This window comes from Conger conger, chromosome 17 (genome assembly GCF_963514075.1).
Source record: "Conger conger chromosome 17, fConCon1.1, whole genome shotgun sequence".
NCBI lineage: Eukaryota > Metazoa > Chordata > Actinopteri > Anguilliformes > Congridae > Conger > Conger conger.
This window is the reverse complement of record NC_083776.1, coordinates 12707191-12779279: the sequence shown is the minus strand read 5'-3', so window position 1 is coordinate 12779279 and position 72089 is coordinate 12707191. Positions and strand designations below refer to the sequence as shown.

The 72089-nt window shown below is 42.6% G+C and overlaps 2 protein-coding genes and 1 pseudogene across 5 annotated transcripts in view; 2 read left to right on the top strand and 1 right to left on the bottom strand.

Moving 5' to 3' along the window:
- The window catches only part of LOC133116904 (polyadenylate-binding protein 1A-like), a 7388-nt pseudogene extending 1405 nt beyond the window's left edge, over nucleotides 1-5983 (top strand).
- An 18934-nt stretch (nucleotides 5984-24917) lies between these two features.
- On the bottom strand, nucleotides 24918-63407 carry LOC133116377 (rho guanine nucleotide exchange factor 7-like). Of its 4 annotated transcripts, none has more exons than XM_061225851.1 (22): nucleotides 62896-63407; nucleotides 57688-57771; nucleotides 47946-48030; nucleotides 46930-47063; nucleotides 45315-45516; nucleotides 42601-42689; nucleotides 40839-40933; nucleotides 39981-40076; nucleotides 39215-39337; nucleotides 38196-38334; nucleotides 37883-37942; nucleotides 34531-34677; nucleotides 34108-34194; nucleotides 33810-33888; nucleotides 33200-33339; nucleotides 32666-32887; nucleotides 32230-32323; nucleotides 31783-31872; nucleotides 30612-30791; nucleotides 27332-27431; nucleotides 26907-26961; nucleotides 24918-26731 (listed from the first exon to the last, which is right to left on the bottom strand). In XM_061225851.1, the coding sequence occupies exons 1-22, from the start codon at nucleotides 63058-63060 to the stop codon at nucleotides 26609-26611; spliced, it is 2589 nt and encodes an 862-aa protein (XP_061081835.1). In that variant the 5' UTR covers nucleotides 63061-63407; the 3' UTR covers nucleotides 24918-26608. The 4 variants fall into 4 exon arrangements, with proteins under 4 accessions (XP_061081835.1, XP_061081836.1, XP_061081837.1 ...); XM_061225852.1 differs by having other exon boundaries at nucleotides 62937-63085; XM_061225853.1 differs by lacking the exon at nucleotides 30612-30791 and having other exon boundaries at nucleotides 62896-63405.
- Nucleotides 63408-69379: 5972 nt separating this feature from the next.
- Nucleotides 69380-72089, top strand: part of LOC133116394 (uncharacterized) — a 4587-nt gene continuing 1877 nt past the window's right edge. Inside the window, exons 1-4 of the mRNA XM_061225884.1 lie at nucleotides 69380-69961; nucleotides 70061-70211; nucleotides 70593-70717; nucleotides 71307-71405. Coding sequence (XP_061081868.1) covers nucleotides 69740-69961; nucleotides 70061-70211; nucleotides 70593-70717; nucleotides 71307-71405 — 597 coding nt within the window. The 5' untranslated portion in view covers nucleotides 69380-69739. The remainder of the gene's footprint in view (nucleotides 69962-70060; nucleotides 70212-70592; nucleotides 70718-71306; nucleotides 71406-72089) is intronic.

Sequence of the window (72089 nt, the reverse complement as noted above, 5' to 3'; positions counted from 1 at the left end):
TTGTTAGCAACTTACTTACTAACTTGCATGTAAAAGTGATGCCTGCATGATCACCAAAATGGGTGCAGTTATGATTTACTGTTTTGAAATCAGTGTAAGTCTTTTAGATCATGAATTCATTTTTAAGGCATTGATAGGTAGCTATACCTATAAGGGGTACCTTGCTTCCTTTGCTTCGTACATTCTTTCCTTGTCTTGCTTTCACTTGCTTCATACATTCAAACATTTATTTCGTAGGAAGGCGCATTGCCCCGTGACAAAGAGTCAGATGATAGCTTGTAGGCAGTGAGCTTACTACAAATACTCTTCTGCACTATGTGCATTTCCCTGATTGTCAGGCTTGTGAGATTTTAACTTTTGAGATCCTAAATCCCCCACCCACCCCCTTCAGCGGAGTGCGCTCTGAAGACCATGAACTTTGAACTCATCATGGGCAGGCCCATCTGCATCAAGTGGTCCCAGCGTGATGCATCTCTCAGGAAGAGTGGCATTGGAAACATCTTCGTCAAGAACCTGGAGAAGTCCATAGACCACCAGGCACTCTACAAGATGTTCTCACGCTTTGACAACATCCTGTCCTGCAAAGTATTCACCAAGAAAATTGAGATTTTAAGCAAGGAGTGAATGTGTGAATGCTGTGTCATACAAAATGTTCCTTTTGAAACGCATGTCTCACAAATCTCCTCTCTATGAAGGTGGCCTGCAGTCATCAAGGCTCACAGGGACACGGCTTTGTGCACTTTGAGACCCTGGAGGCCGCCGAAAATGCTATTAATGAAATGAACGGCGCACTGTTCAACAACAAAATAGTGTGAGTGCGATGATCTGTTTATGTGCTGGGGATGTGCTAATCCAAGCCCAGAGAGAGCATTAACAAATCAACCTTGTAATGCTGACACCGCTCGAGTGCCTTGGATGTCGGATGTGCTTTGGCAGTATTTGAGGGAAAACTGCTCTGCTGTTCTCCAGGTTTGTTGAGCACTTCAAACCGCGCCAAGAGCGAGTAAATGAGACGGGAGACAAAGCGAAGGAATTCACTAACATCTACATCAAGAACTTTGGGAAGGACATGAATGACAAGAGACTGAAGGAGACGTTTGGGACATATGGTATGCACCATAGAGAAATAGTTATTTTAATTTGTTGTAAATGACTACTATACTATTGTTTTGAGCCCCTATTAAAACCCTACTAAATTTTCTCAACCAAAGCCAACACCCCTTGGAATTTGAGTGTAGCCACTTCATATTGGGCTTGGGACTGATATGGTTAAATGTGACTCATTGTGATCTATGAAAATGAGAAACTATAGCACCCTTTGTGCAGGCCCTACAGTTAGTGTCTGAGTCCTGACTGATAACCATGGAAATTCCAGAGTCTTTGGGTTTGTCAGCTATCAGAGGCATGAGGATGCAAAGAGGGTGAGCAGACCTGAGATATATATAAAATATAAATATATATATATTAACCAAGATAGTGTTCAAAAATCATTTTGTGTACAGTGTTGTATATCAGAAATGTGCTGTTTGATTGGCTCAGGCATTGGACAACATGAACGGGACAGAGATCAATGGGAGGCGGATCCATGTGGCCCATGCTCAAAAATGGGCAGAGCGGCAGCTTGAACAGAAGAAACAGGTTTGTGTACAAGTCCATTCTCTTCTCATTTCTATTTTGAAAAACAAAGGAGGAGGAGCAAAAGCAATCAGTGGAATCAGTAAATGACCATTTGCAAGTCCAGTTGCGGTAGGGAATTTCACTGCACAAGTTTATGTTGAATGGGTGTGATGTTGAAGAATTAGTTATTTGAAGCTGAAGGGGACTCAAAAGAAGCTGTATCTCCCCCTACAAGGTGACCGCAGAAGGTGGCCACAGACAGACCAGCAAGTCCCTGCACAAAAAGAACAAGCAGGCCCTATCAAACCCTGTTATGAAGCTCTACCAGCCAGAGCCAAGCCTGTCCATCACTATCAACGAGCCTGCACGGCATGCAGTCATGAATCCTGACCAGCTTCAGCCAAGTTGTTTGGATCATAACTACCAGTGCATGCCATGCACACCTATGCTACCTCCTGTCGTTGGCCCGTGCCAGCCTGCGCCAATCCCAGCCATCAACAGTCATCAACCTGTGCCAAATCTGGCCATAAACTACCAGCCTGTGCCAATCTCAGCCTCCACCAATCACCAGTCTGTGCCAAATCTGGCCATAAATGACCAGTGGGAGTCAAAGCCAATTGCCACTATTGATCAGCCTTTACTAAACTCAACCAATACTCATGGCCAGCTGGTGCCAAACTCAGCCACCACCACTGACCACCCTGTGCTAAATCCATCTATCGCCTACAATCCTCTGCAACTCAAGAGCCTTTTATCCTCCCATGCCAAGCATGCCATTCAGCCCCTGTCATCATGTGCCAGACCTAGCATTCGGCTACAACCATCCTGTGCCAAGCCCAAGTACGTATCCCAATAAGACTGTCTTACCCATGGAGGACTTCAGGACTTCAACACTCAGCCATTGAGAACTGAATAATGACAGATCCATCTGTAGACACACAAGATGTCAACCCGATTCTCTTGCTCCATTCCTCAGGCCCGGAATATTAATCCCTATAACCCGATCAACCAGATCAACCAGATGCCCCGACTGGTCCCGGGCCCTCGCTGGGCTAATGAAAGATTGTGCCCCCTGGGTATTTACATTAATGGCATTTGGCAGACGCTCTTATCCAGAGCGGTATGCTGTTCCGCTGCCACTAACTAAATTCCTACGATACAAAAAGATGTGACATTGTGATGGATACTTCCAGTACAATTTGGTAGTATAAGGTAACATTTTAAACTCATTGCTACATGCAATAGAACCATATTATGACAGGAATTTGGTCGGCAGTTACAAAATCCCCTATGCTGTAGGAATAGTAGGAAAATACAAAGGGTAGGGAAAAAGTTGCCACTAGGTTATTATGGTTTCTCTACCCAAATAGTGTAATTCCAGTACTTTCCACTACAGATTTCCTGGTCACCCATACTCCCAAGCCCACGACTTCAGGGCCATGATGCCACCCCTTGCCCAGGTGCCTGACCCAATGACCTACCAGAAATTTGGTAAGCTACAAACCAGCAGTTGGACAATTGGAAGGGCGAATATGCTGTTTCCCTCAGTTCTGTTGTGCTAACAAGTGTGTGCTTTTCTCACTACAGATGCATATAATTCCGTGCATTGCCCTAGAGCAGGGGTCGGCAAGAGCCACCTGGTCCTGGAGAGCCACAGGGTGTGCTAGCTTTCGTTGTTACTTGGCATTAATTGATCAATGAAAGCCGTTGATTACACAGTTAACTCACCTCACCTGGTTTCTTGGGTCTGAATCGGTTGCTTATTTTAAGGTGGAGACGAAAGCCAGCACAGCCTGCGTTCTCTCCAGGACCAGGGTTGCCGACCCCTGCCCTAGAGGTCTGCCAGTATTTGCAACCCCAATGAGTGATGAAACCCAGTTTGGTCATGCTGCTGGTGTAGATGACTCTTTGGAGTGCCTGAGCACACAGCCTCAGATCACTTCAGTGCAGGTAGACTGGTACATCATGCTATATCTCTATAACTCTCAAACCTAAATCCATAACTTGTTATCCTTTGACAAAGTTTTAGTTTTTTAGTTTTCCATTCATGTAAGTGCCATTTTAATCTGGTTTAAGCTCCAAGGTACTTAACCTCTTACTTGGTTCTGTGCAGCCCACTATACCGGAACCCTTGTCTGTTTCTTTTCTGGCCAGCCTCTCTCCTGAAGACCAGAAGCAGATCCTGGGTGGGTTTGCTCTCCATTGCTTGCCAGCTGACTGCAGTCTCTTAGCTGTCCAATGATCTCCTGGTTTCTCGTTTTAATTATTCAAAGAGATGGGTCTGTTTCCTTGCAGGTCTATCCCCCCATCCTTGCCGACCTGGCATCTAAAATCATGGCCATGCTGGTGGAGTTGGAGAAGTCTGAGATCTTGCAGCCATTGGAGTGTTCAGAATCACTGCACGGCAAAGTGAGTACGATGGTTTGGGATCTGCTCCAATCTCGAATTCACCCGAGTGTGATTCCTACGTAGGTGCCTTTGGTTGAGATCTTGGGCAGCAGACTGCTGTCTTGGTCTTGAAACGCAGTCAATGATTGTCTGGCCTGGCCTGTATCGCCTTGCATTTCCAGGTGGATGAAGCACTGGCCATGCTGCAGGCCTTCAGGGCCTTGGAGGCTGCAGTGACAGGCCCGGAAAACCTGGGCAACCATGCCACAGGGGACCACAACCCTCAGCAGCTGAACATTAACCCTCCACCCCTGGGCAACCATGCCACAGGGGACCACAACCCTCAGCAGCTGAACATTAACCCTCCACCCCTGGGCAACCATGCCGCAGGGGACCACAACCCTCAGCAGCTGAACATTAACCCTCCACCCCTGGGCAACCATGCCGCAGGGGACCACAACCCTCAGCAGCTGAACATTAACCCTCCACCCCTGGGCAACCATGCCGCAGGGGACCACAACCCTGAGCAGCTGAACATTAACCCTCCACCCCTGGGCAACCATGCCGCAGGGGACCACAACCCTCAGCAGCTGAACATTAACCCTCCACCCCTGGGCAACCATGCCGCAGGGGACCACAACCCTCAGCAGCTGAACATTAACCCTCCACCCCTGGGCAACCATGCCGCAGGGGACCACAACCCTGAGCAGCTGAACATTAACCCTCCACCCCTGGGCAACCATGCCGCAGGGGACCACAACCCTCAGCAGCTGAACATTAACCCTCCACCCCTGGGCAACCATGCCACAGGGGACCACAACCCTCAGCAGCTGAACATTAACCCTCCACCCCTGGGCACCATGCCGCACGGGACCACAACCCTCAGCAGCTGAACATTAACCCTCCACCCCTGGGCAACCATGCCGCAGGGGACCACAACCCTCAGCAGCTGAACATTAACCCTCCACCCCTGGGCAACCATGCCGCAGGGGACCACAACCCTGAGCAGCTGAACATTAACCCTCCACCCCAGGGCACCATGCCTGCATACCACACCTGGACCCCATACTCCTGCACACTGCACCATGGGCTGCTGTCACAGACACAGGTTAAGCCAAAAAAAATGTCAATGTCCTTACAAAACTCATTTTAGTCCAGGACTAAGCTTAATCAGTGTCTGTGAAACCGGCCCTTTATGTAAGAATGCTCAAGTGTTCAAGTGTAACAGTGACTTAACTGACCGCCATTGGGTGACTTGTGATTCAGTACTGGTGTTACGCTGCAGTAGGAGGTACTGTCTTATACCAAAGTGTGCTAGTTTTTGGTTAAGCCCCTAGGTGATTAACCCCTTCCCTGGCTCCCTACAGCCTGCTGTCCTTGTGCAGGAAAGCGATACCCTGAACATCTCCGACGTGGCTGGCCTCGTCCGGCATCAAATCTTGGGTAACTCTTCTCCCTTGATTGCAGGCAGACCATAGTCCTCTATCTCCACACCATCACAAAGACCTGCTTGTCTTTCTAAAAAAAAAAAAAAGTTTTATTCTAACGGGTGGGTCCCCCTCTCCCAGGCCAGCACCTCTACTCTCTCATCCTGGGCCAGCAGCCCGACCTGGCACCCAAGATCATTGGCATGCTTCTGGAGTTGGAGAACACAATGATGCTGAAGCTCCTGGAGTCTCCAGAGTCAATGCATGCCAAGGTTGATAACCCAGTCCACACTGTCTGTTTAGGATCCAACATCAAAACATTCCTGATGTAAAAGTACAAGTTTCATATTGGATCGTGAGGAAACTTCTTGAGTGTGAGTTTGGAAGTCACTGTGGGGGGCACATAGCCTAACTGTAGATTCTGGTGTTTCGAGGTGAACGAAGTCGTTTTTGTGCTGCAGGACTTCTGGGCCCAGGAGGCTGCAAAAAAATCTTCTGTGACTAAAGCGAATGCAGAACAAACTGTGATGAACAAAGCAAATGCAGAATAAACTGAAATGACTGAAGCACATGCAGAACAAGCTGAAATGACCGAAGCAAATGCAGAACAAACTGAAATGACCAAAGCAAATGCAGAAAAAGCTGTGATGAACAAAGCAAATGCAGAACAAACTGAAATGACCGAAGCAAATGCAGAACAAACTGAAATGACCAAAGCAAATGCAGAACAAACTGAAATGACCAAAGCAAATGCAGAACAAATTGTGAATCTAAATGAGTGACTGTACCAATGTTTCATGGTACTTATCAGGATTCAATATCAGAAGTATTCAGTCAACTGACTTTTCTTTTGGGAATGTTGATCCTTAACACTTGCGTCACTTCTAAGTGGTGCAATATAGAGGGAATACTGCTTTTATGTATAAGTACATGGATTTGTACATTTTTAGCAAAAAGAAAAAAGAAAACAAAGAAAACTGAAAAAGATAATATTGAATGAATTCTGAAAAACAACGGCACACATAAAAAAGGGTGTTTATTACTCATTTATGCATATTTAAATTATTTTAAAAAGAATTAAAAGAATCCCGGCACTGCCATGTAAAAATAATGATACTATTATTTGTTTATTATTGATTTCATTGTGAATGCATGCATGTAATTATTTGTTGTTGTTAAAATAAAATGTGGAAATAAAGGTTGAGATTCTTTTTTTATACCCAAAGTAGCTAAGTTGCTAGTTAATTAGTTATTGCACTGATATTTTAAGAAAGTCAGCAAATTACTTGGAGTTGTGCCTATGAACTTTGATTATAAATAGTGTGAGAAGCAGAAATAAGAAAGAATGAATGCAGTTCCTTCTACCAGGCTGAGGTTTCTGAGTCTCTCCTGCTGCAGTGTACAGTCAGTGTGACTGTTCGATTGGTTCATTATGAGAGCTTTATGCCAATCACAAACTAGCCCTGGTAACAAGACTGTAAGACGATGGAGTGCAAACCAACCTTAAGGCAGGGGCATCTGATACTCTATTTATTACAGGCCTATATGTGTTATTTAGAATGCTTCACCTGAATGTGTGTGCCAGCGTTTCCCTCAGTTGACAGTAAAAGCAAAAGCAAAAGCAATAGTAGTAGAATGGCATAGTTCAAATTATACATTTTTATGAACCCTATACCCAAGTAAGAAATAAATGTAATCAATTAACCTGCATGTTCTCAAACAGCAAAATATTACTACTGTAGTAAATATAATCTCTCAAAAAATAATTTCATAACATAATACATAACATAATGGCGAGAACAAGCCATTCAGCCTACCACTTAGTGTACCTACTGCTTAGTTTGCCTAAAAGCTAAATAGTATCGTATCAAGCCTGGTCTTGAAAACCCCCAGTAATTGTGTAAAGATAAGATTATAGATCAGTGGAATGAGAGCAACGTAAATTCAAATTGTCACAATATTAATTTCTCCAAAACAAGACAGATTACGTCAAAGATTGAATAGCCATTTTCTTTTGACTTCCTGATCTGAGGTCAACTTCCTGTGGTCAAAGTCACACTAATCTCAGGTGAGGAAATTTTTCTTATTTTTCACCTTCAAAAGTCAAGTAAAAAAAAGGCACTTCAGATTTTATGTAATGAAAAGGTATGGTAACACCCTACTTGAAACCCTCGCCATAAGGCTGACATAACATTGTCATACACACAACATAACAGCTATCACAAGATGGCATAACACATGATGTCAGTGGATGAAAATAGTATAAAACTGTCATACTTTTATCAGTAAATGTTATGGCAGAACATGGATGTTGTTTATACTTAACCATTTCTGTGTGGATTTTGATGTATGCTAGAGTCATTGTCCTGCAGCAATCTACCTACAACCAAGACTCAACTTCCTTGCCAAGGCAACCAGATTTTCTTTCAAGATTTCCTGTCGAATTCATTGTGCCATAAATAGTGCTCTGGATAAGAGCGTCTGCCAAATGCCAATAATGTAATGTAATGTAGTGCCCCTGGACCACTGGCAGACAAATCTCCAAAATAGGTTTTATTTCTTATAGTTTCATTTAATTTAACTCCCTATTTAATTTAAAGTTCATATCGAAATGAATAGCACTTGAAATGAAATACATGTTCAAATAAATATTTACACAACACCAGCGCATTTGACATCCCATGACTAATTCATACCTCTATCATTACACTTCAATCAGCACCCACCTTCCCATTATTCAATGTAAATAGTTACTTACGTGAGCCATAATTTTACGTATTAATTTAACAGAATTGTACACTGATAGCCCTAGGTCTCTATAGCAACTGAGTAAGGGTGTGGTCGTAAAGTTCTCAAAATGTTTCATCTTGAAAAGCTAATAAAAGCTTTTTTTTAAAAGCTAATAAAGTAATGTTACTATTATAGGCTTAGGTAGGCTAATTCATTTTAGTCTCGTGCAATACCGTGGTCTTCGTTCACGCCATATAAACATTGTCCATTTAATTAAATGCAATCAATGTGATCGTTACATATGCACTTTCTGACGTGTCTGTAAGCCGCATCGCACTTTAGCCGAAAACTCAAGCTCCGGACTTATTTTAGTTTCCCTATCCTAAATTCGGACGTACCAATAGTGGTATGTTCAGTGCAACTCTGCATGAACCACCCATTTCGGTTATAAGCGATTGTGTTGCTCAAGAGTGTGCGTATCTCCGATCTGGTGTAGTTGGGGTGCCTAAAAAGCACTTTCTCAAGTTCCTCAAGTCAGGATCTGGTCCTCAGTGAATAAAAGTAGCAACTATGTTTGTCCCTCACAACACCTGTGGGGCAATTTTGGTTGGTGTCATCTTTAGATCAAACCATCATTGCATGTGCACTGCAATGTATATAATAAACGCAGTTTTCCAGTGTTTCAGTAGGCCCAATGATTTTTTGTTTTTGTTTGTTTAGTTTGATGCTCATCGTGAATTCATCTGGCTTCCTAAATCATCGCCTACTTGCTCTGCTTGCAGGGAATATACAGGAATGTGGTATAATAGAGGCTGCTCCGATGCGTTAATGGCACGCAGGAGTAGTGTGTGTCAACACGGGTCCCGTTTGCGTCGCCCCTAGCACTTTCCTTGTGGGTTTTCCAGTAGGTGAAATTTTCATTTTCAGGGCCCGTTCTAGACATAGACGACACAGGGGACCCGTCTGGGCGGGCGACGCCCCCGGTTTGGTAATAACTTTTGTTTCATATTGCTAATAATTTTCAGATTTTTTTCCAATTTACAAAATTATCAACTTACAAGATGCTTAATGGAAAATGGTAGATCAATCACGTTTCTAATGTCCTCGTGGAACAGCTTTGTGAATTGTAATTTTGCTACGGAAAATAATTCCAGAGCCGTCTTCTACGGTAGCGGTCATGAGAAATGAAAATCCTCTAGGCTATATGTTTATCAGGTGTTAATAATGTGTATTTGTGTGTTCAAATAGGCCCACACTGAACGTTTCCCAGTATAACACACAAGCGTAAAATGACATCAGAGGTTCGGGAACTTTTGATACAGTTAACAGCCTACTTGTGGCTATGGTAGGTCGCGAACAAATCGTTGAAATACATGTCATCTGTTGAAAATCCCTGGGTGTTTCGATTGCATATTTTCAAAATCACCCACTCCCTACACAAAATCGGATTGAGAAACCCCTGCCTTTATTTCTTCTAAGGATTACGATGTAGCTATTTATCTCCTGCCAGGATAATTAGAAAATGAAAAGACTCGTCCTTCAGCCTATACATCACGCAATACGCATCCTGCATTTTACAGCAAATTCGTCGCAACAAACCGAAGATATTGAACAGACGCATCCTGCAGAGCTGTGCAGCAGAAGGTCCGCACCGGTCTGCGCTGCGTTTGCTGCATGGTCTTGACCACCTCGTGTACAACTATTCCTTTAGGGAAAATTCACTGACGTCTGACCCACAAAATAAATGAAAGACCACGGAGTAGCACTGAGCTCACACGCATGGTACATGTTTCGAGTTTGATCAAATATGTCAACTTTTAAGAGGCTCGTAAGCAGAATGCATTTCATACGGACAGCTATGTAGTGAACCACATTTTGTACAATTCTAAATTCAATTAATTTAAGCATCCGAGTACCCCGTTTTTATACAGCATTCTGAAAAATTTAATTTAAATTTTAACCCAAGGTGTAAAAACTCTGAAAGGAGGTTCACTCATCTCAATTATCTCATGTCAATTATTCAGAAATGGTTTTGAAAATGTAATTTTGTAAGAATATGATCACTGTCGTAGAGTGGTATAACAGACAGGGAACCGGGATTGTAACTCAAAGACTCTGGGCTGGATTCCCAACTGGGCTACTCCCGTTATACTCCTGACCAATGTACTTAACCTGAATTTCTTCAGTAAATACGCAGCACTATTGATTATATGTAAATATGTAATCTAATTTGCTGCGTCTGCAAAATGTGATGTCTCATTCGGTAAAAGCACAAGGGCCTAATAAATAGAATACTGAGCTATAATAAGCTCTTATCCAACAAGATTATTGAGCTTTCATAGCGTCTTATTCTCCTCCAATAATAATACTGGACTATAAGAGGTTCTTATTCTGCTCCAATAAGAATACTGAGCTTTCATAGCTTCTTATTCTGTATTCTGCTCCAATAAGAATATTGCACTACATGAGGTTCTTATTGTGCACCAATAAGAATATTGCACTATAAGAGGATCTTATTCTGCTCCAATAAGAATACTGAGCTTTAAGAGGTTCCCATTCTACTCCAATACGAATAAAGAGATTAGAGGTTCTTATTCTGCTCCAATAAGAATACTTTACTATAAGAAGTTCGTATTCTGCTCCAATAAAAATACTGAGCTGTCAGATGTTCTTCTTTTGTCACAATTGTTGGCAAGTTGCCATAGGCTTTTGACAGATAAATAACTGGCTTCAGAGAAAATAATACAGTGAGTATTATTCTGTCAATAATACAGTGAACTGGCATTTTTCTTTCTTTTTTGAAGTGGGGGTGAATTATTGCCATTGAACATTGAGTAAAGCTGTACTATACGTTGTAAGTATGCATCTTTAAAAATTATATTTTGGTTTCATCTTAGTATTAGTGTAGTTAACACACATTATGATAACATAATGACAGCAATCAAGAGACAATGAGAAATCATTGGTGGGTAGAAACCCATCACATCAGAATCTAACAATTATGACAGAGATACCCCAACCTGAGAGTAGTTTCACTCATGAATTCATGTCCAGGTTGACTTAGATCGGTGTAAATGTGCACTCAAACATACACCTTGCACACATACACAGACACCCTGCACATACACACACACACACACACACACACATTTTCTGTCAAATCACCCCTGACAGAGTAAATTTTGAAGAGGGCACACAATCCCTTTTTGTCTAAGACACAGTTAGATTACTAAACATTTTACAGCACTCTTGGGTATGCAGCACATAATTGCAAATGCATCATGCATTTCCAATATTTATTCATAATCCATAGCATAACCTGAATATCCAACAACAAGAACATAGCAGCAACCAAAAAGTAGTACCCAATGTTCTTTTCCATGGCAATGCATTTTCCCCAAATAAACATAAAGGAACCACTTAGCTGAATGCTGAATGTTCCTGTACTGTCCTGATGTAATCAACATCGTAGATATGTACCGTATATTAAAAGTGCCCACTTCCTCTCTCCCCCCCCCCCCCATCACAAATAAAGTTCACCAAATTTTGTGCCACCAGCAAAGTGAAGATATTAAAATGCTCTCTTCGGTGACATGGAGGCTGACATTTGGACACCTGGCCACCTGCAATTGAAAAAGGCTTTTTACCAGCGGGAGACGGACAGAACAGAGCAGGAGAAATATCAGCCTGCGGGTGTGCCGGTGGCTCAGGAAGTTTAGGGTAAACAGGCTAAAAAGAACACCGCACACTGCTTTCATCGCTCCAGTTAATTTAACCATTTCTACAACGTTTCGTCCAAAGGGCCATGTCTGAAGCTCTCTTCTTCGTCTTGTTAAGAGCTGTTGCTCGCTGTAGCTCTTTCAGCAACCCATTTCAGTCCCAACACCACATCCGCACCAAGAACTTTAACATCGATAGCTTCATTGTTAACTTCCAACTTCTAGCATCTATGGGTTTTTACTATAGCATGCACATTGTGCTGGTAGATGTATAAGTAATGAATACTGAATGATTTAAACTCTTTGTCCACAAATTTGAATACAATGATGCTTGTTGCATCTATGACTGATACAGGATGAAGACCCATGGTTAAATTGCTAAATGGCTACATGACTAGATAGCCAAATGGCTAAATGGTTAAATAAATGGGAGCAATGAAAGAAGTGCCATCCTCTTTAGCCTGCTTATAAGAGATTTTCAGCACCTACAAAAATGCCTGGGATGCACATAGGGTTTTTGCCTTTCAGAAAGTGTAGTGGCCCTCCCATCTCCTGGTAGTTGGCCAATTTCTCCGGGCTCACCTAATGGCTGCTAAAGTCGGATGTCAGGCGTTGTCACGTGATCAACAGTTGGAAAAGGTGCAAAGAAGTTGCCGTTTTTAGGTTTCCTTGAAAAAAGTAAGAGCACTTAATGCCCCGGTTCCGTCTCCGTCCCACTGCGGGGCCCGCGTCCCGCTCTGGGGGCACCCCAACAGCCCCAGAACGGGGAGGAGCCAGGTTTTAAGGAAGGAGCGTGACTGCGGTACAGGAGGCATGCGTGAGTGGCCGGGAACACGAGGGGTAATACGCGGGGATAATTGCACTAAAAGACGTGTGCCATTTTGCCCTGCTGGGAAGCACAAGCCGGGCAGCTGCCTCCACGCACGCGGCGCTGAATGGCTGTCAGAGATAAATGAGCAGCTCCAGGCCCCGCGTCGTCGCCGGCGGGGTTAAACCCCAACAAAAAGGGCCAATTCAAACCCGGCGTAATGGAGGAAGAGGCCCCAAAACAGTCTGAAAGGAGCCATATTTCTGGACGCATTTCCTGGTTATGCATTTATGCGTAATGAGCGAATTTGCAGGGTGAGAGTGGTGGGCATAAACATGGCAGACCTGGATCTTTAATGGCAGGTAATTGCTCCAGGCTCAATGGGACTGAATAGAGCCTTTTGTGGTTATGCACAACTTTGGCACAACAGGTGTCATGCTACATACATTTTCTGTATCAGTCGGGGCCCACCTCCCTCCTAACCCCTTTCTTTTCTTAAAGGTACAAATCATTTACATTTCTGCAGCAATTACCGTTCATATATCCTTTGAGCAACTACACATGTTTATAACCACCCATGCATCCTGCAGCGATTTGTATTGTGCATCATGCAATCTCCATGCTTTCTGGCACAGTCCTCCTGGCCATCATGCAGGCATTTACTATCCCTTTCATTTTCAGCAAAGGTTTAAAGTTTATTTGACAACAGTCTGCACTGCCATGAATGGGAAAGTATCACCATGGCTCACCCCAATTCATAGGTCTTACCACAAAATTCTAAATAAAGAAAAAATTGAATCTTTGCTATAGGTATAAAGAATATATGCAATATATGAGTGCCCAAAACAAATTAAAGTGCCCCAAAATCCCTCAAATTGACCAGTCAAACTGCAAATATCCTAATATTCCCCAGAGAATTTTATTCAGACAACATAAACAAAAACTAAAATGCAAACTGAACATTTAACAGGGATGTCCTTTATGCAACACTGCAACAGACTGTACTATTATCAATATACTGTTTTTATTTATTTAGTAAAAGGGGGCATAAATCAAGCACTTATTGCGAAGGAACAGTAATTACAGCCAGCATCTAATTCACTTTGTGTTACTGTTGGGCCAATCAAGTGAATCCTACAGCCTCTTTTCTGATCAGTTCTGCATTTAGTGGCAATTTGTCCAGTCGGGAAAAGAGTGGGATAGGAAGGTGCAAAAGAGTCTAGATATGCTCTAATCCCAAGATAAATTAAATCCTGTTCAAACCCATTAGGACTTTGTAACATCCGTGGTTGTACAATGAAATCTCTACATTTATTGAAAATAGTTCTGAAATCATGTAATCATCATGCAACTTGTTTCACCACAACACCGAGTTTCCCCAATGGCCAGCTTTGCGCACTTGAAATGTCCCCCATAATCGGTTTTCCAGTGTAATTTCAGGGATAATCTGCGATCAAATTGCTGGGGTTGCAGCCTTCCCGTGTACTGAGAGCCTAATTATGAGTGTCGCGCAAGCGAGCCGCGGGCCATGGCGACCGCGCTGCGTGCTGTGTTTGCCCAGCTGCGGTGTGCACACACTGCCGTCACAAAGCGCCGAGGTCACTCGCCGGATTGTATAGCGAATATGCCAGCGACGTTATCGTCCAACTAGCGCCCGTGGCACGCGAGGCAGTGTGCGATCAGCCTCTGATATAGTCTGCCCGGAGCGAATGCGCAGCCACTTTGCAGCTGCGCTCGTAGCTATCGCATACAAAGACTTTAGCCAAAGGTCGCAAGTGCCACCCACAAATACAAACAAACGATCTGTCCGATGAAATAAAACGATAACACAGTGGTTGTTGAGTAAATAATTGTATAGCGAGCGCATTATTGCAATAATTTAGAGCAAGCAGAACAATAGTATCCTGGCGCAAAAATTTAGAAAAATTGCATTTAAAATTGGACTATTATTTATAAATAATACAAATAAGAGTGGCCACAGTGTGAGCATAGCCATTCGATTTCATAAACAATAAAATAAAAACTGATACAGTTTAATGTCCATTTAGCACCGATTATAGGCCTATTTCACTTGTTTAATGCAGGTGTGTTTTAGCCATGATATAGAACGCATCAGATGTTGTCTGAAATCTTGAACTGTAACTTCTCAATGCCTCCATGTTTCGCCATACCATAAACATGTATGTCATATACAACATAGAACTGAATAATAAATTATACAGCCCATGCAAGAGCGTAGCAGAAAATGGATATCAGCAAATGTATTATTAATTTTGGTTTGTTGCATTTTACAGGAAACCAGCACAGTCACAACTTTGACAGTTTATTCTTTCACTGGACTGTTAATCCCTCAGAGAATGACATTGCTTTCCACATTTTCTTTCCACTTATGATTCAACACAGTTCTGCGAGAATTTTTACATGGTGTGGTTTGGACATAAAGTGCTCTGATGTGTGCTTACGATAACCACCTTATCAAATGAAGCTAGAGACTGGTCACTTTACCATCCAGTGTATATATACACAGCAGGGGTGTACTTCCCACTTATGTAAATAGCCCATACCCTGCATTTAATTTTGGAAACGAGTGATGATATACATTTCAGGGTTGTAGCTTTTGCTTTTTTGTCCAAAAGTTATTTTAAAAAACATTGTGTAGTAAATAGGAGCATTTCTTCCTAGAAAAAGTACAGTATCACACAATATACATCATTTAGATTTCTGTTTAACAAACACTCAACATTCTTTTCATTTAATTTGTTCAGCAGTAGATATTTGGAGAAACAAAACACTCATTAGGTTGTTAAGAATGAGCTTCTGAATTTTGGTTACAACCTTGGTGTTTTATTGGTTCAGAACTATCTATACATGCCCCCCGGATGCAAAGAATCTCGGTTGACAAGAGGCTTCAAGTATTATAGCTCCACAGTGCCTTCTAGTGGAAAATGTCTGAATAATGCAAACGAGTGATTTTCGTTTAATTTCACCAATCAAAGAGAAATATATGCCGTTACAGCATTACGACCGGCCACCTACCAACCAAGATCCGTAGTATACTGCTCTGGTCACCGAAAGTGTAGCTTTACAAACAAGTGTGTGTTGTTGTATGTCAAAACATGAAAACAAAAAGAAGCTCAAGGCAGCTTCCAGAATCCAAAGCAAGGTGTAGTTTACTCACCTCAGCTCTCCACGTCAGTCTTCAGGCAACTGCAGGGCCTGTCACTGTTACGTTTCTCTCCGTGTTGAACACAAACGCGTGGAGTCCATTGAGCACTTAAATCGGGTCGCTTCGCTTTTCTTATATGGAGGAATCACGAAAAGAACCTACAGTCCCAAACCAAACACTACGGTTGCAAAAACGACAACTTCTCACAATATCCATCAGAAATAAAATGGCATTTCCCCGAAGCGCAGAATCAAGGGCACGTCCACTCAAGCAAGAGTTTCGCCAGCAACGCACTAACTGAATGAATGACCCCAGCGAATTCACCCTTTCTTTTGCACGGCTACATCAAAATGGCACAAATTGATTTCAAAAGTCCCGCCACAACACAGTTCGCGTTCTTTCATCTCCCGATCTCAACCCCTCCTCTTCTTCAATAAGGTCACACCTATAGCCAAAAATCAGGGAGGATATGCAAACCGCTGGATTTTATTGAAACAAGAACTACAACAACATTATGCTGAGGAAGTAGGCTTCTAATTTCAATGTTATTTCAGCTATTTCGTAAACTCAACCTTAACGAGTCGTATTTTTGGAATGATAGATTAGTAGGTTTAATGCCTAGGTTAAGAAAACATTCTGGTTATACTAGAAACGCGTAAGTAGGCCTACATCTTGTGACGAATCTTTTACACTCATGCTCCGCGGTGATTTATAACCTACATCACATATTTATGAAGTAATCTAGATTTGGATATTTTTTCAGGGAAACTGACTCAATGGCTTAGTTCATCATCGGTTACATGACAAAAACAAAAGTGGGGCATTCAAGCATCGTTTTGCAGTGTGCTTAGTAGACCACAGAACTGTATATACAATATATATATATTCAGATATTAACCTGAATTCTTGCCACAACACAACATGCCATTGAATCTTGCTATTGGTATGCTGTCATCATTGTGGGCGTGTCCTGTGTCAAGGGTAAGTGAGCCTGAAAAATTTAATTGACCTTGAAAAACATAAGGGTTTCAGGGTGAATATAAATTGTTCAGCTATTACAGATATTGTATTCTAATAAGCCATTTTGACCTTGTTCTGCATTGCCTAATCTATCCGGAATGATCTCGTGTCAGGTGTGAACACTGTTGACACAGTTTTTTTTCTCTCCATATAACAGACCTATGTGTGAATGGGAGAAAACACTACCTAACCCAGGTAATTGACCAGTGGGATTTCATGTGTGAAAGGGGCATTTGAGAAGTCATATGCCTGGGACATTCAAATGTGTATGTTAGAACACAACAGCTTACAGTATGTTGGATGGTGTCTGCCTATAATAACGTGGAGACTCCATCTGAGAGTAGTCTCTATACATTCTGCCTCTTTGGTAGAAGGCTCTATATAGACCCCTGAGCACCATGAACTATATTTGACTTTTGCCAAGCAAGAGATTTTCTTTCTTCTGTTTTCTTGGAGTGTGTTCATTATTTTAAAGGTAACCGCTCCAACTGTACACCTGTCAGACACTGCCATTCGTTTACATTAATATTAGAATGGTTTGCTATTGGGGAAAAAAAGAAAAGAGAAGACAGAATGTTTTAGATCATAGCATATCTGTGGGTCATAGTAACTATGTATACAGTATCTATATCTACCTCTATCCTTACTGTAAATAACTGATAGTTTCTTTCAATCTTTCTACTGCTCAGACATTTCTCAATGGCTGCAGAAGCTCCATTGTTTGGATTTTCAATAGAAGCCTGAACAGAATTCAAAGTCTCTAGAGCTCATCCTGCAATTACACACACAAAAAAAAAAACAAGTTTGGATTTTCAATAAATTACTGATAACCTTCATATAATAGCTATTTAATTAATACCTTTTCCAAAATGAAACCTCTAAATAAATGTGACCGATTTCAAATATACCTCATCGATGTTTTTGGATGAAATTATGCATACTCTGAGAATGCTGCTGGCACACTACTTATGTCAACTTACTGAAACAATTGACAGTGTCCTGCAGTACACCCAGAACTATCCATTCAGTTATAACTTTTCAACAATGCACAGTTAACATCAGACTGCTGTATGCAATGGTCACACTGAATTCAGATTCAATTAACTGAAAAAAAAGGTCTTCCTTAATAACAATTAAGGAAGACCCATTAGTACATACACTAATAAAGTAAGGTTTCCAACTTGCAGCTCAAGTTTTGTCACATAGCTGGTGGACAAAAATAACAAAGATCCAATGATATTAACAAGACTTCACTGAGAATGTCAAAATAAAGTAATTGGATTTGATTTATAACTAGCTATAATGGACGGCATATTTTGGATATTTAGACACTTTCCCTAGACCCATTTGTTGGAAGTCTTTATATTGTCTTGCACTGAAAATTATATAGTTAGCCTAAAACTATATATCTGCTCCTACAAGGTGGGTAAATGCCGACTGGGATGCCCTTATACAACACATTCTTCTAAGAACATTAGGCCCCTATTGACCACAGGCTGTAGATTCTAAAGACAAATAAGCAAAGTACTGTAAGCTATCCACTGTATAGTGTTCATGCCAGACTGTCATCAAGCCTTAAATGCTAAACCGATGTAACAGTGCTGAGGTAAGATAACTAATCTAAGGAAATGCCCGGGCAGGAGAGGAGGACACATAGTGACAGTTTGAGTGCCTTATTTAACATCCTACACTCAAACATTGAGCTGGAAAGGTGGGAGAAGCACAAACATTGAAAAATGAAATCACAGCGGGCTTACTTCAAACAGCTTGAGAACCCATTTTAACAGCCACTTACAGTACTGTATGGTATAGCGCAGGGGTGGGCAATTTCCGGTCCTGTAGGGCCGGTGTGTATGCAGGTTTTTGTTTCCACCAGTTACCCTGGCTAAATTAACTAATTGGCTGCATGCACCAACACTGGTTCACTCAAAAGACTACATCTCAGTAACACGGGGGACACAAGAGCAGTCTTCGGCTGTCATTCATGCACATCAATAAATGTACTGTAGCTATAATGTCAGATGGCATAAAACGTTAATTGTGCAATTAAGGCCAGAAGTTGGGATACAATCCAGAAATGGATACAGCCCTTTTTGCCCACCTCTGGTATAGCGCTTTTCTGGGTGTTAGGGAGACCTTTTCTCCAACACCCACTCTATTTGCTACAATGTTTCTACAAAATACACTTGTGGGAAGCAGTAGATAATATCACCCCATCTCGAGAAAAATATATCAAATAAATGATTGATTATTATGATTTCCAATGAAAAAGGATTGAAGCAAGATAAGAATGGAGTCTATCTTGACGGCAATTGAGACTGCCTCGAGACAATTCTTATTTTTCACCACTTGATGGTGATATAATCTAATTTCTTACATTTTAGTGCAGGTTATCCAACAGCTACTTTATCCCCAAAAAGGTATTTCTAAAATTCTGATTTACTGTGTACATGCCAAACCAAACCATACTGAAAATGCACATGCAGACACATTCCAACAAAAATAATAAAGTCCAATGCTGTTTTGTTAAAAAAAAAACATTAAGCAAAAACTTCAACTACAATCTAATTAAATTACACTGCTGTTGTGATGAAGACAGTGATTTATGCCTGCATTTTCAATGTTCATACTTCAAGTTGAACATTGTATTATATACGCTATGAAAGTCTAATATATACATTACATGAGAGCACAGTTTTATTACCACTGTGTCACTGACCATTACACACACAGTAATGAATACAAGAAATGCTTGCCAACCTAAACTCAAAACATTTGCTATTTTATATTTTAGTCATTCAGCAGAATTGAAACCAACTTATCTGAAGACCAATGCAGCCTAGACCGTGGTGCTACACTTCAGGACTGATTTGTTAACTGTAGGCTGTACATGTACAACAATGCATAACAGACAATTAATAATATGATGATCAATGTGAGGGATTGTACAGGTTATTGAATGTTGCCATATAAGCAATGGGCACTAGAGGGCACCACAGATTAGCTAGTTTATTGCCAAGTAATGACAGGGAGGAGGAATATCAGACAGATCTTTAGTCGCCGCTATGTCACTGGCACTAGACACGCACTAGACCCTTTCAGCCACCGCATGTGTGATTCCAGTTTGCCTGTGGGGCAAACATATATTTATAGTACTTTTCAATTTGCAGGCCACACTGTGCTACAAGAGAAAGCGTCTTCTCACTCATGTGGTCTGCCATTTGGTGCAAGCTCCTGATCAACCATAGGGGCTCTTGTGTGGTGAAATGGTGGTTACCCTGTCGACTACCCTTCCTTCAGTTGCACTGTGCCCTGCTGAAAAAAAAACAGCTCAGGCTAGGTTTTGAAACAGCTGGTTGCTGGTCGACCAGTTAGACCAGCTTTATTCTCAACATGGTTGGTTTGACCAGCTCAAGCTATGTTTGGAAACTGCTGGTAGCTGGTATTTCAAGCTGGTCATAGCTGGATTTTACACCAGGGTAGCGAAGTGCATTTCACACAGGACTCTCTCAGCCGCAGTCTGTATGGGAACTATTAGCATTTATTCCAGACCCAGAGGCATATTACACAGCAAACCAGGAGCAGGACTTTTTCCACCATCCAACAGTCATTCCCTGGCACTCTTCATATGTAAAGCATTTCAAGTGAAAACTGTTATCCCAGACACATAGACTCAGCTGTGGAGTTAACAGAGTTCAAATTCAGACTGAATAAATACACACATCAGCACTGATATGACTAATGTTAAACTGAGCTTCAATCAGTACCCCTTGGTGTCAGAGATCAGAAGTACAAGAACATCCAATAACACCACTCTTCCATATTCCATTAAGAACAGCCATGTTGTGAAGGCATGCTGAGTGTTGTGACTTGCACTCGTCACAAAGACTTATTCATGATTTCTACATTTTCTGTATTGAAGGAGGGAATATTTTTAATCTTATAATGCCATGGCGATGCATATAAGTATAAACACTGAAATAGTGTGAAACAGTCAAGGTTACTCACATTAAAACTTCAAGTGTCCATTAATGATGACATTTCAAAAGAAAAGGAGAGGTCACTTCTGATAACTACGATTTACATTCATTTAATCTGAAGCACTGAATCTCCCCAGAACAGAGCTGGATCAAATACATATTTAAAATAACTTAACCCAATCGACCCAAGTAAGACTCCTGAAAATGTTAAGCGAAACATCTTGTTTTTACACCTAAATTCAGAACAAAAGTGAATATTCATATATGTACTGGATATAAATGCTTCTTTGAAAATTCAAAAAGATCAACATGAGTCATTTCTAATCGGCTGGTGTTTAAAGAGCTAAAACACTTCAAAGATTCAAAGTGTTTCAGTCATGTCTGCCGAAAAATAAATAACTGAAAAAAAAAAAAAAAATCCAGGCAAAGTTGTAACTGCATTCATTGTAATGTTCACTATGTCTGAACATACAGTATTTGTACAATGAGCCACCCGTACCTCAGACAGGTGAACAGGTCTTCCTGCCTGACTATACATACCATGCCATACCATGCTGGAATGTAGGAGACCTAACCCCCCTGTTGGTCACTCCATCCAATCCAATGCTACCGCTGCTCTGGCCAGGATCAGAGCACATAGAAAAACCAAGCCCAGGGAAACATTCGCTCACTCGCCCAGTCACTCACTTACTCTGAGCTGCAGCCTCTGTGTTCTGGAAGTCCTCCTGCATGGATGAACATTGACCTGGAGAGGCAGGCTTCTCGTCTCCTCCCAGTCCAGTGGCTGCAGCTGTGTCCCCCCTCTGCACACCATACTCCCCTCCAGGGACTCCCTAACCACGCAAAGATGCCGCAGCATTCCCCAGGACAGATGGCAAAAGGGGGCAAAGAAAACCTAATGAAACCCCCTCAAGAGGAAGCCCTTATAGAGTGGAGAGAGATGGAGAGAGAGAGAGAGAGAGAGAGAGAAGGGATAGAGGAATGGAGTGCAGGAGATAGAGAGGCAGGGAGGGAAGGGGGATAGGAGAGAGAACAGCCGCACTAACACCTTAAACCTGGCAAAGAAAAATGCTCTTCGACCAACCTGGAGCTGCCTTTTATACTGCCTGAGCTCTGGCTTTTACACCTCTCGGAAAGCATGAATATATTACCCACACAAAGGGCCTGCTTATTGTTTATGTATTACCCGGCCTTCCAGGCAACAAAGGCTATTTTCATAAGAAAACTCCAATTTCATTTCAGCTCCAATTTGATTACCAGCTAAAGAAAAGGAGCCCTTTGGTCAATCTCCCAAAGGGCTTTTCTGCATTCACACCCTTTGAATGGGCTTTATTGCTTTCCTTTCAAACCTTTCAGCGAAAAACATTTACAAAAAAAAGATAAAATGGCAGTTATCAGACCTAATAATATCAGACAATATCAGACCTAAAGAGGGCATCAAGACTGCCTATCCTCCATTTTTTTTCTTTTCCTCATAATTTGGTAAATTCTTGGCACAGGACTGGCATTAATGCCAAACAGCAGTGAGAGAGAGACAGAGAGATAGAACTGTAAATCCCTAAATACAATATGGAGGGTGTGTGTATGGTTAGCTATACAGTACCTACAGGTACAAGGTTGCCCATACAACTTTATGTCTGTCTGCCGCTTCTTTAAAGCCCTCTGATTGGCAAAACTCTAATTGGCAATGCCCTACTTTAGGGCCCTCTGATTGGATAAACTTAGAGCCCACTAATTTGCAACACCCTACTTTAGAGCCCTCTGATTGGCCAGGCTTACTTGACAACCCACTGAGTGGCTGCCCTCTTTTCAGAGCCGTTCAGTTGGCTGCAGGCAACCTCAAAGACAGATGTTTCCAAATTGCCTTTTTGTCAGGAAAAACAAGCCCCATCTGTTGTAGTTCGTTAACACTTAATTTACACATTAGAATGGTTGAATTTTAATGCAATGAGTGTATAACAGTACAGAGTAAGTTTTTATTTATATTGGCATTTTAATGTTTAGGGAAAAAAACATTCATTTCCATTTGGCATACAACATTGGGGATTGGCATTCTAGTCGCAGAAACTAATTATTCTTTGGCATCTTTCCTTTATTTAGGGAACATCTTTATCATAATTAGTTTGTGTATATTTCCAGTGAAATCAGACTATACAGTTGAATCTACATCCATTTTCAGATGTTGGCTGTCTGTCAGCCTGAAGAACACGATGGGATGTATCAAGAGGAAACAACACCCTTTTTAGTAGATTGACAAACAACTTACACTCAAAGTGTATCTACAATTTAAACCATATTCTAGAGATTATTTTAAAAGTTTTATCCCCATATATTTTTTACCCAATAGTACTTGGAAGCCTATCTCCATTTTGTATTATAAAAATAATTTAGACTTTCATTTTCAGGACAATTTTTTTTTTCTGGATACCCTTTTTGATGATAAAAGACCACACTGTGTGACCTCCTGACCGCCTGGTCAGCAGGCCTGTTAGAACGATCCCATGGCAACAAGACAGCTGAGTGGTGCTAAAACAGCAAGAGGACCAGGCAAGAGCTGGCCTGGCCCTCCCCTTAACCTGCTTGTGAGCCAATCAGGGGAGGCTTAAAGTGACTAATGACTCATTACTCAAGGCGAGGGTGACGATCTGAAAGGCGTACATTTGAGCTTGTGTCACTTTAATGAGGCCAGCTACCATTCAACCTCCACCCTGTTATGCTGCTACTATCCTGTCCACCTGATCAAAGACTGCTGCTTAGGATATTCATTCACTCATTCACTTTCAATGGAGCTTGTTTACTGTATGAGGCAGTACTGTACTCAGCAGGCTTAGATTTAATAACAGTGTCGTTACATTTCCATGTTTGTATTGCTGCACAACATTCACTTTTTCCTGTGAAAGTCCGATTTAAAAAATATAAACACCGTTCTGTGATAATTGTTTCTCAGAGGACATCGTTGAGATTTGTTATGCCTGTGTCCCGGGTTGGAGCTGGGATCAGGGCTAAGAGCTTTGTCCTGCAAGCTGAATGGCATTCCCACTCCAAACATAACAAACACTCGCCGCTACCCAATTTTCCTGCCCACTTTTGTCTTTTTTCAGTGCAGTGTGGCACAGCAACGTGGGTCTTTGACACCTGGATGAAACGTGTGGTACAATGATGGAAGACCCTTTAGAGCCACTGTATTATCTTATTTACACAGTATCCTTTCAGCACTGACAAAATAACCAGTACTTCCTGCTTTTCATTATTTTTCTGCCCGCTTGGATCCAACACATTGACCAAACAGGTCTTCTCAGAAGCTGAAGGAGAATCTTTTTTTTTTATTTTATTTTTTTTTATATATAGATGTCAGACATATGCAGACATGTGTTGTATCTCACATCTCTGGTGCTCATCCCATCTAGCAGCTGTGGAAATAACTTTGCGATCAGCCAACGCGTGGCTCCATTCACTGATAATTATTTTGATTTGCCTAGTCATTCATTAGTATGGTGATACCGGTTTATCCAATCAGTCACTAGCAAATGAGCCTGTAGATCAGTCAGTCGTTCAGGGCAGAATCGTATCGTGAATGAGCTGTCAAGCTCAGCCATTTTGATATTCATTTACACTCTCACAATGGGTACAGACACACACACACATGCGCACGCACACACACACACACACACAATATTGAGAATAGGTCTCTGCTTTCTTTTGCCAATGGCCACACGTGTCATAACATAGTCGGTCAGTTTAGAATGTAGAGCGGTAATTTAAAACTTTGCACCTCCCAACAGCCCTTGATGAATGGATCGAGCATGTGTTCCAGCTACCGAATGATGACACCCAACTCCCGCTGAATAAATCACTAAGTAACCAAGATGATGGAGCATTGATATTTCATCAAAGTTTTTATCCAAGCCGTTGCTGAGTTCCATCATCAGAGAGCTCAGTCAAACTATTTATCCAGCACTCAGACATTCTAAGTCACTCTATGGAATATATGAGTGCAGCAACAGAAGGAGGTGAGGAACAGTATGGCACTGAAATGAGGAGAAAGGGCAATGAAGAGAGGGCTATATTTACAGGTTTAATTCACATGAACAATGCACATTAAGTCAATGTTAGGTTAAAAATACAGCGCTCACAAGGGACATTTCTGGTGACATTCACCAGATTCAAGAAAAAAAAAAAATCCACTCAGTGCATACCAGTTCTTTTCATTAGACAATCTCATTTACATACATAACTTACAGAAAAGGATTAAAGGATCAAATGAGAAGTGACTGATTCAGTGTCAGTATGTTTGTTAAAAGGACGGGAATTTGAACGTTTCTTACAAAAGCCTTTGAGCTCATGAGACTGCCAGAAATGTAAGCAATTTCAGGTAAGCCACTTCAAAAGGCACAGTTCCCAGTAGTATTTACAATATAAAGATCAACCTCTGTAGGAATCTTGTATGAAACATTAAAACATAAAAAAGTTGACACAGACAAAAGGTCTATAGTAAATTCCCAGCCGCACAAAAAACAAAAACAAAAAAAATACAAAAACATAGAAAAAATGAGGTAATTAAAAATCCAGACGCGTCTACAAAACTGGCTCTTAAGACAACCCAGCACAGAATTCACCTGACAAGTTTCCAGTCATATTGGAGTAGTATTGCTGTAGTGAGCTTTAATGAGCGGTTAGTGGTTGCTGTTGGTTACGCGTTGGGTTCAGAGATGATTTCTGGGCAGGGAGAGGATATGACACACGCTGGTGACATCACGCAGCCCCTCCCACAGCCCAACGATGACAGCACACGCACTGGGCCCCCTGTAGCCCCTATACATACGCCTTATGGGCCTCAGTTCTCACACTGAGCAAAAAACACAACAGGGATGTGACTGTCGATTCATTGGGAAATACTGATTCTTCTCATCCCTAAATCTTTATAGTGCCGGTAGCGTTTGGTTTTATTGCTGAATATTCTCTCCTGATGCTCTTGCCACTCTGGTGGAGTCACTTAAGGCCTGAAAACATCTTTATTCCCTGATCATGTAAAATCCCATCCCTGGGGTGACTGACTGTTTTTGCTGGGCGGCGTGTGGGGTACCACTGAATAGTTTTAATCGAAGGAAAACGTGGCAGAAAAAAACTGGCTGATAACAAGCAGCATTAGGAAAAGCTTAGGGGTTCTAGAATACCGTCAGGGCTCCGTGACCCCTGACCCCCCCCCCGTGAGTTGATTTGGTCCTGTTACTGTCAGTTAGTGCAGTAGGTCACAGTAGAGGCTGTCAGCTTCACGTCTACTAGCTCTCAACCCTTGTTCCCTCCCTCCTGTAGTCTCCCATTTCATCAGACACCAGCTCCACGCTTCCAGTTCGGGCTCTCAGACTACAGCCCTGGAGGACTGCAGTGTCTGCAGGTTTCTGTGGTGTGTTCTCAATCAGAAGCCAATCAGGCCTCAGAAACGAGAAGTGTGGGCGCCAGCCAGTCGATGACTCAAACTGAAGCTCTTGTGTCGATGTGCACTGAAAACCAGCAGACACAGAGGCCTTCCAGGACCGCATCATGAGATCCCCGTTTCCAGTTATTTAAAATGCTGAGTGTCACAGCACTGGGAGTGGAGCCGTCCCTGTTTCTGATTCGAGACAGGGTCCCGTCTCAAAGGGACTCGAGGGCATTCCCACGGGTGGAAAGCTCCCTCCGCTGTCACACGGAAAAATAACAAAACGAGCGAACAAAAAGGCAAGCAGAAATAAAAATGGAAGGGGCGCAACTCTTCACAAATTGGTCTGGTCCCAGGAAGGATCGTTCATGGTCTTCAGCACCCTCCTGACCATCTTCTCCAGCTCCTTCCGAGCCCTCTGCTCCTCCTCCAACGTCCTCTTCATCTTCTTGTTGTCCTGTTTCGGAGAAGACGACAGGAATATTAAAACCCCTCGTTCCACTCACGGGAAGGGATTGATATGAAGAATCTAATACAGCTCTGAAATACCTCACTCTCTTACTCCTGGACTGAGCAAGTGCATAAAATGTCTCATGATTTGCACGGACAGAGATTCGGGGGCACAAACAGACCTGTCTCAGTTCCTGTACTTCATCCTTCAGGGCGTAAACGGTGTCCACGAGGCTCCTAAAACAATAGGGACGGTATGAAAGAGCAGAATCCATTAAATTAATTATTAAATGTATAATTATTACTTTGGACCTCTAAACATGCAACTCACTTTTCTACGGTTGTTTCAGGCATACATGTTTTTTCTTTGCGGAACAAAACCAATTTTACTAACTTCATAGTCCTCCGCAGATAATTAGTAAAACCCACAGCGAGTGACACTAGCTCTTGTTTTCAAAAATATTTGATGCATTTCACTAACACAATAATACACGGCGCTGTTGGCACAGCCAATGCTTGAAGAGTATTTTCACAACAGTGCTACAGAAGTTAACCACCGACGTGAAGAGACACAGATGTATGGTCAAGCGGAGGAAAGCGGTCTTACTTCTCTTCGATCACGGTCTGACCGTTGCTGTTGGTTTCTTCCACAATGATCTTCTCCTCTTCGGGAAATAGCATGTGAGGCCCCGATTCCTTCCAAGATCCTGTTTTAAAAGAAGAGAGCGTTTTCCGTTTCCGTTCCCCAGGTAATGCTTGCTTGACTGACAGAACTGACTGGAGGTGATTGTGTGATGCTTGCAGTGAGGTTGCAAGGTCAAGCTAACACGGAGTGCATGTGACAAGCTAGTGGTAGATTTGTCATGCATCAGCCCTGATGCATTACGGGTACACCCCACAAGGCAAGAGAGGTAACAGACCATCAACTTTTATTTAAAAAAGGTGTAGCTTTAAGGAGCTTCCAAAGGCTAGACAAGTTCCACCTCCTTTGTATTTTGTTTTTTTTCGATTTTGTTCACACAATATCATTTATGTTGTAAGCACATAACTCTGTTCTCTTCCATTTCCACCACTCCAGCCCAACCAAGAGCATAGAGCAGGGGTGCACAACAAGGGCTCATCCATTTCAGGTTTTTGAGTTTTCTGCACTTAATTACTTAATTAGCTCAATCATGTCCTGATCTGACATTTGTATCAGCACTAGCTACAGCTGCAGACTGAGAATGTATCCTAATGATTTTACTGTGCTGAGGAACGGGGATAAGAGTGAGCCAGTGTAGCTTATAGAGCTGTCAGAAACCAAAGCCAAGGAACCTGGGAGAAGGAGCATGTAGACCAGCCCTTTGTGACCAGAGTTGTGCACCCCAGGTATAGAGTATTTTCAGAGAACAACAACTGTTGCCTTCTTCTTAAAAACTCAAACCAAATCACAACACAACACGACACAAATAATAACTAAACTTATTCTTAAATCTCCAGACACTTTCAAAAGTTTCCCCATTTGTTCTGAGCATTTGGTGAACTAGGCAATACCAATAAGTAATAGCCTAGCTGACCTTTAAATTGCATTATAATGGAAAGCCACACTGTACCCACCATGGGAATGGGATGAACAAACCACATCTTTGAAACATTACTGCAATTTACATTTATCAGAAAATACATACAATGTTCCAAAAATAACACATTTGCATGTTCTATAGGGTACCTTATACAGTAGTTTGTTTTATCTGACAAACATAAAATAGCCCAAGCTTAAAAAAAACACATTTATTTCTAAAATGGTACATTACAATGGTGGTCACTTTCTGTTATAGGTACTCAAGACTTAAGTTGTATATATTACACACAATCCACACCATAGGTAAGCGATATAATACACACATTGTACAGTAATACAATAAATATACAACATTTTAAAATACATAAAATTAAAAGAGCACTGTTTTTTTTGTTTTTTTCATCTCTCACAAACATATTAGTCAATATTAAGTCACAAAGTATAAAACATGAGACAATAATGATGTTAGTATCGTTACAACCCTCCCTTAAGAGCCCATGATGTGTGCCATACAGGTCTCCCACCAGGGAAAGAGCTAACAAATGTGTGTGGAGAATGTGAAACAAAACAAAGCGAAATCAGGGCGAGGAGGCTACATCCTCAATCCAGACCGGGAGACGGGAGGACTCACCCGGATGCAGGGAGCTGCGGACAGCCCTGTCTTCAGGCTCTACACTGAGTCTCGCGTTTGTCCCAGGGTTTCTCCACGTTACTCTCGGAGCAGCTCATTATGTTTAAAAGGACAAACTGTCTATAAACACAGACATATATATACACGGGCACTTCCATAATGTGGTTTCAGCAAACAGGAACTTCTCCGTTTGTTACGGCTACACAGCGTCCACAAACAAAAACGTATATTAAAGAAGTGGTCCACTAGCTGAGCAGAGAACTGTTGGTCCCTCCTTTGTTGTAATATAAGCCACTTAGAAGTTGGGCCTGAACATCTAGACATCATCCCGGCACACAAATAGTAACACACCAACGAAATGTTCTATTTTAAAGCAACCGCCACTGTACTATGATAGAAGGTCTTCCCCCAAAAAAGCCCCTTTCTCAGCGACTCCCTCCACCCCCTGTGGCTCTCCTCCTCAGGCCCTTTCACACACTCTGGACAGGAAGCACCTGCATGTTGCATTATGGCATTGGCAACACTCGCCCAAAGAAAGCAAAAAGTGTGTGCTTGTGTGTGTGTTTGTGTGAGAGAGACGGGTTAGACCCCCCAACCGTCGCAGCATGCACTTGTATAGCCTGCCACGTATCCGAAAAAACTTTCATGTTTGAGGGCTTTCTACGGTAAATCGAGAATTCACATTTACCCTCGCAACACTGCGTATACCGCAACGCGAAATAACATCTCTCCTGTTATCTGCATATCAGGATAAATTTCGCCTAGAAAGCCTTTCCTTCAGAACTTTTGCAAAGGATTATAGATGGCGGAGGTAATGCCATCTTTTAAAAGAAATGCAATACTTTTTGGGTTCTGCAGTGATTGTAACACCTGACGCTACGGTTCACACCTGAGAAACTCAAATACAGAATCTCAGATATTCACTTGAAATACGTGATTTTTCAGTCAATTCCAAGCCGATACACGATCAGGGAAATGTATCTGTACTGAATAAATGCAACTCCAAAATGGCTGCCAGTTACACTGAACGGTTCAATACTAGCTGTGGAGCTGTCCTGAGAAGGGGAGGTGCAGCTGGCAGTACACAAAAGCAACTCCTCGGTCTGACCGGGTGGTCATGGTCTGCACCAGCCATGAAGGCAAGTAGTGCAGCTGAGCTGGCACACTCCACAAGGTTCAGAAGACCCGAGTGCTCGTCTGCAATTCCAAATTGGGAACTAATCAGCTGAAGCACTTAAAATGTACCAAACAGTTAAAAACCACTACACCTTTTTTGTGTGTTTGTTTTAGCCGCTGTTGAGTTTCTCTCAGGTAAGTCTGGTGTGAGTTGAATCAATAAAGCTAAAACATCCCTCCCAACCAATCCATTTGCTCTATCCACAGGTCTCCCCTATATCAGCCTACAAGATCCATAATGCACCACTGACCAACGGCCTGTTCAATGCAGAGGTACTGTTCTACGCAGTGTAGTCAAGAAAAAGCGTGACCCTACCACAACAGGGAGAACTACACAACACGGCAGGGGGTAAAAAAAAGAGAAAAGAAAAGGAGGCAGGTGACAAGGCAACAAGCAGCTGGTTGAAAGGGCTTTAAAAATATTAAAGCAATGAAATAAATAAAAAACACATTTAAGAAAATATAGTTGAAAAGGATCACTTCAGTTCTGGTGAGAGATATACGAGCAGCGGCTCTTACGGGATGAGGAAACCATCCTGTTACTATGGGCTGTCCATATGATGTCATAGTCTGAGTCTTCAGAGAGGTCAGAGGTCGGCTCTGGGCGGGAGATACTGTTGCGACGCACTGGAGAGTCCATGGTGGACAGGTCATCGTCGGCCAACACGTGATTATGCATGAGGTCTGTACCCTGCCATGCTGCGGGTGGGGAGTTCAAATCATATAAATGTGGTGGGGAGGAGGGTATCGGGGGATCCGGATGAAGGAGGAGTAGGATTGGGCAAAAAAAAATCATATTTAAAAAAAAATATGAACATTTAAAATAATTGAAACCGGGGTGAGAAAGGAATGCAATGGAAAGGAGCAGGGGGGTCCCAAAACAAACATGTTAAAACAAATGTTTTAAAAATGGGAAAAAACAGCAAAGGACAACAGAGGAAGGGAAAAATGCAAGAGAGAGTAAAGGAAAGGAGAAAAAGAAGAGAAAACACTGTTAAAGGTGTGTCAGTAACATTGGGCTATCATTAGAAAACTACAGGACTGGGGTGGCAGTGGCCTAAGAATGCTCCTATCAGCCCCAGGGTAGTGAATTCAGGAATCCAGAAGTAAAAAGCCTCCTTTCACAGAAGCAGGAGTCAGAGCAACACTACACACAGAGTTAATGTTAGCATTCATGTCCAATGTTAGTACAGAAGGACAGGAGTGAAACCAGGCTGTTTAAACAGACTTGAAGGGGTTTGAGATAACGCGTTCACTCCAGAGTATTAAGAGGAACATCCACGCAGCCTTTCACTCAAGCTTACGATACAAATCATTCACTGTCCTCCTGGCTTTCCAATGCCATCAGGCAAGTCTGTTTCCAATAAGAGCATCAGATAATTTCGCTGCAATTAGAAAGAAATCCATAGTTTCTGATCATAGAAAGCATTGAAAACAGGCAGGGCTTCAACACAACGCAGCCTCATAAGGAGATCCAGTGATGACCACACTCCTGCCTCAGGAATGTTTGTGGGCAGGTGGGCCTCTGAACTGCTGTGTGCTCCACAGGAGAAGTTCTCACAGGTAACTATTATTCCTAAGACCCAGCCTGCACTGGGTGGAAGGAGGTGCACACATTTGGCCTTTCAGCAAACTGCGCTGACCGCGCGGTCAGCTGCCCGTGAGGGGAACGTGCAGGGTGCAATCTTACTTGAGTTGAGCGTCTGGCGAGTTTTGGCACTGGTGCAGTAGGCCTCGATAACCTTCAGGATTTGGGCGTCCTCCTCCAGTGCGGCCGTGCCTGGTTGAACAAAAGACAGGAAGCCGTCAAATGAATTCAGGAGGGAGACGGTTCGATTTCCATCCAACGATCTTAAAGTTAAGCACTATACGAAGAGAATATGCAGAGAAGTCTGCTCCTTATGGTCTATGTTCACCAAGGAAATACTCCATTATTATATAACGTCCATTATGATGTTACACTGCAAACACATGAATTGTCTTGCTTATTACCACCAATTCTCAAAATGCTTAACAGGGTGAGAAGTGTCAGCAGAATCTCAAATCCCATGTTTTCATCAGTGTGTGCAATGTGTCCATTAAGGTAGTCATTTTACAGCATTAAGTGTATTAGTGTAAAAAGATAAGGGCGACATACTTTTCCTCAGGGCGAACTCCTCCTCTGAGGGCTTCCTCTCTGGCTTGCGTTTGGGGAGCAGTTTTTTCATGCTTTTGGGGCTTTTGCTGAGGTCCTGGGGGTAAGCCAGGGGGCGGGATGGAGTCAGAGAAGGCATGAATCCATACAATTAAATCTGCATGCTTCATTGGCATTTCACTGCCATACTGCCAGAGCAGTAGATTGCTAATAATAACACTGTCATTACAGTTAAAAGAAACTAACTATAATGAGCAGCAACAAATAATAATACTAATAATGATATGTTATAAAAAAATAACAATGAACGTTATTCAAAGATACAATTTACACCAGCTGTGTTTTTTCAGGCAGCGTTGAGATTTTGGTCAAGTACAGATCTGGGCCGACTGGCATGCTGCAAGGGTCTGTATTTGGGCCCCAAATGGAATCTCTGTACCTCTTTGAAGCAGAGCGCAGCCGAAGGCTTCAGGGGTGGAGCAGGCCTCAGGCAGCTCAGGCTCCATGGCTTTTGGGTCTTGGGGGGCTCCAGGGGTCCCCACATCATAGTGCTGTGGGGGGTCCCGTGGGACGAAAAGTGGGGGAGGGTGTGGTAGGCAGGAGCCACCGCTGTACCCCGGCTCTCCGAATGCCTGGATGGGGTGAGGGGGTGTGAGGGGAGCTGAGGAAAGGGTGGGGTCGGAGGGAGGAGGGGGTTAGTGTGAATAAAATCCAGTCACAGCACGGAGTAGCCTATAACAAAGAGTAAAACCAGACTTTGTTCATGCTGTTCCAGGCATGATGTATCTAAAATATGCATAATGACATAATCATGGAATCAAATTGTGAAAACTATGCACAATGATAACGTAGCTAAAAGCTAAGTAAGGCACAGCTATATAGTTAAAATGTAAAGAAGATGTGAAATGAGCCGTAGAAATGCGTTTAGGCTACTGTCATGTCCTTAAACTGCGACAAAGGTGGTGTGACTTACCGTGTGACAGGGGACGGACTGTGGCTTGGCGGCGGACATGGCCAGTGAGGTGCGCTTGGTCTGACGGTGTAGGTGATCCACCCAGTCCTGCAGGTCCTGCTGGTTATGACAGGCCACCTGGATCCGCTCGATCATGGGCCCTGCAAAGTCCAACATCATTCACAGTGATAATTAAAAAACGAAGTAGCCTCAGACCTGACCCTGGAGAGCTACGGAGGTCTGCTAGCTTGACCTCAGACTCAAGAAATCAAGTGAGGAATTCAATAGCCTTAATTGATCAATTAAGGACTGCCACACCTCATTATGACTGACTTCATGAAAAATAAAAAAAAATAAAAAATTTACAGAAAATCTGACACACAGCTATAACTAGTATATCAGGGAACTTAGGAAGACTTCTGAGACAACTGAATTCACAATCAAGCACCTTCAGAGCTCTCTGTACAAAATGTAAGCACATTTATTGCCCGGAAATTGAAGCACATTCACTTGGTTCAAGGGCCCATGCAAATCCTAGAAACACAACCAGAGAAAAGATGACTTGCTGTATTACCATATTGTGTCATACTTGTAATACATTTCAAAACAAGAGCACTGCATCACCACTTACCCGATATTTCAAAAGCATTTTTGTAGGATTCGGTGTCTTCTAGTTTGGCGATGGTCATTCCCGTCAGAGGTAGCTTACCCTGAAAAGAGCAATGGCACTTACAAATGTGTGTACAAACTCTGGAGTGAATTATCAAGGGTACAAATCTACTACTGCCACTGTGACAGAGTACTGCTGACCTGAGATAAATAATGATTAGAAATCTTACAGGCATCTAAAGCTTGATTGCAAGTGTGTGCATTTGTGCATCCGTGTGAGCGTGCGCGTGTGTGTGTTTTTGGCATGGGTCGAGGCTGACCTGGTAAACGAAGCCGCTCATTCTAGGACTGGTGGAAAGCATGAGGAGCACGTGTGGGAACAGCAGCAGGTAGCGTTCACTCTTCTCCTGTTAGCATAGCAAACAATATAACATAGCTCACTCTTATCCTGTTAGCATAGCAAACAATATAACATAGCTCACTCTTCTCCTGTTAGCATAGCAAACAATATAACATAGCTCACTCTTCTCCTGTTAGCACAGCCAACAATATAACATTGCTCACTCTTCTACTGTTAGCACAGCAAACAATAAAAGAAAAATATACATTTTTATACAAAATTATTTTAATAATAATATATATTTATTTATATAAAATAAAAATGATAGTTTCCCCTTCCTCCCATTTCAACTAAATCAGTCAGAATATATAGATATATTTTTTAAACTGGGGTGTGGCCTCACCTCGTTGCCGTGGCTGTGTACCAGCACCTGGGACATGTACAGGGCGGAGCCCAGGCTCTTGATGTCCTCCCCCTCCCAGCAGCGGATGGACTCTGTCAGGATCTGCAGCTCCAACTCCTTCCGCTTCCGAACCTCCTGGCACCGGGCCTGTAACCATGGCAACACACCTCCCATGACCACGCGCTCTATAGTGATGCATCCCTCGTCTTGATATCAAATCCACATTTGTAGTTGAACCTCAATATGAAGGCCTATTTTTTTTTTTTTTTAATGCTTGTTTGAGTTTCCTCCATTACTGTCAGTCTTTGAAAGGTTGAGACCACAACTTAGACCTCACACAGAACAGTCAGTGGGTATCAAGTGGTATTAAACTGTGATCAGATTGGCTAAGTGATGAATGACTGGCTGCTGAAAGCCAATTTAGCAAACGTCTATTTTCAGAGCTTATCATCTGATTACGGTTATCTGTAACGCATCACTGTAGTCTTAAAGTGACAGTTCATTTTCTGGTTTTTTTTACATTATGCAAGTATTAGTATATGTTCTTGGTTGGCCCAGATAGCCTTTACTAGCATGAAAGGATATTTCTTACGACCGCCAGCTTCACAATGGTGGATAAGGGGCATATTCGGGCATTGTGTTGCATGCAACTCCAAAAAAGAAGCTTGTGCAAATATTGTATATACTGCATGCAATTATTCATTTTCTAGCATGTATTCATGTATTCATTTTCTAGCATAATCAAAAACATTAGCTTTTATATAGCGTCGTTACACTCCTTTCCCAAGGACCCTTGTAGTAATGTTGATACAGGAAGCCACACCACAACTTCCTTCAGTCTCAGGATGCATGAGTCATAGTAAATAGTCCCAGCCAAATCCAATACAAGCTGCTTTGGACTTCCACCATGTGCATTGTTTTGGTTAATGTAGGACCAGGTGTAGGACTACAAATGCCAAATACCTCCATACCAGCCAATGTCAAGCAAGCACATCACCGGATGCATTCTGTAAATACTTCAAAAATCCTTAATTGCACACAAAAACCATTAGGGCCAATCAAAAACATGTATTAAGCCTGAAATAATGAACTATCAGCTTAGACCGTTTTCAAATAATGATGGAAATCTCCACTCTCTTTTGTGTTAATTCAGCCTCTATTCTAGGTCTACTTTCTCATAACACCACCATCTGCTGGTCGGTTTGAGACTCCTCACCTCCTGACAATAACATGCATCCCACTGCGTGCGAGGGAACTGCTGCAGGAGTTAGACCGGAACATTCCAGAACCAAACACCAACACAAGGTAGTGTAAAAAAACTCAGACTGAATACTATGCTAAGAGATGGGGGGGGGGTTCACGCATAACGTAGCCACACTGCTGCCAGAATGCATGGCCTTAATATCCCTGGGGTGCCTGTGTTCTGAAAATGGAGTGATAAACAGCACAAGATGGCGGGGGGGCTTGTGTGTGGAACATGCAGACTTGGAACAAAAGAGCCAGCATGGTTGAGGGGGTACACGTGCCCGCAGGGGGGGATTAAACCACAGGGCCCTCTGCCTCCGTGGGTCAGGGGTTTAATTGCGACTGGCCAAAAATGTTTCTTTTTAAAGACATTAATGAGGCCCTCTGCTACAGTGGCCCTAATCAGTCTGTCCCACACAGCGCCCATCTCACTCCAGCTCCATGGTTACAGTTATTAGGAAAAAAAAACCTCAAGTTAAAATTTGAGAAAGTATGTACAATCATTTCACGGAGGGAGATCAGTGATTACATTCGGTGACTGAGTCAGTGCAAGAGATATTCTCATCAGTTGAGACCCCAATACATTGCAAATAGGTAGTTTAAACAGGTTACATTCTGGCCATGTTATTGGTTCCTCTAGCTAGGACATCCCACAGGTTGATGTACAATTGGCAACACGCACGCAAGGCAGGTTCCAGCCAGTTGGACACGACGCACCTCATCACTCACGACACCCCCCCGGGTCTTCAAGGCGCCTGCAGTCTGCCTGCGCCCCTTACACAACCCTCTCCAAGCACAGTAGCCTTGGCAACTCAAATAAGTGGGACAGCACACATTTGGCTGGACACGCACAGGAGCTAAGGCTGAACGGAGCACCGCGGGCAGGGGACACAATCCCGCGCAGTACTGACATATCCCTGAGTCAAAGGCTGTGACCAGCCTTGGGCCGGTCAGTAAGAGACACTCTGGTCTTCCTGACCGATTGACCGCGCCGGTCAGTTAAACCCACACCCTGAGCCGGCCAGAGGAGGATAGGCTCCCCATTGAATCTGGTTCCTCACAAGGTTTCTTCCTAAATTCCACCATGAGTTTTTCCTTGCCACTGTTGCCCTAGGCTTGCTCTTGTGGGGTTGTAGGTCAGGGTTTTCTGCAAAGCGTGCCACAATTGTTTGTGAAATGTGCTATACAGAAACATTTTTGATTATTCGAATTTGTTTGATTGAGGGTTGACTGAACAAGTGCCTCCCTCACATTGACACTGACTGTCTACAAAAACCGATCATAAGCTATTAATTACAATGTTTGCTCAGTAATACCACAATTCATTGGTCAATACAAAGTCACATACAACGGCCTTCCTGCTTCTATTCAGTAATTTCTTCCCCGTAACACTACAATACCCAGCTGTGTACAGCATCGGAGGGGAGTCTTGAAGCTGAAGGCCACAGCTCGATATTGCATTTATTTAATTAAAAAATGAAAAGGAAAAGCTGATCGACTGAAATTCCAGAGCGCACTGCAAGCTTGCAAACTGTAGCGCGGTAACGGCAATCAGCTAATGGCTAACTACGCTCTTGTGAATTGCATTAGCCGTGCTCGTAAACGCGCTGCCGTCACTCCGTCAGACACTGAGGCCATGGCAGGGTCCATTTTGTACATGATCTACAGCAAAGACGCCCAAGAGTCTTACTGGACATGGACCAGTCAATCAGAGTGAAGGGGAGGGAGAGAGACTCAGAAACAGATGAAGAGAGAGAGAGAGAGAAGCAGAGTGAAACACAAGAATACACTTTTTTCATATATGATTTGTTTTGGCAATACTATCAAATATAAAGCCATCCCAATAAAGAATATCTCCATTTAAATACTGGCAAAATTACCAACTGCGCAGAAGATAAGTGAGCAAAAACAAACAATCATTAAGTTATAATACTAACTGAAAGCAAAAATCCAGTTAACACTCAGTGGGGGGAGACAGGGGGTAGGATTCACTTCAGTGGGCCCATGAATGAGCATCACCGTTCAGCTGTACTGCTTTTGCACCTTCACAAAAAGGTATACAGCTAGCACACAGTTTGCATTAGACGCAGGAGGGAACACAACTCACCGAGAGGTTTTTGAATGATGCCATGCACTTCTGAATGTCCGGACGGTCAGGGTGAAACTCCTGTAGAGAATACAGGTGGTGTTTTAAGACAGGATAAAGCTTCAAATGCACGCATGAACACACACATACACACGCACACAAATTATCCTAACACACGATCATAATAACACACAATGTCGTGCAGGCAAGTGCACGTGTTCACGGCCCCGGTCATGCGCGTACAACCACTCACTCGCTGTCGTCATTTATTGGTCTAACAGGCAGAAGCCCAGGCCAAACGGGCCCAGGACGCGTTTCCTTGACGTTGCCGTACCTCCATGTGCCTCTCCAGCTCCTTCAGCAGGGTGGGGTACTTATCCAGCCTCATGAAGGGCTTACTGAGGCCTGTGGTCAGGGTCAGGATCCCAGGGGAGCTGGCTCCCTTCCCCTCCATGAACTCTCCCAGCTCCTCACTGCAGACATGCACACACAGACAGACAGACAGACAGACAGACAGGGGTGGAAGAACGGACACAGAGTGAGTGGTTGCTTACGATGAGACGTTTGTCTCACATGTGAGGAGAGCACGGTGTGTGTGCGCGAGTGTGTGTGTGTGCGCGCGAGTGTGTATGTGCTAGTGAGTGTGTCAGTTTGTGTGCGTGTGAGTGTCTATGTGTTAGTGAGCATGGGTGTGTGTGTATGTGTGTATGTGTTAGCGAGTGTGTGAGTGTGTTAGTGAGTGAGTATGTGAGTGTGTGTGTGTATGTGTATGTGTATATGTGTATGTGTTAGCGAGTGTATGAGTGTATGTGCGTGTGTTAGTGAGTATGTGAGTGTGTGTGTGTATGTGTGTATGTGTGTATGTGTTAGCGAGTGTGTGAGTGTGTGTGTGTTAGTGAGTGTGTGTGTGTGTGTGTGTGTGTTAGTGAGTGTGTGCGTGTGTGTGTGTGTGTGTTAGTGAGTGTGTGAGTGTGTGTGTTAGTGAGTGTGTGTGTGTATGTGTGTATGTGTTAGCGAGTGTGTGAGTGTGTGAGTGTGTGTGTTAGTGAGTGTGAGTGTGTGTGTGTGTGTTAGTGTGTGCGTGTGCGTGTGTGTGTGTTAGTGAGTGTGTGCTTGTGTGTGTGTGTGTATGTGTGTATGTGTTAGCCAGTGTGTGAGTGTGTGTGTTAGTGAGTGTGAGTGTGAGTGTGTGTGTGTTAGTGAGTGTGTGCGTGTGTGAGTGTGTCTGTGTGTGTGTGTGTGTGTGTTAGTGAGCGTGTGCGTGTATGTTAGTGAGTGTGTATGAGTGTGTATGCGTGTGTGTGTGTGTGTGTGTGTGTGTGTGTGTGTAGGGGCACAGGGCAGGGGGTATACCTGTGCTCAGTAAGGAGGCTGACAGCGGAGGGGTGGTTGGCGCAGTAGGCCACATACAGCCCCTTCATCTGGGGCATGAGGCTGAGGAAGAACCCCCCTACCCTCTGCTGGGTCTCTGGGAGCCTGGGACATAGAGAGACACAGAGTCAAGTCAAGTGCACAGGATTACAGGCTTTGAAATGTACTACCAAAGTCAGCCCCTAGATGGTACTGTAATATGCCTGCAAGTCCACTGAAATAAATAAATAAATAAATAAATAACCTGACCCTGAAATGTTGTATAACAGTTTGTTTGTTTTATGGTGATTTGATTCAAATATTTATTTCAGCTATTCCTGTATTAAGTCGTTCCAGAAATAGAAAGTACATGCAGTAAACTTAAACATATGGACCTTTTTTAAAAAAGAATTATGAATACGCTCAGTGAGCACTTCATTAGGTAGATCTGTACACCTGCTTATTAATGCACATATTTAATCAGCCAATCATGTGGCAGCAACTAAATGCATATGCACTAAAGGCCTGAGGAGTGACCCTGCAAGTACCCTGATTGGTGAGGAGAGTGAAGGGTTAGGTCTGATTGGTCAAAAGGAGTGAAGGGTTGGGTCTGATTGGTGAGGAGAGTGAAGGGTTGGGTGTGATTGGTGAGGAGAGTAAAGGGTTTGGTCGAATTAGTCAGGAAAGAGTGAAGGTTTGGGTCTGATTGGTTAGGAGAGTGAAGGGTTGGGTGTGATTGGTCAGGAGAGAGTGAAGGGAAGGGACTCACTTGGTGCAGTCCTCCAGTGACTGGACCAGGATCTGCTGGAAGGTGCTGATCTCCTCCAGATTCCCCAGGAGGTGGGCGATGTCCGACGCACTCAGCCTGAGGGGCCACAGGGTGCATCGTGAAGCAGGATTACCTCTGCACCATTTCAGTGACTGCAAACCACATTCTGCCCCTAGCAGCTGATCCAGGATCAGCAAATCCAAACCTAGTTCTGTCCCAAACCAGGGGGAGACAGTAAACCAGGGTATGTTTGAAGTAGAATCTGCCTACACACACTAATGTCATGATCCATCTGGAGGAAGTACATCATTCATGCAAAGGGGTTCAATTTAAATTTAAAATTGAGTTTAGCAATGTTCATACTAAGATGATGGGCAACCTTGTATTCCTAGATTTTAGCTTCATTTTAGCTTTAGTTTCAAATGGTCTTGAAGTTTATTTTTGGCCTTTTCTAATACTTTAATGTATATACCATAATAATAAAGGCTTTTTATGCCAATTCTGCCAAATACTTTATAAAGTAACTTGGGCACATGATCTTCATGAGCAAAACTACAAACTATTATCTCTCCTTTTTGCTAGTGTCTTTGATATTTGTTGTTTGTTGCATTGGTCTATACCTTCTGATTCATGGGGCGCCCAGATCAGCCAGAATTACAATATTTAATGTTCCTTTACTCTTCAGAGCACTCTGGGGCTCTTTTATTATTAAAATTTTTAAATAACAGCAATGTATTACATTTGACAGTCTTGTACTGAAAGCATAAAATACAGGCTCTGTAAAAGCACAGAGAGTCCACCTAGCTACACAGTGAGTCTGGGTCAGTCTGACCTCTGACCCTAGAAGACAGAACTTACTTTTCTGTACTTTGAAGTGATCGCAGGTAGTTGGACAGAAGGTTCTGGAGCTCCTTGGAGTACTCTGTCTCCGTTTCCAAGATGTTCTGCAGTACCTTTAGAGAGAGTTATTGTAATGTCATTAGAATGCCTCTGAGCAGAATGTTTATTTTCTATGTCAATGTAATTGTACATTATATAACTATATTTAGAAGAATATGTGAAGAATGTTGCCTCCAAATTGCATTGTAATTTATGCGTAACATAAGTTAGAGCTGCAGAACATTTGTGTCAAAATGATTTGTTGCACACATAAATAACAGTTATACAGCCAAAAACACATTCTCTCAAACAACTTTTCAAATTATAATTTTTTTTATACCTAATGTTTATTTTGTGCTAATTGGGTCCTACAATATCGATTTGTGTTTTAAATTGGCGCACTGTATTATATAAAATGGTGGGGGGAAAAACAGGAGCGAGCCAGACGCTGTCCCAGGCACAGCCGGGCTGACGTGCGGTAGGCCGTTTGGGAGACGCAGAGGAAACGCGCCTCCGCGGCGGATTCCTGGAGACTCTCCGCTAACGACCCCGCGTCCCCCTCCTGCCTCGTCTCGCCGTGCTCCTCCCGTTGGGAGGGAGACGGATGGATGAAACGACAGAACCCTAAAGGACAAACGCGGCCTGACAGAATGAGGCCGCCTGTCCACCCTCCCAGCGAGAGCTCTTAATTCACTCTCCTTTAAGCTTCAGTTACGTCTCTTCAAACCGCAGAGCCGCATCCATCTTCCTGACAGAAATGGTCGACGAGTAAATATATTTTCCCCATCCTTGTTATTATTTGCTGCAGAAGTGATTCTAAATATTTGCCCCTCAATCTGGAATTCATCGATGCAGATTTATGGCCTGACTGTCTGAGGTAATGGGAAATGGGATTATATAGAGGAAAGCCAACACAAAACGAATTTCTGTTTTGTTTAGTTTTTTTAAACTTGGGTCAAATAAGAACAACAAAAAATGTAAATCATAATGTATTTATATTGAGTGCAATTTCCATGAATGTACCGCCAAGTGGTAGGGATGACAAGGATTACGAGCTTTTTCAACAAGGCACACAAGACAAAGGCAGTGGCAGACAGCGGTGGCAGGTCTAATCGTGCAGAGGGGGCGGAGCCTAGGCCCAGACGTCACCGTGGCGACCGCTCAAGTCGGCTGGCAGCCCCCGGGCCCAGCGGTCACACTGTGCTCAGGCGTGAAGAAGGACCCAGATTACAGCCCTCCCCAGCCGCACATTACAGCCCTCGCCAGCCCCACATTACAGCCCTCCCCAGCCCCACATTACAGCCCGTCCCAGCTGAGACCTCCAGCTGGGGTCAGCACACGCCTGGGGCTCTGGTGTCTCACTGTGCCTCCAAATACAGAGCAGGGAAGCGATTAGGGAAGCGAGCGGGGAAGTACAGCTTAAAACGTCCCTGTGGGCGTAAAAGGACACGGCCATCGCTACTACAGAGAGCAGGCAGGGCAGGAACACGAGCGTAACCGCTGTTAAAACGTTACCGCCGAAGAAAATGTAACGGTCGAAGAGTCAACAATAGGGAAACAGGTTTTACTGCTGTCACGTTATGGGGAGCCCTGCGCCTGTTCTAACACCGTGTTATTATCTTGAATAGTGGTGAAGGGGCTCCATGTGTCTCTTATGTTGTTGTGCCGAACACAAATGGAAGGACACATTCTCCAGCTTTAATGTTGCTGCAAACATCACCGGGGTCAAACTGGGGCTCACCAGGGTGTAGTAGGTCTTGCTGATGGCTGAGGTGTCGAAGCCTTTCGGGGGGCTCTTCAGAGTTCCAGATTTGGGGGACACCGGCTTGTCTGTGAGGCAGAGAAAGGAAAGGAAATGAGTCAGATTCCAAAAAACAGATTGACTTTTCCCCGCACAGAGAAATGGGAATTTTCTCAACAGAGTGATTGACTTTTCCCAACAGTCCAACACCACGCAGGGAGCTTGCTTCTCCCGGATGGCCAGGCCAGGAAAAGGCCAGGGGGGGATTTCCTCGGTCATCAACCCTCCAAGTGGAAAAACTGCCATGTGCGTGATTACGCGGCACACAACAAGGGAAAACCGGCATGTGTGTGTTTGATTAAGCGGCCCACAGTGACAGAGAGCTCTGGGCAGGTCAGAGAGGACTGCCAGGGCACTGGTACACCACAGAGCTAACTCACAATTCACCTGAAATACACCTGGGAATGTCACATGACCTTTCAGCAGCCCCACGGAATTATACACTGGGACAAACTGCACATTTCCCAGTGCCCCGCTGGGGGAGAACAATAATAACGGAGACCAGGAGAAACTCTGTCTCTCTTTCTTTCGCTCTCTCTCTCTCTCTTTCTCTCTCTCCTTCAGTGAGGGAGGTCAGAGTTGTGGTTACCATTAACTATTTATGTTCTCCCTTCTCTCGCTCTAGCTCTATCTCTCCATCTCTTTATTAGCATGACCGGTATTATCCAGTATCGCCCAAGCATTTTAAACCATAAAAATATATTTAAAAACATAAAAATAAATCACAATCAGTAACCGCAAACCAGCCCGCACCCCTACACAAAACAGAGACACATGCAGACGCCCCTTCTGGAAAACCAGAATTTTAATACATTCTCTCTCCCCATTCCTCCCTCCCTCCCTCCCACACTCCCCCAGAACCCTTTATTTAGCAGGAGAGCCGAGAGGCAGCACTGCAGAACAATGGGGCCGTCTAAGCCCTGTTTGGAGAGGGAAGCCCAATCCACAGGCTAATGTACTTCCTGTCTTTGTTTGGAGAGGACTTCCTTCCTGTCCTGCCTATTGCACGGACCTGATATAACACATAAAGATTAGGGTTCAAATAAATTAATAAAATATCAAAATTCTAGATTTAAATATCCGCATTTCAATATCGCTCCATTAAAAACACCCTTCAAGTATTATATATTATAATTTGGGGAAAAAAGGAAGCAGCCATGAACTGAATCAGTGCACACTGAATATACTGGAATGAACTCCTGAATCAGTGCACACTAAATACACTGGAATGAACTCCTGAATCAGTGCACACTAAATACACTGGAATGAACTCCTGAATCAGTGCACACTAAATACACTGGAATGAACTCCTGAATCAGTGCACACTAAATACACTGGAATGAACTCCTGAATCAGTGCACACTAAATACACTGGAATGAACTCCTGAATCAGTGCACACTAAATACACTGGAATGAACTCCTGAATCAGTGCACACTAAATACACTGGAATGAACTCCTGAATCAGTGCACACTAAATACACTGGAATTAACTCCTGAATCAGTGCACACTAAATACACTGGAATGAACTCCTGAATCAGTGCACACTAAATACACTGGAATGAACTCCTGAATCAGTGCACACTAGGGGACCCACTGTGATCATGTGGGTGAATGTAATCGAATGGAGTCTTTCCAATACAGCGCCGGTCTTCAAAGTATACCACTTTACCGGAAGCATTATCTATGCAACAGAATAACTACCATATCTGTATTTAACCTGTCCTAAATTTTCATAGGTAAATTAGGACAAAAGCACAAAGCATCAGGCGCTGCACCATTTAAAAACTACTTATGAAAACAAACAAGAAGGGGTGTCTCGGTGGCGCAGCCTGTAGAGCACCGACCGTCCGACATTTGTCGCATGTCTTCCCCTCTCTCTCGCTCCCATTCTTCCTGTCTCTCTATACTATATACTGTCCAATAAAGCTGAAAAAGGCCTTAAAAAAATAAAAATAAATAAATAAAAAACAAACAAGAAGAATTAAAATAATAAATACCAAAAAGATTTCCAATACTGAAACAGAGGCCAATGCGCTGTTGAAATGGCTGCCTTTTCCATAAGTAGACCATGGCATACTGCGCAGGGTAACACCATTGTTAGGTCAATGAAATTGTACTGCTAGAGAATTTAGCAAAAGAGTAATCAAAACTGAGTGCACAATATGATTCTAGAGCTGGCCAAATACAATTAGGTCTAAGGTCTTTTTATTGGCTACATAAACAAAAGTGTAGCATACATACTTCTACAAAAGTGTACATTGTCAAAAATATGTAATTACATTAATTTAGCAGATCCAGAGTGACTTAAAATGAATGAGAACACATGTATAAAAAAATATATATCAATATATTATATGAATCACAGTGATATAGATGAGGTTACCAATCATCTCTGTGTCAAAGATTATGTTAACTATCCCAATACATAACTATGACATAGACATAGGCAACACAAAATAACATAACTGTATTTAGTTATTAGTCATCTTTTTTTTTTTTAAATGGAAAAAATAATATCAGTAAAGAACATTTTTACAACATGCCATAGAGCACAAAGGTATACGCCCTGGTAATTGATAATGAATCATAACCACACACAAAGTACCGCTAACCTAGAATACTACAGCCCACTGAGGGACAGGGAAACTCACCGCTGCCTTTGACCTCTCGAACGTAGTTGCTAGGGAACCAGCCGGTCTTTCCATTGAAGCTGCCCTCCCACCAACCGCCATCCTCTGTACGGGTGACATGGATGATGTCGCCCTTGTTGAAGGACAGCTCGTCCTCATTGGTCTGCTGGAAGTTGAAGCGGGCTTTCACCACCATCTGGTGGTTGCTGTTCTCACTCATGTCCTGTAGGGGGAGTAAGCAGGACCTGAGCAAGATTCTTCATGTTTGTTTGATTAGATTACATTACAGTTATTTAGCTGATGCTTTTAACCAATGCGACTTATACGATGATTTGACTAATCAGGGGACAACCCCCCCCAGAGCAATGTGGGGTTGCTCAAGGGCCCACATCTTGGATCTTATTGTAGTTACACTTGAACCACCAACCTTCTGGGTCCCAGTCAGGCAATTTTGCCACTGGGCTACGGGCTGCTAACTGTCTCTGCCTGTCATGGCTCGCATCAAATTCAAAACATTGGTGGTAGCCTTCCAAGCAGTTAAGGGGTCTTCCCCAGCTTACCTACAAAAAATCATCAGACCCTACACCCCTGCCAGACCTCTTCGTTCAGCCTCCACAGGCCGCTTGGCACCGCCCCCTCTCCGAACCTCCACCTCACGCTCACGACTACTGTCTGTTCTGGCTCCACGGTGGTGGAACGAACTCCCCGTTGAGGTCAGAACTGTAGAATCTCTCCCCACCTTCAAGACGCACCTCTTCAAGCAGCACCTCTCCCCGTCCCTTCCTACCTCCCTATGAACCTTAATTGTTGTCTTTGTGATTTACGTTGTTTTTCGGTATTTTTAGTTGGCTAGGTAAGCAGTATTTGGATAGTTAAGTTTGGTCACTTTTGCTGTGTTGTTTGTTTGTTTATTTGTTGTTGTTAAAAAAAGGCCCTGGTCCTTATCTTATGTACGGGTAGCAATTGAAATTGTACTGACCCTCTCGGGTCTTTCAGCACACTTATCCCTGGTTATGGGTATGCACTTTGTAGTACGTCGTTCTGGATAAGCCAAATGCCAATAATGTAATGTAATGTAATGTAATGTCTCACAATTGCGCTAAAATCAGTTTCCCTACAGCATTAAAAAATACACTGCAAAAAAACAAACAGGTGACTGAAGAACCTAACTGCTGGCACTCTTGTAAATAACCGACTAAATGGTACTGGTTCTGACACTCACCAGGCTGCAGTACTGGTTTTGGTTCTGACACCCACCAGGCTGCGGTACTGGTTCTGGTTCTGACACTCACCAGGCTACGGTACTGGTTCTGGTTCTGACACTCACCAGGCTGCGGTACTGGTTCTGGTTCTGACACTCACCAGGCTGCAGTACTGGTTTTGGTTCTGACACCCACCAGGCTGCGGTACTGGTTCTGGTTCTGACACTCACCAGGCTGCGGTACTGGTTCTGGTTCTGACACTCACCAGGCTACGGTACTGGTTCTGGTTCTGACACTCACCAGGCTGCGGTACTGGTTCTGGTTCTGACACTCACCAGGCTGCGGTTCTGGTTCTGACACTCACCAGGCTGCGGTACTGGTTCTGGTTCTGACACTCACCAGGCTGCGGTACTGGTTCTGGTTCTGACACTCACCAGGCTGCGGTACTGGTTTTGCGGCAGTTTGGAGGCTCTGCTGATGGAGGACTGGGAGCCCAGCGAATCGAAGGACTTGATCCGATGGGAAGAGGAGTGATGCGCGCATACAGAGTCGCTGCCCACTCCGATGTCTGCAGGAGAGAGAGGGTTCATTAAAGCCCATCACTTAGAGCAGCCGGGCTGCATCACACTGCAGCTCTCAGGATGAGCACGGCTGCCAAGCCAACACAGCGCAATGCAATTCAGCCAATTTCCCCAAATGAATTGAAATCAATCCATGAATGGAAAAATACCCATAATAGTTGCAAGAGGACTTTTCAATTGATGAATGGACTTTCAATACATTTCCCGAACAGGCTGAAGTGAAATTGAATTGGAAGCCAGCCCTGTTGGACACACAGTGCCTTCATCATCAGGAAAAACACCCTCCCTCATTCTCGACACCCTCCCTCCTCAAATAACCCCTCAGGATGACATACGTTTTTGCCGCATTTCCTTGCATTATATCACACCATTTCCTTCCTCAAGTAAAATATCTATTTACAGGTTCCCTGCACATTGTGATGTCACGGATTATCTCCATGGTGACCACAGCTGATCGTAGGAAGGAATGGGGCAGGAGAATTCTCTTTTTCTCCTACCACCCAAAAGGGGTATCTTTTTGGGGTGAGGAACGCAGAGTGGGAGATGGTGAGAGCAGAAGTGGCACCACACACTCCCCACAAAACTCCTCCCTCACACCCCCATCCACGTGCACACAACAACAGCCACACGCCAGTGGATGCAGTCCCCCACACCCACAGGACCACAGAATGTCATCAAATGTCCCACATAACACCAGCAAGGCGCATAGACCCAGTCATGACTGCCATGAATGTCTTTCGCTCTCTGAAGAACCCCTAAACCACAACGTAATCTGCACACACCAACCCTTTCACCCCCACTGATCCCACGGCGGCCATTTTGTGCAGGGGAGAGATCACCTTCCCTGTCCAGGTACACTTAACACTTACCTGCAGTCACGTTGCTCAGGGCCACCAGGGAATTGAGCACCTTGCTGAAGTTCTGACCCTGGAACAGGTCATTGGCCTCAAAAGTCTACGAGAGAGGAAAAAAAGAAGAGAGCTGATTTTTACACAGAAAAACATGGCCCTGAGGTCTGGATCTCTTTAGAAAATTAGGCTGAAAGCACAGAGAAGGAGACTCGCCACCCAGTCACAAGAATATAAATTCAAGTTAGTGATTATGAGGCCAGTTAAAGGTGCCAATAAAAACAATGCAGGAACTAACATTTGGCTGAACTCATCCCATTCGTATTCACTATAGCCCAAAACATAACAAACTTGTTTTTGTTTCCACATTTCCACGTTTCAACTCCCAAGAGCAGAAAAGTGCTCATGAAGTATATAGTATATGAGCTAGAAGATTCTGGCAGCTGTATCCTCCCTGGTTTTAAGATCCTTGTGTGATACGTGACATCACTTGGGTCCCCGTGATGTAGCCGCCAGCCCGTTTTACGGTGTCGGCGATGGAAAGCCTCCTCTTTCAGCACGGGACCAGCGGAATCCCACAAGGAGACATCGGTTCCACTCAGTGAGCTGGGCTCAGAACTCCAGGCGAGACACACACTTCTACGTCTGCAGGAGAACCTGCCATTGTGCTTGGGGCCTGCCATGCTTTTTGCTCATCAATCCCACACAATCGACACTTTGTGTGTGGTCATCCATCGGTGAAAGTGGATAGACAACAACAGTGTGGAAAACAGTGTAAGGGATATTTTTTAAGTAATCACATGAGCGTGTGAATCTGCCAGTTCGTCAGCAGTTAGATAATGCTGTCTTGCCTGGCTGTGAAACAAAGGGGCGAGTCTGGGTCAGTTCAACAAACTTTTGGACCGCTTCATCACATAAGTTATTTTACATTCATAAAAAAAATCAAAATTTCACCTCCATTTTTGAGAGGAGGACATTTTCGGTTGGACCATTTGCTTGCCCTCTCTCTGATTGGATGACGATTCCAGTTCTCCCTGAGTGGATGAGGTGTCTTCATTTGGCTTGCATTGCCTGAATTTGTATTTAACACTGGCTGTCATTTGGAGAGATTTTGCCTTGAGGCAGGCACTCAATTTCTTCCACATCAAATATTCCAAGCTACAAACCCCTCCTCCCTGTGTTTTGGTTTTCTGTATTTTACCCTTTACTCGCTGAGCTGCAACTCCTCCAGGGTACCTTTCAGAACTTTTTTGCTTTTCTTTCTTCCATTTTGTTTTGGCTATTTTGGCAGAGTAAACATTTTTTGTTAGTTTATTACAATCCTTTGTTTTTGATTAGAGGAACATAAAAGACTCAACTTCATAACTTCATTACATCAATTCTGTTCCTGACTGCATCTGTTAGCACTGATCATGCATTAACAGCATTGTTTTCTGCAGGTGTTAATGACATTATATTAGATTAGGATAGGATATTTTTATCGATTTTGAAATATCGATAGATCTGGCAAGTCAAGTCAAAAATAGATATGTCAAGTCGAAGTCATGGACTAATCGTAAACTCTGTTAGCCCATATCTCCCTTAATAATAATTTCAGACATGTGGTCTCATTTTGAAGAGTAAATTCAGTTCCAGGAGTTTCTTATAAAACCAAATAAGCTTGCCAATTCTCATTAAAGTCTGTGACAATGCAGTGCTAAAGTGTGCTCAATTGACCCAGTTTTTCCCAAAGATGCTTTGCTCAAGTGTAGACTCAGCTGAAACTATAAGAATATGCACATGTCTGGATCACTGTAGACTGTGGTGAATATATCGTTTTGATATAAAATGTAGAGTATAATATTAGAGAGATTGCGGCTTTATATCACAGAAAGCACCATACTGAGGTACATAATAAATGTTATTACAGTGGTCCTTCTGAACCCAGGGTAGAATAATTGACAGACAGGCAGACAGGCAGACAGGCAGACGGACAGACGGACAGACATAGCAGCTTCCAAAGTCTGAACCAGACCACATACCGTAAAAGTCTGTCTGTCTTTGTAAAAAAAAAATATATATATATATATATATATATATATATATATATATATATATATATATATATATATATATATAGCAAGCGAGAGCTCTCAACTACAGTAAAATCCATGTCAAGACCAAGGAGAAATTCACCCAATCATAGAACATAAAATGAGAATGGCACACTTACCCCCCTCACTCTACCGAACCCCTCACTAGTCCATTAGTCCCTGTAACACTCACATGGCAAAAGCACAGACGTGCTTCAAAGACCAGGCAAGCTCCTCATCCTCTTCAGTTGTTTTCAAGGTCACAACCAAATAGCTGCAATTTTAGTGCTGAACAGACCCCGTCTAAAGCCACACTGTTAACAGTAAGCTGGCTAACCAACACCCTTGAACCCAATTCAGTTCTTGCTACGCATTCGTTAGACAAAGCCTGGACTGTTTAGCCTACATTTTAACTGAAAATTCCCATTCTTTCTCTACAGGGGCCCAAAGTTTCAGACCGATATTGGACTGATTGAACGTTTGAAATGCTTTCATGTAAATGCCGTCTTACATTAGAAACCCTCAACTAAAGTTGAGTTGGCTCTCGAGACATTCAAAAGGCAGTTCCTTTCTACCACAAACATAAAATTCCCTTTCAAGTGAATTGCTTCGAAGTAAATAAAATTTAAAAAAACTCTTGCCATTTTAAAAACAGACAAGAGACAGCGGAGACCCAAAACCCCATCAGACATCACTTCATCAGCAGACATAATTCAGCAACCTGAACACTCCCGAAAGACAACCGTGACAGTGTCTGGGGTCTGCCGGGTCTTTAACCGGGACGATGGGGCTCGCTCAACTGCCGCTGGAATTAATGAGCTCTGAAGAATGGTTGCCCAGAGCAACCGGGCCAGGCCCCTCCCAGGGACAAAAGCAGGCTTGTTTGGGCCCCTCACAGCTGGCTGTGTCCAGAGAGACTGCCAACCCCACGGCTACAGGGACTGCGAGGCCGCAATGGACACGCCGTCTCCACCGCCATATGTCACAGCCCAAACCAGAGACAGGAGAGCCAATGTAGACCCCGCAATTAGAGCACCATTAGAGCACAAAGCACCATGAAAGCAAGAATGCATCTTTTCCACAGGTCCTCCGGGAGAGAACGGGAACAATCAGTGACAGCCTGTGCTGTTAGAATAGCATATAAAAGACACAGCAAATTTAAATATAGTATATATATATATATATATATATATATATGCATATATAGGCCAATATGTGGGCAGCTGGCATGAGAAACAAACACTCATTAACAATGAGATAACTAATTTTAGTTATTTAATTTGGAGAAAGAGAGGGAGAGAGCATCGGAAAGATCAATATTGTCCGTCTCACTGTTTCTCATTATTTTTGCCACCAAAATAACCTTTAGGCAATGACTAAACAACCTGAAAATCTGGCTGGCCATCCCCTTGTACAGGCTTGAATCATACCACGGAAATAACAACCTATTCTGCTCATCTGCAATTTCCTTTTACTCTATGGTCTCAGTTATCAATGTGCCATATCTTTGGGCATATTTACCAAGGCAATTTTCTGTCATTGCTGTCAACAAAAATTTAATAACCAGTTTATTAACATTATTCATGAGGCAATTAACTAGCCACCCTAAAGAAAGCAAAATAAAAACATTAATAAACATACATTTACCTAAACATTTATACAGCTATAAATACAACAAACAGCAGCCTGAGCATTTAATTTCTATATTCTGTCAAAATGTAAGCTTTCATGCCAACGGAATAAATGTAGTTCAATATGTTACACAACTTATGGCATAACTGTTTTGGCAGCAAAATATAGCAAACATGAAGATTATCCAAATACAAAAATTACAAGACAAATATTTTCCATAACTATCATCAGCAAACCAGAGTACGACGAATATGTCAAGTAAGCACTCAAGTGCCACGCAGGTCTGTAAATAAGTAAAGTCAACCGCAGGTCTGTAAATACGTCAAGCGTCACGCAGGTCTGTAAATAAGTCAAGTGTCACGCAGGTCTGCATTTCATCCATTTGTGTTGTATCTATTCACTGACATTTTCCAAGACACAGCTCATTTTAAAGTTTTAACATTTTTGGCCATTTGGGTTTTCAGTGTTGCACAAGTTTTTTTTTACAAGACTTGTCCACACCACTTTTAACTCAGCTTCACATATGGCAACCTTTTGTTCCATGGTGACAAACCTGAGGCTTTGTTGTCTACGAGACTGATGTACAAAATCATGATACGATATTGCCTTTTCATGGCAACAGAATTTTGCCTGTGAGCGGGTGCAGGCTGTAAACATGATTAGTAGTCCGATCATCATGGAATTAAACCAACTGGACTCGGAGCCCTGGCTGTTCGACAAGTTAATAATTCTTATATTTACACTCAGTGAGCACTTTATTAGGTATTTATTCTACTGCTGTAGCCTATCCACTTAAATGTTATGATGTGTTGTGTGTTCAGAGATGCTCTTCTGCATACCACCGTTGTAATGTGTGGTTATTTGCTGTCACCTGTCACCTTCCTGTCAGCTTTGACCAGTCTGGCCATTCTCTTCTGACGTCTCTCATTAACAAGGTGTTTCTGTCTGCTGCGCACTGTTTTTTTTTTTTTTTGGTTTTTTTTGCACCATTCTTTGCAAACTCTAGAGACGTGTGTGTGAAAATCCAAGAAGATCAGCAGTTTATGAGATACTCAAACCACCCTGCCACCAACAATCATTCCACGGTCAAAGTCACTTAGATCACATTTTTTCCTCATTTAGACGGTTGATGTGAACATTCACTGAAGCCCCTGACATGACTGTATGCATTGCACTGCTGCCACACAATTGGCTGATTAGATAATCGCATGAATTAGTAGGTGTAATAAAGTAAAAATGTTCCTGAGTGTATATTTATAATGCAACAAAATACACTCAGATCAGTGCTTATAGATGCCTCTGTTGGGGTTGTATTTATCTTCAGTCTTCTAAATCATATAAACAGTGGATTGAAGCCACTGGTTCCAGTTATCAGGGAAACGGGCAGCATGCAGCAACCAATTAAATAATCCTGGTGCCGTTTTCAAGACTAGACCTTTTCTTTGAGATTGTTCATGATGTTTATGGCTGCCTTTGATGACATGCTTCAGTTCACTATTTTCATCCTTATGTAGGATTCAAAACATTGTTTTCACCGATACAGAAATTAATATGCTACTATACATTTCAATATGTTTCATTTGCCATAGTGAACTGTTGCTATCTCAACAACATTTTCATTTCAAATATGTATCAACAGCATATTTCATTTCAGTAAAGGTCAATATATTTTTAAGTATTATTTTTTGATGTTGAGTTATTCCACATTCCAGAATTTGCATTGATCAACAAATGGCTCAACACCTATGACCAAATATGTTTTGTTTGTGTTAATAGTGCGTTCTTCCATGGTATACTATGGATAACTTTGTGTTTTGGGACCAGTGGTGTTTCACATGAGACAGCAGTCTACCCCCAACCAATTGCCCTATTCATCCTCAAACATTCCTCTTATATATTTTCTGTGTTAATTATTCTGTGTTTATATTTCCTTTCATATTCTGTAAAGAAACAGGAAGTGAATCTATTCAGCAGTTAACCTATTTATTGCGCTTGTTAAAAGCAAGGGATATCTCTAACCCGCAACGGCTCAAAAAGCAATATAGGACATGACGAATGACTGTGTTAACGCATAGCTTGAGCGTGAATAATGCACACATGCAGGGAACCAATGCTGCCATAGCAAGACATTTAAGGTCAAAACTCATTTTTTTCTCTCTCAATGCACAAATGTCGCCACTTATTTGTGGGTGAGTGTGTGTGAGTGTGTGTGTGTGTGTGTGTGTGTGTGTGTGTATGTGTATTATTTACAATTTCAGATCTGTGCTCTGCAGTCCAGATAACCAATAAACAGAAACTACAAATGTTCATACAAATAACATATTTGCATACACCTGCATGGGTCATAGGTCAGCAGAGTGGAAACAAAGGAGGCAGTGTGTAAGATCTGTGGCATGGCTAAATCCGGGCCAGGAGCACAGGGCGCTGGACGCTGAGACCCAGAGCAGAGCGCAGGGAAGGGCTGTGCGCCTTTTCCTGGGAGCCTTGGGGGAATTCCTAGTCCCCCAGGGCACAAGTTTGAGAGCCCTGCCCTTCAACGCTCCACAACGGTTGCGCCTGGGGAGAAGAACAAGGGCTCCCTCCTCACCCAAAGCAGCGTAGATTTTCTGGGGATTTAGCAGAGACTTTCATCATTCACCACGATGAATACGGCATGGACATGTCAGTGGCGTAGTAGCAGGGTGAGGGAACTGGATGAACTCAAGAGGCTGCAGGTTCGATTTCCGAGTAAGCCACTGCCCACTGTACCCCTGAGCAAAAGCAAAACCCAACCAAAATCGCTTCAGGAAATATCGTATAAATTAGTTGCATGTTTTCAAAAAAGTACGCTGGATAAGAGCGTTTACTGACGGCATGAAATGCCAGGTGATTTATGGGCCACGCGCACAGGGTGGAGCAGTGGGCGAGCAGCAGCCGAGAACAGCCCGGGGGACAGCGTGCAGGCACACATGACTGTGGTTACCACAGCAAAGTCAACTTTCTATTTCTCTAGGTTTGGCTGTGAGGCACTCTCAGCTAGCTCAGCCACTGAAAGGGCAGAGGTGCTATTGGTCACCAACCACAGAGTGCACTCAATGAGTAATTACAACTTCCACACCATACTCTCCTTGTCTCTCCACATCCTGTCCGTCGGGTTTTTTGTGGTCGCTGTTTTATGTTATGATTGAGCTGTTCCACGATGGTGCATTCTGAGAGACAAGATAACATTCACACCCCTTACCACCACTAACCATTGTCCAAGGAGCGCAGGTGAAAATTACATTAATGTAAATTCTGCACCGATATAAGGAAGCACCTTTTTGTTTTCAATACATGGTATAACTTGACAGATCATGCAGCACAGGCAGAGAGGAGTTCAAGCCCAGGCTTGAAGCAGTGATGGTTATTCTGTACAGCACATGACTGACATCCCACACTCATCAATGATGTACTCTTATAGGGGACGCTTATGTTATACCTATGTTACGATTTCTGGCTCCAAGCAGCGTTTCAGCCTTAAACGTGGAAGTTTACACAGCTCAGGGAGACAGCTCAGAAAGTGGTTACTGAGTGTGATAAATTATCCAGCAACAAACAGTGAAATCAAACAGACCCTACGGTAAAAACACTGTCTTCGGGAGAAATTGATGAATATTGCTATAAGTTTACAGTAAGAAGCAGAGCTGTGGAAATGAAATTGGTCCTAAAATAAAGGCCACTGTCATCATTGCCTTGAGTAAGGTGCTTAACCTGAAATGTGTCACCAGAGAACCAGCTCAGGATTCAACCAACCAAGGTTTTAGTCACCAACATGGTATGCATATGCAAATGGTTGTTTGGTACCACCACCTTACAGTGAATGTAGGTATTTGCCTGAGCAAAAACAACCGGTAACGTGGAACTGTTCCATACAGCAATGGTGGTTTCTTGTTGTCACAATAACTGCTATACTGCAAACAGACGTGTTCATTGAAAGAAGCCCATAAAGCCTTTTTACATTGAATTCAATATCTGCAACAAAGCTAGTATAGAAAATGTGTGCTGGAAAAATAGTTTCAGTGCTGAATGCAACCACTACCAGTCCATCACTTAATGAATTGGTTCCCTTCCATTGGTTGATTCGAACAGGCAATTTCACATGAAATTCAATTAGAAAAGCTTCATTTCACAGGCAACAGTTAGGTAGTTTAAGCATACAACGGAGTCATACGGGGAATTAGAAAAATTAAGTCCACATGCCACAAATTATGCTCTCTAAATCAAAGTTTTAGGGGGATAACTAGCCAAAAACAACACACTCAGTGTTTCAGTCCATAACAGGTCTCCTCAGGATAAGCCCAAGTACAGGTCCAAGTGTGGTCATGTTGTTTGTGATGAGCAGGAAATTGCTGATTTCGGGAGCAGCATTAAGGGAGACGCCCTTCTCCTTCTCCTTTTCATTTTCATTTTCACATCATTTTTTCTGTCCTGTACCTGCATTTATGCCACCGGACATGTGCAACATCTTTGGTTACACGTGGAATTTGAACCTGTAGGTTTCCACTCAGAAGTCAAAGCCGCAAACCACCGGGACTCTGTGATCTTGTGCCCGAACTGCTGGCCTACTTCCTGCAACAAATTGCACCTGCTCGCAACGGTGTTATTAGCACCGGCAGACACCTTCATCCTCAGATCTGCCAAAGAAACCCATGCCACACCGACACAACGACTCCTGACGTCCCGCCTGTGAAGAGGGCGGCACGCTTACCCAATTGCCCCGAAACCTAGAGAGCTCAGGCTCGGACACAAGAGTGCGGGGGGATTAGTCATCTGAAGCGATTAAGTAATTAAGGTGAAATAATGAAACAGGGCCACTCAGCAGTACGCCTGGGGCAAGGCTCCCTCCTGCCATCTGTAAGGTCACCCTATTCAGCGATACATGCCATTTTTCGGTGCTCTAAATACGTCTCTTTACATTAGCCACCTCAATACATCCCTAGCTGACCTCTCCTCAGCTACAGTTGGATCATAACTCCAGCACAGAGGAGAGCAGGCCACTATATTGCATTATATCATGGGGGACAGGTCCCTGAGCAAGTGAATAATTAGAACTGCAAAGCTTAAACATGCTCATATTTTATTAGAAAATTGATGGCAGAGGGCAGCATACCAGCCAAAGATTTGCCATTTTGCTCCCTTAGTACAGTTACTACCCTCAATGTCATGACAAAACACTCAGGACAGTGGCCGATCAAAATGTTGTCAAATTCCAAACCATCCAGTTCGTAATCTGACCAGAAGAAAGAAGCTAATCTAACAATGGACATTTGTGTTCTTACTCTCTAATGCACTGTTGAACGGCACAGACAGTAGACAAGGCGCATCAAAAATCAATCAGAACTTGGTGAAACATCTTTCGTTGACATGGACACAATTGAACAGCTACAACACACCTACTCTAAAGTTAAACAAAACGTATAGCTTGTGGTTCATGTTAAATTTTCCACCGTATAGCTATGATTTGATCAATTGCAAAATCATACAATACTAGCATTTCAGTCACATCGCTTGCGAATCCCAGACTATCCGTAAATATATCTTAACCACCTTAAATGCACATATATTGACCTGACGATAACATAATGAGTCGACGGAGATAATGAACGCTACGACAACGCCCGCAAAACAAGGGAATTTGCTACATTGTCGCCGCTGCTACAAGCAATGAGCACAGAGTATTGATATAGCAAGGCGGTTCAAACATCCAATTGCTTAGACTGTGTGCTGTAAATTAACAGTATAGATATAGGCCTGTACAATCGCTTTTGTTCACGGTTATCAAACAAATTCACCAATGACTCTTTGTTATTGCAGAAGTCACCCGATTAATCCAAATGAAGATTGCGATAGCTACAACTAACATGCAACTTCGAAGATACAGTAGCCCTATTATTCTTGGTTAAGACTTCCACCACCCGCGGGATAATGCCCGTATGATTGTTTATTTAGCCAGCATCGACCCACAGCACAACAAGTTGCTACCCTTACCAAGTAGAATACAGCAAATATATAACGTAAAATAACAAATCGTGGCCACTTACCTCTATGCGAAAGATTCCGCAGCCTTTGAGAAACTCCCTGATGTTAGCCAAGCACTCGGTGTCGTTCCTCGGTTCCTGGTAAATCTGCGTGGGGAGAAAGCGAATTGTGAAACAAATCCCGATCCGTACTTACACTCTGGGTTCACTTTTACCTCCCTCTACAGAAACTCGACAATCAACGGGCAGATTTGCTCAATACAGTGCGTCTTTAATGTCTTCGCTCGCAAATAAATCACCTTTTCTCATGGGAAGTGTGTACTGGAGCAAAGGAAATGACGTTCCCAGATACGATTCCGTAATAACTGTGACAGGCGTAGGGAGAACGTTGATATCAAACAGCGTTTTGGCAGGCAGTGTAAAGTAGACTAAGCATATCTCTGCATCAAGTGCAATGACTTAAGTAATTTAAAACTGGCTTTAAAAATTGAACAAGTCATTATAACTGAACTAAAAGTGCAAAAAAAAATTTAACTACTCAAATGTTCAAAGGCTCGAAAGATCTGGGAAATATCTTCAAATCCAAGCAAGATATTTGAATCCACCTACATGGATGACGTTTATTTTATATGTGTAGGCCTATTTTACATGAGGCTATTACATTAGGCACAATATTATTTTAATATTTCTACAGCAGTGTTATACTTCCAAAGGTCATACACGTGTGTATATTACCTTCTTTGGCCATTTGACATTTTAGCACATCTTCAGTTGAAGCAATTGAACGCAGACCTCTACACTGAAGGAAGGATATAAACAGCACTGCACATGTAGCCTATTACTGTATGAACAGTACTACACATGAGAGAAACGCTTCAAATCAGCTGCAAATTGACAGGACTGAAATAGTTCCTTTCCACTTTGACCTCAGTCAATCTGTTGCACATACTCATCCATAAATTCAGGCTCAAATGAATAACACCTGGTAAAGTGTCTGAAACTCCCTTCTGTAAGCAATTTGGTTCAGATCAAGAAGTAACTCAACTGCAAGAACAGGAGCTACCCCTTGACGAGACCAGCTGCATCTACACCATGCCTCTCTGGTCCATAACTTTGGGGGTGAAGAGCCACTTATGTACAGCAAACAAAGATTTTTACATCTACAGTTTGTGCACAATAAAATGAATGCACTCTTTTGTGCAACCGCTGGAGTCATAACAAACAGCTTTCTGTCACTTGAAGTGTATTTTCTTGGTTAAAACCGTGAACCTGTCGATGCCCTTATATTGGGCAGGTTGTGTATACTCATTGAGTTGAGTGTTCTGAGGATGTGCTTTGATGTTGATCTGCGCTGACTTCTATCTTTTGCATGTGCTTTTAAGAACAAGCTCACTGTACCTGTGTTAGCTGTGATGGCATTGGGCCAGAATTGCATGCAGCCTTTGCATAAATTTACACTTATCAAACTTATGGTATGTTACTGTATATCGTATGTCGTATGGTGTGTGTATATATATATTGTAACCTACCTTTCCAGCTAGATTTCTGATTTAACTGTAACCGGTTCAGCCCATTTCAATTTCAAATAGATTTACGACATTTCTGTTGTCATACAATATACCCGACACAGAGAGAAGAATTTATGTTATTTATCAAAACTGACATAGCCCTTCCTGACAGTCAGCCGTCTGTCCTGGCCCTTGGCCAGAAGCGGAGTCTATCTAGGGGGTTCGGTAAACTGAACTCTTGGGTTTTCTGCAGTACAGCTTTTTTTCTTAGTCAACTGTGTAAAGTCACTGTGTGGAATATCATATATTGGCAATCAATAGACTCAGGCCTCAGCCCTCAAAGTGTTTGTAAGCATGTTGAGCTACACTGCAATTTTAATAGTGCATCAACATTATTACGCTGTTGCAATGCATATGTCTAGCTATCTCAACTATGGCATACATTTTTAGCTGAACTGTCATTTCCCTTAAATATTTGAAAAAACACATTTCTGTTTTAACTTATTTTATATTCCTATGCCATAATCTGTTCAATAGTTCATTTCCATTTCTCTCATTATATTGCACTCAGACTGATTCATTTATAATGCATCTCCCGCTGATGAATTTAGTTCCTTGTCTGCTTGTGCATCTCATTTGGAGAAGTATTTAGTACATCAGGCCTCAGTGTGGTTAAATAAAAATCAAAAGACCGGTCAGGGTATAAAATGGGTAGAAAATGGATACAGGCTATGGCATAATGCCTTGAATGCAATTTAATTTGTCGGCAAGGATCAGCACATTCAGATCATGTTACACAAATAAAACAGATGACCAAGCTGTTAAGAGGACCAGATTTAGTCCAAAGTACATTACGGACCCAGTTAAAACAATTTACATCCAATATGAAATAAGGCAGTGTGTGGGGCAATCGGTCAGATGATCCCTTAGTAATTACACCGGGAGGAACTGGCCCCCAAATATTCAGGGAAATATGTACTTATATATGTGAATGTAACAATACACACTAAAAATATTCAAAGTGATGATAGCACACTCAGGTTTACCTCTTCCTTCCTCCATCTGATACACATGCAGCTAATATACAGTAAAGTACACAAGACTCCTTACCCAAAGGACTTCACGGGGACTAGCCTGAAATAAGAGATGGTGGAGCACACTACGCTCAGAGAAATATACTGTGTTCACTGTATAGGTGAGACTGAAGTTTAGACGTCTTCCTCAGAGTCAAAAACAGAGGTCTGTGCAAGGAGTCTTGTGTAATCTAGCTGTCCTGGTTATAGAGGACCTATTGGATGCTCCTTTCTTTGCTGGCTTGTAGCGCATTGGGTAGCTCCCTTTCTATACAGTAATGTTAATTTAGGAAACACCCAAACATAGCTATCAGTGTCTGTCAACACAGATTTTGTCTGGACATAAATCTGGTTGGCTAAAGATGAAAATAAACAAACTCATCAGTTCAAGTGAACTGAGGGAGCAGATGTTAATCCGTAGGAGTCTTACAAACTTCCAGCATTGTGGGAAGCAATTTAAAGCCTGTCTTGCTTTACTGAGTTCAAAATTGCACATAGTAGCAGCAAACTGTAGCTGCTAACCGTTTCATTGTATTGCTGATTGAGGCAGACAGCAGAGAAACTCATCCTTTGGTCTGGTTGTGTGCCGTAGCTTTGTTTTGGTTTGTGTTCCTCTGCAGAATTGATACGTATCTGGTTGCATTCTGGAGTGGATGTCTCGTATTTCCCTTACGGCTTCATGGCTGTTTGTCAGCTAGCTATTATTACTCAATGTGCACTTGTTTATAAACAAATAATGTCACCCTCTCATCATTGTCATTATAGCAAAGAATAAAACTTCAAAATATGATTTGTTGTTCCAATGTAAAACAACAGTGTTTAGCCTACTGTTACTGCCTACTGGGACATGTGTACTGTACAAGGCACACAGACCCATAAGGCTTCATGTAGTTACACTGCAGGCTACAAGGGGGGAATTCACACTCGTTCAGCCAAAGTGAAGGTCCAGTAGCTCTGTTTAACACACACCTACATGAGAATTATAAATTTTCCAAGTGTCTTGTTCCCTCAAGTGGAACATGATAATGTGAGTTAAGGGAGTGGAGTGACACTCTAGACACTCAGGGCTCCACCTTCTTATCTGACGAGAACCGCATCTCGCCAGACGGACACTCAGACCACAGATAAGACACCTACGCAAGCTGAAACACAATTCTGCCGTTCCATGTTTTACTCTTGACCCTTTTCTGTCACCTCTGCTTAAACTGACTTTGGGCCATCCCACATTAATTGGTGGTTAATATATGTCAGGGGTTCCAAAACTGAATGTCCTCAGCAAAATGGAAAAAACATTTAATAGCTTCCCATTTTCCCCCATATTGCTTTTATTTCCACATTTCCAAATGTTTGTTCTTTAGAAATCAAAGATCAAATCTTTCAGATCAAATCTAGTTTAAAAAATAGTCTGGTTCACATGCTCTTGGTAATACTATGATTATTGTAGTTTATCATCAGGTAGTTTTTCCTATGGCAAGCTTTTTTGGGATTTAGGCTGGGGTGTACTGTCATGAATATTTTACCAAATTAACCTGCATTGCAACCTGAGCAAAAGTGGTCATTTTAGGGAAGCTTGGAATGTAAAAGTTTGTTAAACTGCCATATGCAATTTTTGGATTTAGGAATTTGAGAGGAACTTTTAGCCAAAGCAACTTCAAAAAGTGCATTTATCATGATAAATAACCATGTTAATGTGATATTTGTGAATATACTGTGTCATCACTATACCATAAAAACCACTGTCAGTGAATTGGCTTGTGCATGGCTAATAATGCACAAATGAATATAAAATCCAACAAGTTATAGGTTTTGTTGACATGCATAAACAACCAACCAGTTTCAAGCGTTTATTGATTAATTATTACACGATATTTTTCAAGTGGAATGCATAAATAGGAGGCATAAGGATGTTGTTTTGCGCAGTTTCTCGCAAATAAAAACTTGTGGGTATTTGGATGTCACATAGGCTAAGAATATTTGAACGTCTCATCCATGCTATACAATTGCGTGTTATTGTCCAAGATAATTCAATGATGCCTCATTCGAGGGACCCCATGAGTGACAACACGTTTAAAAACAACTCTGTTCCTTTAAATTTTTAGGGTCGTCCTGTTCGTGTGATTTTGCAGTCAATGGCGGCCCGAGCATGTGCACTGCTTATTGTGAACCCGTTATAATGAAATATTCTTTTCATTTGAAACAAATGAGGCCCAACAATATTATAATGTGTTTATGGAAAACCATATGGGAAATATGTGGATTCAGAATAAGCGGTGAATCAACATAGGCTAATTCTTTTGTGTTCATCTTCTTACAAAAGCATCCATATTTTTTCAATTTGTGTCAAAAATAAGACAAGTCGCATCTTTCCTTGGCCGCTTTGATACGCTGTTGCAGTTGGCAAAAAAGAACGTCTACGCTCGAGCTACGCTTGTGACTCAGGGCAATTTATTGTTAGGCTACCTTTAAAAAATGGCAAGCCAGTTCTCACACACAAATGCATGAACATCTGTGCCAACATATTTGAATGCCGTTTCTGGACAATAGTCAGTGTACACGTGACCGTAAAAATAACAGTTCAAATGCAACGTTAAATTTGAAAAAGGAGGTGCGTTTTGTCACATTATATTTAGGCATATTGAACACACAAGTAACAGTGAGAGCGCGGATACAGTAATCATAAATGGTCTTACTTTATCGATACAGCCAGGGCGCAATCGTTCCAACAGCTTACATAGGACCACTCCATCTTTGAGAGATGATTGCAGAAATCCTTCTGGATCCGAGATGGTCTTTTTCGGCGATTCCAGGACCCCAAGCGTTATGAGCCATGTTACCGTCTGTTCCGCCGAATTCATTGCCACATTCACGACGTAGATCCAGCAAGGGGTTAATTTAGCAAAAAATATAGATTTGAAATGAATATATATTCAATTGTGATGTTTTTAAATTAAAAATGGTTTCTTGCCAGCCTACATTTGTGCGCGATTTGGGAGTCGGACCGTAAGTGATCCTTGAGCCGACTAGCTTCAGTTGACGATCCGCTTTTGAATATCTAGCAGGTCTAGTTTCCCCCCTGGCAAGCTGTCAAATGCCTTTCTCTGTTATACACTCAACCTTCATTCTCTGCCACACGAGATCTTCCGGCAGATGACATCGCATTGATGGGAAAATCTACCCGGCCACTAAATTGTCTTTGAAGGAGCGGGTTTGAATTTCAGTTGGTTATTTCGTCATTATTTTCCATGATTTCCATATGTGGTTTGTGGACGGGAAGATGTCTAGCTTCCTGTCTACAAACAGGATATCTTTAATTAGCACGTTTCCATGCACATCATCACCAACATTATTATGATTATTACTACTACTAGTAGTAGTAATACATTTTCATTTTATTATAATGATTAGTATTAGTAGTAGTAATCGGAGTCATAGCCTAATGCTGTTATTACTAGTAATATTAGTAGTAATATCAGTCTTATTTCTTCTTATTATTATTATTTTTTTTTTTTTCTTTTTTTTTTATTTACCTCACATTCCAGCTTATTTAGCTTAAATCCTGACTTAGGTTAACTGAAACATACTGGGCCAACCATGCAGAAAAGTCACTATTAACTCACCCACCCTTCTCTGTGTTTAGGCCAGGTAGCAAAATATATCGGTGTGTGAAGACACAAACACGGTGTGCTAAAATGGTCCATTAAACAGTTTGTTCAGAACACTCCATTATACAAGCAAGATACATTTGGTACATGGTTTGGGAAATGCTGGCAACTTACCCGTGTTACAATGTAACAGTAGTGGAGGCAATTGTGCATGGCAGGGGTCTGTAAGGAAAGGTTTTTCTTCACTTGTGTATGATAGTTGTATGTTGGGAAAGTTTTCTCCTAGAATTGTTGTGGTTTGTTTGCTGACTGGTTGCAAAAATGTTACAAACAAATATTTTCCTATATAGCATTATCTCAATAACAACATCATAATAAATAACATTTATCATTTACGATTTCATATTTTGTGTTAAAGCAGTTCATGTAGTCAGAACACACAAAATAGAATGAAAAAGCTCAGACTAGCCAGCCCTGCATCATGCATCATACCTATTCCCACACATTGAGATCCCAAGAGACATGATCACAGACTCCGGCACAAAGGCCATCACATTTTATTTCAGCTGTCAGCTGCCACTGCGGCTTCTTAACTGTATGAGAGAATGGGTCATCATGCTGACAAAATAGGAACAGCGATTGGTGTGGCCTGTGCATATGCTTAGTGCTGTTTATCTTTGTCTTTGTCCCCCTCTTCTGTCTCAATGCAGCAAACCACAACCTAAGCACGTACTTCAATGCAATTTCATTACGGCTCTGTATAAACCTCATTAAATCAGGGCATATGTATTAAGAGCAAAAGAAAAAAGAAAAAACCCCAGAGAAACAAATAAAGCCCAAACCATACTTTTGAGGTCATCTGTCACTAATTTGCAATCACACAGGCGCAACATTTCGGCGCACAGATATCTTGGAAACACATGACCTATGGCAAACGGGTAAGAAATAATGTACACAGATTTGTGCTACAAAGCTACACAAAGGCAAAATGATGTACATGTAGTGTATATAATAAGAAAATATAAAACATCAGAATGTAGCCACACAATAGATCTACAGCCTTCCCATATGCTCATGTGACACTCCAAATCTCATCTCAGTGGCTACCCAATACACAATAGCACCAGATTTTTAACCTTGGTACTAGGCAGCCGGGAAGTGAATAGAACTGCTCCACCATAGATCCAGTCCATTAACAATGCAACCTCAATGCAACTGGCCATCCCCTCCCTCCCACTGCAATGAATTTACCATTCTGTTCAGGACAGCAGACTGATAACCTAACTTTTCAGATTGCTTCGTGGTTCCCCTGCCACCCCCAGCCATAGCACTCTTACCTTTGTGCTAATTCAGGTCATATATATATATATAGGCTACAATAGTAGAAGTTAAAAAAAAAAGTCTAATAAATACCTAAAAAGTGCTTGGTGAGTGTATGTATCCTTTTTATGTTTTGGGATTATATTTTTGCCACTACATAGGGCATGTCATGGATGTAGTCTTTATGTATTTCTATGGTCCTTGGATAGCATAGTTAATTTTAAGTATTTTACTTTTGTGATGACCCATTTTACTTTATTCACTGGCATTGGAATGTTGTTTTTCGCTCGTATGAATCAGGTGAATGCACTTTTGTAAGTTGCTCTGGCTAGCTAAGAGTATCTGCTAAATGCGAATCATGAGACAATGCATTCAATTTAGAAAAGGAATGTCAAAGGTCGTTCTGGATTTAGCTCCAATAGAGTTTGATTTATTTGCACAGTTGAACAATTGTTAGGAGTCTGAGCCTGAATATTCAGTCTGAATGGTGAAACACTTCATGCCCAGAGCACATAGTCACCTGTGTTCATTATGCCTAATATTATATTATACACTCACCCAGCACTTTATTAGCTATTAATTTTTTAGACTTTTACCGCTGTAGCCTATCCACTTAAGACTTATCTTTTGTTGTGTGTCGAGAGATGCTCTACTGCATACCACTGTTGTAATGTTGCGTTACTGTCACCTTCCTGTCAGCTTTGACCAGTCTGGCCATTCTCCTCTGATGTCTCTAATTAACAAGGCGTTTCTGTCTGCAGAAGTCCTGCTCACTGGATTTATTTGTATTTTTGCAAACTCTAGAGATTAATTGGCTAAATCCCAGGAGATCAGCAGTTTATGAGATACTCGAACCATCCTGTCTGCTAACAACAATTATTCACTTAGATCACATTTTTTGATGTGTTGTGAACATTACCTGAAGCTCCTGACCCGTATCTACATTACATTACATTACATTACATTATTGGCATTTGGCAGACGCTCTTATCCAGAGCGACGTTCAGTTGATTAGACTAAGCAGGAGACAATCCTCCTCTGGAGCAATGCAGGGTTAAGGGCCCAATGGCGGTGCGGATCTTATTGTGGCTACACCGGGATTAGAACCACCGACCTTGCGTGTCCCTGCCATTTACTTTAACCACTACACTACCGGCCGCCCCAACATGATTGTATGCATTGTATTGCTGCCACCCAATTGGCTGATTAGATAATCTCATTAATTGGTGTACAGGTCTTCCTAAAAAAGTGCTTGGTGAGTGTACAAGAATATATTTTTTATAGAAGGATAAAAATACAGTGGATCCATTGGTGCAGTGCCGATAGTTGCAGTGAACCCACTTGGCATTCAAGAAGGCCTCTCATCTCTCTGCAGACGCAGGTATGTGATGTTACATATAAATTATTAATCGAAAGCAGTCAGCATTAAAAGACCACAGGAATGATTCTGAAATTCTTTCCACAGTGCTTCTGCGATTCATGGAGAGATGAAGAGTTAATGTGAAATCCCACAACCACAGCTACGGAGGGCAGATGTCTGTAATTGACGAGGTCAGTAGGGTTTGTGATCCAGCAGTCATACTGGACATACAGGTATATTGGTCTGACTCTCTGAACATGGTATATGACTGCACTTATCTTATCCAGGACAGGAATGTAAGCGATAAAAAATGCATCTTATATGGAAGTTGAACACCAAGTCAATTACTCAACGAACAAAGTTTATTATTACCCAACAAACAATTATTTGAAAAGTTGAAATGTTCCAAAAAATCCAAAGGAATATTCCATTGTCTCTGATGCGATTCCCTGGAAGGTCATGGGGGGCGACATGGCTCAGGCAGTAAGAGCAGTCGTCTGGCAGTCGGAGGGTTGCCGGTTCGATCCCCCGCCCGGGCTGTGCCGAAGTGTCCCTGAGCAAGACACCTAACCCCCAAATGCTCCTGACAAGCTGGTCGGCGCCTGGAGAAGCATCAATTGTACAGCGCTTTGGATAAAGGAACCCTAAATGACAAGCAGTGTTGTAAGGAGATGGGGAAAACAAAAGCTTGCCAAAAACAGAACGAGAGGGATTTGGGGGGGACGAGAGATGCATGTCCAAGATAATGCAATATCAATAAATTAATGTGCAAAATGAGTACAAACTTGCTGCTTGCTGCGAAAAACTGTGTATTTTCCATGAACACCTGTAACAAAGCCAAACAGTAAATAGATAGTAAAAGTCATGCAGCTCTGCTGGCTGAAGATCCTGGCAGTAGGCAGGCAGGAGCAGGGGGGTAATTGCGGAGGGAGAAAAGAACATCATCGAGGTTGAGAGGAGGGATGAGCCGACTGAAGATCGCAATCCGGGAACACCGAGCAGCAGGAGGACCGCCCCATACCTGGAATGCCAGCAGGCTGGATTCAACATGCTGGGCAGGGAATTGTGTGGGATCAGGGGGAGCTTTAATGATGTGAACACCCGTCTGTGCCACAGTGTTACTGTGGCCCCTTTAAAAAATGGCTAATTTGAATTAATCTTATCATATTATCATATTTAGATGTACAACGTCATAGTGCACAGCGAATCCCCAGGACCGTATTTGGAAAAACATTTGTAAAATGAAAATGTATAATGAGCAAATAAATGCAATATTCACTGACACAAAGTTTTGGACTTCTTTTTCAACCAAATAAACCATGCCGTTTCGATCCCCGCCATGGGTGTTTCAAAGTATCCCTGAGCAAGACGCCTCACCCCCAATTGCTCCCAATGAGCTGATTGGTGCCTTGATTGGCACCCTATCGCCATTGGTGAGTTACATGGTCTTCTATCTTGTAAAGACATGGGACAAAAGTCATTTTTTTTAAAAAGAGTTGAGTTCTATGAGATTTTTCATTTTCGCTGTGTTTTGACAGACAGCCTGAACCTCACGAAGCTGTTTAAAAACGTATCCATATCACCATGACTGGTCAAATACGTAACTATCCAATTTCATTCGTCATTACTGTGATTATCTCATTCTAAAATCATGACATGTATTTTTTTTACATATGGAGTATGCGTGTTGCGCATTCACCTAGGCGCACATTGCTATCTTGATATTGCACCCTTAAAATAACAATGAAACAACTGTGTCAGGACTTCTGACCAGGTTTTTGTTGGAAAATAGCACAATTTCTTTCAGCTTCCTCAAAACAGCAACACGCCAACAATGCTCTTGACCACAGAGAGATCATCTATTATCAGCATGGATACAAGAAGATGCACTGCAATAGTGCTAATGAGATTGAAACTAAGTTGGAGAGAATCAAGATGGTGGTGCATGTAGCTAGAAAGATTTTGGGTATATCTGATGTGAAGGGGGACCAGATACAAGGAATTTTGGGGAAAGGGTTTGGTGGGAGTTAAACATTAGGAAAATAGAGTTGGTTAAGAAAGTGGGTTTCGGGATGTGAGGGTTTTTTTATGAGTACATTCAGTGCGGACATACTTTAATTAACAAAGAGAAAAAAGGTATTCCATGCACTTACAATTTTCCTCCTATGTTTGTTACTCAAAGGTACAGCTCACATATTTAGGCTGCCGTGTTTGACTATGGAGTTTTTATTTATTTATTTTTTTACAGAGCATGCACACTTGGCAGCCTACTGAAATCTGAAGGGAGGAATCCATCCATCCATCCATTATCTTAACCCGCTTATCCTGAACAGGGTCACAGGGGGGCTGGAGCCTATCCCAGCATACATTGGGCGAAAGGCAGGAATACACCCTGGACAGGTCGCCAGCCCATCGCAGAGTGTGCCTATGGGCAATTTAGACTCTCCAATCAGCCTAACCTGCATGTCTTTGGACTGTGGGAGGAAGCCGGAGTACCCGGAGGAAACCCACGCAGACACGGGGAGAACATGCAAACTCCGCACGGAGAGGCCCTGTCCAACGGGGATTCGAACCCAGGACCTCCTTGCTGTGGGCCTGCAGTGCTGCCCACTGCACCATCCGAGCCGCCCCGAAGGGAGGAATAGGAATTAAAAAATGCGCCTCAGTTTCTAGGACAGGAATTAGTTCCGTGTGAAGACATTTTAGAATTTAAATGTACTGAACCAAAATAGCATAAATTCGTCAGGGGATGGACTTCAACTCGGAAATTAGCCTTTTACCACCAGATGCTTGCTATACCTCTGGTAACCATTGGAGTTTGCGAGCGACTGGAGAACTCGACTGTATAATCACTTAAATTCTATGGTGTTTGCAGCTCGTTAACAGGAAGTGGGTCATAGATGTCCCGTCAGCCAACACTGCGCGGCACAAGTTGAAAACAGTATCTACCTATATTTTCAGAACAAAAAAGAAGCAGAAAAATAAAGATAGTTTATACCTTTATATCTTTATACGAACTATCTTTGCGGACTAGTAAAGGCATCGCCTCAGAGAAAACTGACATAACGTTAACTGGATAGTTTGTAGTTAGGAAATTTCGTTTACCATCTGTAGCCTATATTTTACCGAAAGTTATACTGTGGTAGCAAGTTAAGTTTAGTTCAATTAGTTACAGCTTTAATCAACCTGAACTCAAACGGAAATACGAGCTGTGACACATTGACTTGCCACACTGAGGACAACAGGACGATTATGTCGGTCAAGAAGAGCAACGCCGATAAAGTTCGTGCATCACGCCTGGAGAACTCCAATGTCTGCGGCCAGCCCCGAAGCCCGAGGGGGGTTGTGTTAGGCACGATTCCGACAGGCAGACAGCTGCCTCGTACTCCCGTGAAGAGAACCTCACTCGGAGAAAAGAAAAATGAGATCGAAACTAGGGATATTCTGGCGAGTAAGCATGGGATAAATGACGAGGTAAATGTAAACACGGATGCAAGCACGCATACCATTTGAATGTGCTGATAACAATTCCAGCTAACATTGGCTAATTGGCTAATCTTTTACTCCCAACAGAATACTCCGTATTCAGGCTGCTTTCCCATAGAGGTTAGGGACAATCCAGTGAAAGATGGATTCGGTAAAGGCGTAGTTCCTGAACACAGGGAAACGGATGAAGGACTCCAGAGAAAGTTCGTTCGGAGACCAAGCACCATCTCTGTTACAAGTGAGTGTGGACGGCACGCCTCTGACGCCAATCATTGAGTTTCGGTAACCCACTCTTCTGGCTGTCAACCACTGTATGGAGGTGCAATAAGTTACCATATGAGAAATGAGACTGTGCCCTGAAAACGCGTGAAAAGTCCTCCCAACATCAATCCTTCGTTTTGCTGTAATGTCAACTTCCAACTTTAATATAATAGTATAATTGGACAATATTGCTCACAATTACTTACAACCACTACCTTATTGATCTTTTTGTTTAAAAATGCACCATTCAAGCACCACCACTTTGATTCATGCCTCGGATATGGCGAGCTCCTTCTGCTCAGTGATGACGTGTGAGTGTTATCTTCCTGTCTTTCAATTTGGGTTTCCCCAAATTCAGCAAAACAGCCTGAGGAAATGAGTCCAGACTGCTTCGTTAAGACAATGGTGGGATATCAGTGGACGCAGGAAGACCTTGAGTTTGTGGAGAACACCAAAACCAAGAGACTAGTCCAGCAGATGAAGGTGTGTAACCTATTGCTCATTTATAACCATACCCAATGTATGCAACATTTTCTAATATTGATGCAAAATCCACTGAGGTCTTTAAAATGTGATAGTCCTTTTTTCTGCTCTGCTCCTGTTCTCAACCCCTTTTGAAGAGAGGTGATCATTCTTTCTAGCTTGAGGCTGCTTGCTTTGAATAAGACAATGGTAATAGTCATTTCTGCTCAGCAAATGATTCCAAGAGAAATCAAAAGCCTAATTCCGAACCTGGATTGTCTATTATCTTTAAAACCTTAAAAGCAATCCTCATTGCTCTTTTACATTGCTCAACTTAATTTTGCTTGTAGACACTGCAACATCCACTGTAAATTTTGCATCATGAACTTGTGATGTACCCAGATGCACCTCCCAGGAGATCTCCATTCAGCATAGTGGTACCAAGAGATGAGGAAATAGCTAAATTCACATTTAGGCATTTGGAAAGCCTTCTTGGAATGACAACTTGCTGTGCCCCACCTGGAAATGATAGCCACAGCCTCTTACTAGCCCAGTTGCCTTGCTACTGCATTCGGTAGTGCTCAGTAGCAGCCCTGGCTCTGTGTTTCAGAACGAGCTGAGTGTCTTGCGGAAGCAGCTGACCGTGGAACAGCAGAAGAGGGGCCACACATTGGCCAGCAGAGGGAAGCTCCTGGCCAACCACCCAGAGGTGAGTTTTCATATCTTTGGTGAATCATTTCATCCTTTGTCCAAAAGAAAATACTACTACTACATACATTAGATTACTTAATAATGATTATATGATAAGAATTTGTTGACGCAACATTAGCTCAGGAGGTAAGAGCAGTCGGAGGGTAGCCAGATCGTTCCCGCGCTGGGTGTGTCGAAGTGTCCCTGGTGAATCCGGAGAATCCGACCCTTCCTCACCACCTACTCCACTCAGCTCCTCGTACAAGCACGATGGTGGAATGACCTTCCTGGGGTTCTCAGAACAGCAGAGTTTCTGACCAATTTCAAACGCAGACTGAAGACTCATCTCTTCAGGCTGCACCTTTCCCTCCCTACCTCACTACCATGATTATTGTATATGCTTTAGATTATAATGGCACTTATATATAGTTATATATAGATATTGTATTGTTATTTCCGGGGTATTCTAGCTGCCAACTGTGGTATGCTAGTTCGTAAGTTGATGTATTCTTCAAGGGTTCCAATTGTATCTGTATGGTCATGCTAGGACTCGGAACTGTCCTCTAGGGTCCTCTTCACACTTGTTCCTGTGTTCGATCTGCACTTCGTTGTACGTCGCTCTGGATAAGAGCTTCTGCTAAATTCTTTGTAATGTAATGTAAAGACGCCTAACCCCCAATTGCTCCTGACGAGCTGATTGGTG

What these genes read in the sequence shown, in the direction of transcription:
- LOC133116377 (XM_061225851.1), bottom strand. Translation starts at nt 63,060, where the DNA reads ATGAATTCGGCGGAACAGACGGTAACATGGCTCATAACGCTTGGGGTC. An exon ending in CATCATTCAAAAACCTCTCG is followed by an intron (nt 34,678 to 37,882) that starts GTGAGTTGTGTT and finishes CCATGGTTACAG; the next exon opens with GCCCGGTGCCAGGAGGTTCG. An exon ending in TACACAGCCACGGCAACGAG is followed by an intron (nt 34,195 to 34,530) that starts GTGAGGCCACAC and finishes CTATGCTAACAG; the next exon opens with GAGAAGAGTGAACGCTACCT.